General features: G+C 43.3%; 2 protein-coding genes, 1 long non-coding RNA gene and 1 other non-coding gene across 9 annotated transcripts in view; 2 read left to right on the forward strand and 2 right to left on the reverse strand.

Annotated features, from left to right (window-relative positions):
* Nucleotides 1-47, forward strand: part of Znf277 (zinc finger protein 277) — a 118,819-nt gene extending 118,772 nt beyond the window's left edge. For all 6 annotated transcript variants that reach the window (XM_033756951.1, XM_010643381.3, XM_010643382.3 and 3 more), the window contains one exon: nucleotides 1-47. This exon is cut by the window's left edge and continues 516 nt beyond it. The gene's annotated coding sequence lies outside the window, so the exon portion shown is untranslated.
* Nucleotides 48-10,974: 10,927 nt separating this feature from the next.
* LOC117284191 lies at nucleotides 10,975-11,102 on the reverse strand. The gene has a single exon (XR_004515290.1). It is a non-coding gene; the product is annotated as a U6atac minor spliceosomal RNA (small nuclear RNA).
* Nucleotides 11,103-66,572: 55,470 nt separating this feature from the next.
* LOC104875681 lies at nucleotides 66,573-68,249 on the reverse strand. The gene is made up of 3 exons (XR_784142.3): nucleotides 68,005-68,249; nucleotides 67,344-67,463; nucleotides 66,573-66,920 (listed from the first exon to the last, which is right to left on the reverse strand). It is a non-coding gene; the product is annotated as an uncharacterized LOC104875681 (long non-coding RNA).
* Nucleotides 68,250-69,661: 1,412 nt separating this feature from the next.
* Ifrd1 (interferon related developmental regulator 1) overlaps nucleotides 69,662-72,089 on the forward strand; it is a 47,261-nt gene continuing 44,833 nt past the window's right edge. Inside the window, exon 1 of the mRNA XM_033756964.1 lies at nucleotides 69,662-69,730. The gene's annotated coding sequence lies outside the window, so the exon portion shown is untranslated. The remainder of the gene's footprint in view (nucleotides 69,731-72,089) is intronic.

Genomic DNA, 72,089 nt, shown 5'->3' on the forward strand with positions numbered 1-72,089 from the left:
GATTTCTGCAGCATATTTGTAAGCTGTAAATGAAGTGGGGAAAAAAAGAGCCATGAAAGGAAAGGAAAATGATAAAACATCTGGATAAAGCACATACTGACCACTATTTTCAAATAATCACGAACCAGCCACTGGGCATGGTGGTGCAAGCCTGTAATCCCAATACTCAGCAGGCTGAAACAGAAAGATTGCCAGAGTTCGAGGCCAGCCTGAACTGCACAGTGAAACCCTGTCTCAAAAAACAAGTCTAAAAAGATAAATAAAAGAAGCTGGTTATATTTTTATTATTACCTCCTCTCTAGAGTTAACCAAACGTCCGAAAAATGGACATAAAGGTAATAGATACCTTTTTTTTTTTTTTTGCAATCTGTATATCATTAACAAGTGCCATTTCTTTAAAACACAACTGTAGTACACAGTGACACCTAACAAAATTAACAATAACTTCCTAGTATGTGTTTTCAGTCTTCCCCAGTTGTCTCAAAAATGTCTTTTTGCAATATCGGGGGATAAATACTATGTGTGAAGATAAGTTATTTCTTTCATAGATTTCTATCAAAAATGTATGACCTGGATATAATGAAGAAATATCAGTCAAACCCAGGTTAAGGGACAGTCTACAAAATAATTTGTCTTTAGTCATCAAAAATAGTAAGGTAGGGCCAGGAATTTAGCTCAGTGGTGCTGCGATCTGCCTTGCAAATGCAAGGTCCTGAGTTCAATCTCTGGTACCAAAGAAAGGTCATAAAAAATAAAGATTGAGGGTCAGGGATTTAGCTCAGTGGTTCCACCACCTGCCTTGCAAGGAAAGGTCCCAAGTTCGATCTCCAGTACAAAAAAGATTGAAATTTATTCCAGATTAAAGAGAGCTAAACAAAGCATAATAGATTAGATGCAAGACTGTGAAATAAATATTTTCCTACTGCTAGAACAAGTATTCGTGGTTGAGGCTGGGGTTCTGACTCCATAGTAGAGCATTTTCCTGGCACTCGCCTAGGCTTTGGATTTGACTGTCAACCCTGAAGAAAAAGTAAAAGAGCTGACAAAATTTAAATAAGGTCTGTAGTAAATATGGCATTGGTATATTGTGGTTATATATAAGAATGTCCATGTTTTTAGGGAATACTGACATGTTTAGGCTAAAGGAACAAAGGGTTCACCACTTAAACTAATGTGGATGTATAGAGAGTGATAAAAGTAAACATGGCAAGCTATAATGAGTGAAGGGTTTGCCGCAGTTCTGTAAGTGGGAAATGTCTTTTTACAGCTGGTTGAGTTGGGTTCCAGGAGAGATCTATAGACTGCCTTTGGTTGTTGTGGCCCTTAAAGATCTCACATAAGCTATAGCAGTTCATGTGCCTTGTATTTTAACTGCCACTTATTTGTTAATGAAATAATAATTTGTCTCACTTTCTGAATTTTGATGATTGAATCTTCCTTGTGTCATTTAACATGTTCCTGCTTTACCCATTTTTCCTGCAAAAACTGGTTGGTTTAGAAGCGTCAATAAATTTGGATGTATTTTTTTGCAGCCAGGTATGATGATACACACCTGTAACCCTAGCATTCAGAAGCCTGAGGAAAGAGGATCATGAGTTCAGGGCCAGCCTGTACTACACAGTGAAACCTGTCTCAAAAAAAAAATTTTTTTTTTTTTGTCACCACACCTGCCTCGCAAGCACAAGGTCCTGAGCTCAATCCCCAGTACCAAAAAAAAAAAAAAAAAAAAAAAGTTTTTTTACAAGAATACTTCTTTGTGGTTCCTGTTGTGCTGTATCAGGGGCATATCATCTGATATACCACTTTTGGAGGTGACAAAATTGTTCAGTGCGTTCCAGTACAGTGACTTGCTCGTGTAGCCAGATACTCAGAATGCTGGAGCACGTGTATTGAGGCTAGCCTGGGCAACACAGCAAGACCCATCTCGAAAAGAAAAGAAAGGAAGACAGGGGAGGGGAAGGGAAGGGAAGGGCTCAGTGTGTCAGATGTTATTCTGCTCCATCATTGTAAAAACTGGTAATTATTACCTAATCTGTTATTTTTTAAAGTATGTAAAAAGATAGTTTTTGTAACTCTTTCCTTACAAGTTCTTTATAGCGCATATGTGCTGCAGAGTGCTGAAATCTGAGGTTTTGATTTTCAGTCTTTCATGCCAGACTGTGTAGTCAGTACAGTAGAACCACTCTTGGAATCACATGACCCCTCCAAAGATTCAGAAGTTACTATCCCTCTCTGTTCCTAGATTGACCAGACTTGCAAATCACATCAGCTGTGATCAAGGCTTTACATTTTCAGGTCTCCAACTCTGCAGACACCCATGGAAAGCTTTTCTTGAAAACCAATCAGAGAAATAGTGCTGTTATTATAAAAGACAAAAGTTAAATTGTTTTAAAGTTAATTTTTTTTTAAGGCAGTTAGTCCTGTACCTAGAACAGTCCCTTAACAATCAAATTTGTTCAAGAAATCAAGGACTGTCTGGAGTGTTTTCTCCACTGATCCTTCCTCAGTCTTAGAACAAGAGCAATGGGAGAATGTAACAAAGTAAACCAAGAAGAACAAGCTTGAGAAAGAAAGTTTTTTGGAGAGAAAGTTGATAACAGAATGGTGAGACAAAAGGAAAAGTTGAAGGACAGACCAGTCAAAGGGAAAAGATGATGTGCTTATGGCTTAATTCATGTAAGAGGTTATTATTTTTGAGTGGGCAGATGTTCGGGCTTTTAGGACAGAAAAGGCAACATGGACCAAATGGAATCTATTTGTTTCTTTTGTTGGTACCAGGGATCAAGGAACCTTGTGCTTGCAAGGCAGGCGGTGGCACCATTGAGCTAAATCCCTGGCCCCCAAATGGAATCTAATAAGAATAGAAGCAAATTCTCAGCAGACCTTTACTTCCTCTGCCAGAGAGATTAAGACTGTTGGCCATACTGGCAAAATGCTCTGAGACTCCTTGTTGAGAGCTACAAATTAACATCTTACAGGCTAGAAGAGGGACACCAAGTGTTCTTTGAAAGTCTGGATAATCGGAGAGGGAACAATTAGTCAAAAGAAAGTAAATTGCTTCAGGAATTAATGAGTTTCCAGATGTCACTCAAATTATAGACAGCAACACAAGTGCCACTTGTACCCAAGAAACATGCGAAATTTTTAGAATTAAGACTCAAAATGAGGATAAGAGTAAAATATAATAAGACAGTCGGGTCACTGATATATGGGATCTCAGCCTGGATTAGCTATTAGGTTCAATCAGAAAATGCATGCCAGCTAGTATTATCTAACTCAGGTGGAGGTGGCCGTATACTTTTTTAACAAGGCTTGTTTTTGTTCAAGTCGTGAGACTTAGCTTTGAGGACGGAAGGCCCCATTAGACAAAATCTAGAACAAAATGTTAAAATACATCTGGGCCTGAAAAGGAAAAGTTTAAAAAAATGAGTAAATCCTACAAGTAGCACTGGGTCTTTTTATGTTAAGGAAGGAAAGGGATCAACTTTGAAAGTCAGTTATGAGTCTTCCTTAGAGTAGAGAACACAAGCACTTTGTTGTGCTTTTCTCTTCATTCCTCCCTACCTCCTGTTTCCTAGGATGAACACGTCCACAGAGCAGAGACTGGGGTGAAAGCCCTCTGTGGTAGGGAAACAAACTGCTGGAAGATTGCTCTGGCCCTGGAATGCTGACCTAGACAGTTGTGAGAAAGAAATATCTTCCCACTATTATTTTAAGTTTTCTGTTATTCATAGTTTAACCTAATCCTACAGATTTATGCTTCAGAAGTATCAGTTCAGAAGTCTTCTGTGGATGTTTTCTAGTTGAAACAAATGAGGAAATGAATGGGAAATTACCCTTAGAAGACAGACTTCTCAAGCTTAAGTGTCTATTTTGCACTTCTATACTAATACCAGTCTGGGTAATTTGTAATGAACTTATTTGGCTTATGTTCTGCAGTCCAAGATTGCAAAGCCACATCGGGTAAGTACCTTTGTGCTACATTATAACATGATGGGAAAGGCTTCAAATGATGAGAAAGACAATGCCAAGGTCATTTTTCTATCAGGAGCCCACTCCCAGGATAACTAACCTACTTCTGTAGCCTCCTTCCCTACTAACAGCTTTAATCCAGTCGTGAGGATGTGAAGGTCTTACCACCCAACTTGCATTGTAGCTTGTTTTGAATACATGAATTTTGGAGAACACAGTCAAGTCATAGCACTAAGCAATTCCATAATGGAAGTCAACAGCCCTTCAGAAAGCAAATTACCCAAATAATTATCGAATGAGTTTCCAGATGTCACTGAAATTATAGAAAGCAATTCAAGTGCCACTTGTACCTTGAAGAAGCACCTCTAAGAAGTTTTTAGAATTAAGACTCAAAATGAAGACAGCAAGAAAAGTAAAACATAATAGAAGGGTCAGGACACTAACCCAAGCTATTCTCCAACAAGCTCCCAGGCCTTTGACTGGGCTGGAACTGCATCCTTGATTCCTTTTCTGCAGCTTCTACCTTGACCGAGGAGTTGTCAGTTTCTCCTGCTTCTGATCCCACAGACAGCCATTGTGGACTCCCATCTCTGATCCTTTACGCCTCTGTAATCCCCTTGTATAATTGCATGTTTCTGTGGATTCTGTTCCTCCAGAGAACCCAACTAGTACAAAGATACACTGGTGAAGGTAGGAACAGCACTGTAAGATTGCCGACCTGCAAAAGAGATAGTTGTCTTTGAGCTTAATGGTTAAGCACAGTGAGCAAAGAGAACATAAATGATCAGGACTGAAAAGGGTGAACCTCCTTTCCTAGTATCTTATTTCCATGAGATAAGGAAATATGTAACGCTTGGGTTCTCTCTCCTGCAAGGGAGCTGGATACATTTTCTGACTGAAAATTAAAGGGACCATGAACTTGTCATCTGTGCCTCAGCTTCCTCCTCATTCTGTTTGCAGTCTGCCTGTCTGGAGAGTGAACATAGCCTCTTCTGCCTCTCCATTCTGCAAACTTGAAAGCTGCAGGCTCTGTCCATGCAGTTGAAGGCCACAAGTTTTCCAAAGCTTATCTGTGCCTGTGCAATAGTCTGCTTGATTTTGAGGCTTACTAGCAAGTTCATTTGCTCACCGCTGTGAGCCATTTTCTCCAATATCATCATCATTACTCATAAAGGTAATATTTCATCTCCCTCTGCTTGACTTATTTGTCGATAAGTCCCCTGAGAAGGTCTGCAGCCTATCAAGAAAGAGAGGTATGGCCAAAGATTACTGGGAACTCACTGATTGAGTGTAACCACTAAAGTCTAAAGAGTCAAAAGTAAAATAGGGAAGGGTGGGGGGGTGAAGGGAAGGCAGGGGTATGGGAAAAAATAACCAAATGCATCATGTAAAGGTACAAGATTCCAATGATGAATGTATCTGTATTGTTTGCTTTAAATGTACCAATAAACTTAATGAAAAAAAAAAGTAAAATAGATTTCACTCCCTGTGACACTAAGATTAGGTAATAGGGGAAGAAAATCGATGGCCAGGATATCATTGGTGAGCTAGTGGACATAGAACTACAGGCTTTTGTTGGGTTCCACCAGAAGCAGAACTTGTAACAAGAATTAGAGCATAGTTCATGTACTCAGGAGGTAAACTGGGAAATACTAGTTCACTGAAAGTAATAAATACAGGGAACACGAAATAATGTGCGCTAATGAAGTGGTCACTGCTATGGCAGTTGGGGCTCAACCTCACTGTGGTCCTCTAGGAAACTGCACAGAACACTTTATCTAGAGTTGTCCTCCCTCTTCCACTACTAAAAAGCTAGGATACCTATTTATCCACCAACCTTGGTTCATGGGTTGAGAGCTACTCTCATGAGTATTAATTCCTGGTGCTCATCCTGCCTTGCACATTGGTCTAGCGTTGTCTGGTGGCTCAGTAAAGCCCTCCTACAGATACTGAGGAAGCTGCAAAGCAAACAATGATAAATATGACCAGGGATAGCACTACTACAACTCTAGATGCTGTGTGACCTCTAAGAGTTTAGTGTGTCACCTCTTCATCACATATCACCTCACTTGACTCTCAAAACACTATTGTGAGGTATCTAGGCAGGATTTGGGGGGGGGCAAGAATTTTTATTCTCATCAGCAATAAAAAGAGAATGAGAAAACCAAGAATTTGAGAGTCTGGGACTTATGCAGAGGGGAGGGTGGCAGGGGTGGAAAGTATAACAAAGAAATATCCTACAAATATTATATGGGAATTTCAAATGAGACAAAGCCAAGCCTTGTTAAATGAATGGACAAAAAAGTAATGTTTGAATGGATGAAGGAGAAACTGAATTCAGAGTAAGACTGAAATTTTGGGGCCAGGGACTTAGCTCAGTGGTGCTGCCGCCTGCCTAACAAGCACAAGTCCTGAGTTCCATCCCCAGTACCAAAATAAGTGAATTTTTTAATGTAAATGCTTTGCAGAATTTATATGCAGAATTAGCACATCCATCACTGCTGAATTTTACAAGACATTTAGAGAAGAACTACTACCATTACTCTTCAAACTTTTCAATGAAATTGAAAGGGAAGCTATACTTCCAAATTCATTCCTGGAAGCAAGTATCACTTTGATTCCCAAACCAGAGAAAGATACAACCAAAAAGGAGAACTACAGACCAATCTCCTTAATGAATATAGATGCAAAAATCCTTAATAAGATACTAGCAAACAGAATACAGAGGATTATTAAGAAGATCATCCATCATGACCAAGTCGGATTTATTCCAGAGATGCAAGGGTGGTTCAACATATGAAAGTCAGTGAATGTAATACATTGTATTAACAAACTCAAGGACAAAAACCATATGATCCTCTCAATAGATGCAGAAAAAGCATTTGATAAAATTCAACACCCATTCATGATAAAAACCCTGCAAAAAATTGGAATAGATGGTCTATACCTCAATTTAATAAAGGCTATTTATGAAAAACCATCAGCCAACATCATATTGAATGGCCAAAAACTGAAAACCTTCATGTTAAAATCAGGAACAAGACAAGGATGCCCACTATCACCACTTCTCTTCAATATAGTTCTGGAAACATTAGCCACAGCAATTAGACAAGAGAAAGAAATTAAAGCAATAAAGATAGGAAAGGAAGAAGTTAAACTATCATTATTTGCTGATGATATGATACTCTACATTGAAGATCCAAAAAACTCCACCAAAAAACTTCTAGACTTAATTGACAGATTCAGTAAAGTATCTGGATACAAGGTGAATACCCAAAAATCAATAGCCTTTCTATACACAAATAACAGACAGACAGAAAGAGAAATAAGGGAAAAAATTCCTTTTACAATAGCATCCAAAAAAATGAAGTATCTAGGAATCAATCTAACAAAAGAAACAAAAGATCTCTACACTGAAAACTACAGCACTCTGAAAAAAGAAATCGAAGAGGATATAAAAAAATGGAAAGATATCCCCTGCTCCTGGGTAGGAAGAATCAACATAGTGAAAATGGCCATACTACCGAAACTGCTATATACATTCAATGCAATGCCAATTGAAATTCCAACACTATATTTCACAGAACTAGAAAAAAGAATCCAAAAATTCATTTGGAACCACAAGAGACCTAGAATAGCAAAAGCCATTATAGGCAACAGTCACATGGCACCAGGTGTAACAATTCCCAATTTGAAACTATACTACAAAGCCACTGTGATAAAATCAGCATGGTACTGGCAAAGAAATAGGCCTGAGGATCAATGGAACAGACTGGAAGACACAAAAACAAATGCAGATGTACTCAGCTACCTCATCTTCGACAAAGGAGCTCACCATCCTCAGTGGAGGAAAGATAGCCTCTTTAATAAATGGTGTTGGAAAAACTGGATATCAACCTGTCACAGATTAAAATTAGACCCTTATCTTTCGCCATGCACTAAATTAAAATCCAAATGGATTAAAGATCTAAATATTAAAACAGAAACATTAAACTTGCTGGAAAGTAAGTTAGGCAGAACTCTGGAAGACATTGGTATAGGAAAAGACTTTATGAACAAATCCTCAGTAGCACGGGAACTAGCAGAAAGAATCAACAACTGGGATCTCATCTTACTAAAAAGCTTCTGTACTTCAAAAGAAACCATTAGCAGAACTAAGAGACAATCTACAATGTGGGAAAAAATTTTTACCAGCTGTACCTCAGACAAAGGACTATTATCAAGGATATATAAAGAACTCAAAACAATCAGTCCCCCCAAATATAAAGACCCGATCCAAAAATGGGCATCCGAAATGAACAGACATTTCTCATACAAAGAAGTGAAAGCAGCAAGAAAATATATGAAAAAATGTTCCACATCACTGGTCATTCGAGAGATGCAGATGAAAACAACACTGAGATTCCACCTCACCCCACAAAGAATGGCTGCTATCAAGAAATCACACAATAACAAATGTTGGCGGGGTTGTGGGGAGAAAGGAACCCTCCTCCATTGTTGGTGGGAGTGCAGACTAGTGCAACCACTATGGAAATCAATATGGAGATACCTCAAAGAGCTTGGACTGGAGGTTCCATTTGACCCAGCCATCCCTCTGTTGGGTATCTTTCCAAGAGAACTAAAAGAATCATATCACAGAGAAGTATGTGCACCCATGTTTATAGCGGCACAGTTTGTAATAGCTAAATCTTGGAAACAACCTATTTGCCCATCCGTTGGAAACTGGATAAAGAAGTTGTGGTTTTTCTATAAAATGGAATATTACTCAGCCATAAAGAGCGAGAGAATAGATTCATTCATAGGAAAATGGATACATATTGAAGATATACTCCTAAGTGAAATAAATAAGTCCCACATGTGTAAATACCAAATAGTTTCCCTGGTGTGAATATTCTGCAACAATGCATAAGATTCTAATAAGATTACTGACATTTAGAAATTTGAAGAAAGGAGCTAAAGGTGTAGGGATGGTGTGATGCGTAGGGGAAGAACAAAAAGGGAAAAGAAAAAAATGTGAGAGAATGAAAAGATGAAAATAAAGTGTTTGTAGATGGGGAGGGGAGGAGGGGGTGAAGGGAGGGCAGAGGTAAGGGGAAAAAATGAGAATCAAGACTTGCCATGTAGAGGTACATGATCCCAACAATGAATGTAACTGTACTGTATCCCTAAAATGTACCAATAAACTCAATAAAATTAAAAAAAAAAAAAAGAATTGGCACATCCAGTCCACTTCTATCCAAGGCATCAAATTGCAGCTATTGTTTGCTTAGTCTGCAAAAATAACCACCCGATATCCCGGAAGCTTAATACCAATTCTCAATAGCTTTAGATGATGGATAAGTAGAAGATTAAAGTATGGGCAACAGTCGAACTCTGATATCTATAACTGATATTTTGAAAAGCTAAAACATGTTCAATTCCTGATCATGGCAATTTGCAAGATTGAATAGCATAGCTAGCCTGTTAATTCAAACTGAAAACATTCCACAAATTTAATAATTTCACAGTGTTCTAAGACTCAAGTGAGGTTCTTTCCTTTTGATTTATAAAATTAGACTACAAAGAAAATTTGAGTGGGAGTGCAGATTGGTGCAACCACTGTGGAAATCAATATGGCGATACCTCAAAGAGCTGGGACTAGAGGTTCCATTTGACCCAGCCATCCCTCTGCTCAGTATCTTTCCAAAAGAATTAAAAGAGTCATATCACGGTGATATATGTGCACCTATGTTTATAGCAGCACAGTTTGTAATAGCTAAAACTTGGATACAGCCCATTTGCCCATCAGTTGGAAACTGGATAAAGAAGATGTGGTTTTTCTATAAAATGGAATACTACTCAGCCATAAAGAATGAGAAATTAGAGTCATGCATAGGAAAATGGATACATTTTGAGGATATACTCCTAAGTGAAATAAATAAGTCACACATGTGTAAATACCGAATAGTTTCTCTGGTGTGAAAAACTATAATAGTACATAAGATCCTAATGAGATAATTGACAATGTGAAATAGGCAGAAACGGGCTAAAGGTGTAGGGAAAGTGGGAAGGGTAGGGGGAAGGTAAGGGAAAAGAAAACATAAGAGAAAATGAAAAGATGGAAATGAAGTGTTTGTAAACAGGGAGGGAAGGAGGGGTTGAAGGGAGGGCAGGGACAAGGGGAAAAAATGAGAACCAAGACCTGTCATGTAAAGGTACAAGATCCCAGTAATGAATGTAACTGTTCTCTATACCTAAAATGTACCAATAAACTCAATTTAAAAAAAAAGAAAGTTTGAGGATATTCTCAACTTGGATACCAGGTGAGCAGTAAGTCAAACTAAAAACAATAGTCGTGATTTTGATGTTTTCTTCATTTGGAAAGTATTAGAAGAACAAAATAATAAATTTTAAAAATAATTTTGTGATTTGAAGGAAGAAGAAAAAGGAAAGTAAAATACAAAAATACTAATCTCTAGGGCCGGGGATTTAGCTCAGTGGTTCTGCTGCCTGCCTTGCAAGCACAAAGACCTAAGTTCGATCCCCAGTGCCAAAAAAAAACCAAAACAAAACAAAACAAAAATACTAATCTCCTACTGTTACAAAACACAACCCATCCCACTACCTTTATCACTGCTACAGTGAAAGTTCAAAGATTGGCATTTGAGACCTCATTGTCTCGGCAAAACAGCCTCTTCTGGGGCAGGGGATTTGGCTCAGTGGCTCTGTGCTTGCCTCATAAGTGCAAGATCCTGAGTTCGATCACTGGTACTGGAAAAAAAAAAAAACCCCTCTTTCGTATATCACCAAGTCCCATCAATTCTATCAACAAATATACCTCAGTCTCTATCACCTTTATGGCCCGAGCTGCTGTAATAGTTTCTTAACAGGCCCCTTTCTTCTCTGGCCCCTCCAACCTGTCCTCATAGGAGCTGTGGTGATTTCTTACGAGTCATTTCAATGGTATCATGACTTGCTTGGTTACTTACCCAATATCCACTCTCCTTACCCACAATGCCCCAGTTAAGTAGTAACTATGCCATTTGATCTTGAATCTCAGGTTAAGGCAATGCCTTAACTGTATGCATGTTGTCAGGCCTGAGGGCCTCTTCCATCCTTATCAAGGACAGTGCCAACCTTTCATACAACACAGCCATGCCATTTGAGATTTACCCCAATCCTAGCTCCAAGGAGGGGGGAGTCCTAATTGGACTTAAAACTTCCCTTTCACTGCAGAGATTGAGTTAAGGTTAGGCCATTAGTAGACCTCAGCTAAAAGTGCATAGCAATCCCCTAGTTACTGGCTAGCCCAGATTGATTCAATCAAGAGGAAAGCTGTTTTTTTAAAAATTACTTAGAGAAGCTAATATTGCCCTTTCCTAATGGAAAAACAAAAAAAATCTTAAATTCTAACAAACCTATCTTGCAACATTGAGAGAAAATAGGCATGGATTTCCAAAGAGAATTTCTAAGAAAGAAGCCAAAATTCTCCAACCAAAGGCAGTCCTCTGGACTTTTTGGTTATTCAGGCCAATAAATCCCCTCTATTGTTTAAATGGAGCCTTTAAATAGAGTTTCTGATACATACAGTAAAAACTTCCTAGCAAACAGATGGCTTTCTTCATGAACATGGTATCAACTCTAAACTTATAGGACCAACTCTATCCTAAAATATTTTCCTGAGTGCCTGCTACTCTCCAGGCGCCCAACTCTTTTTGTTTATTAAATATGAAACCTCACTTTCCCCCACCTCAGTATTTCTTGCACATTTGGCTCTGCATATATATTTGCCCCTGCTGTTTATGTTAATGCCTCTTTACCTTCTAGGCCTCAGCTAAATTTTATCCTTGTAAAAAAATAAATAAAAAATTATCTCCTTGTACTGACCCAGGCATTGTGTGTTGGATCAATCTGTCTGGCCAGAGCAGTTTCCAATTCAGCAATGACGTGAGAATAGAAGAGGGCGCAGGGCAGGGAACCAGCTGAAAATGGGCTTGGGTACCACAAGCAAATATTGCAATTGGTCTCTTCATACTCTTTCTGGGACCACATTGTACAATGCATAGGGAGGAAGGTGAATGGAGAGTTTCATTCATACGTATCCCAGGCGGCTGCTCTCCATGAGACACAAGCCATAGTAAAGAAGGCCTCGGGCTGGAAGCTGGGGCAGACTGGTAGGTGACTGGAAGGTGGAGAGACCGGCAAGGCGGTGAAGAACTTGGACAGTGATTCAGGGCTCAGACGGAACACGCTGGTCAACACAGGACAGGTGAAGGGGACTTAGAGGATGTGTTGTACAACAGACAATATAGAAGGTGTCTCCCTATTATGGTTCAAGTCACGATTCCTCCAAGAGCCTCCCATGCTCGTAGATGGGGCTTTTGGAGGGTTAGTGAATCATGCGATATTACAGCTGGCTGCTCTTAGGAGCGGGGGCCTTGTTGGAAGTGGTGGATCACTGAGCATGTGTCCCAGAAGGTTGCATCTCCCTCCCCAGCTCCTTCCATCTTTGCTTCCTGGCTGCCATGATGTGAGCAGCTTTCTGCCTTCCTGCTGTAGAGCCAGTCAACTGGACCAGAAACATGAACCAAAACACACACCTGGGTATATATGTGTAGTTCAACTCTGTCGAGACAATTTGACCTTTGTTTTTAAATCTCCAACCGATTGTTCAATGTGAAATTTTAATTATCAACTTTTGGGAGATTATCACTTTTTTTTAATTATTAAGTTTATTGGTACATTTTAGGTGTACAATACAATTACATTCATGACTGGGATCTTGTACCTTTACATGACTTATCTTTGTTCTTATTTTTTCCCCATTCCTGGCACCCCCTTCACCCCCTCCACCCTGCCGTGTTTACAAAGACATTGTTTCTATCTTTTTCCTTTCTTCATATTTTTTCATTTCTCCTTTTACTTTTTTCCTACTCCTCCCACTTCCCTTTTTTTTTCTTTGGGGGGGTACTGGGGAGAAACTTAGGTCCTTGCACTTGTAAGGCAGGCAGCGGAACCACTGAGCTAAATCCCTGGCCTTTCCCTTACTCTTTTAGACCTTTTCTTTCTATTACACAATATCAATTATACATTTTGATCCTTATACTTTTAGTTTTTCACACCGGAAAAACTATTCAGTATTGACATGTGTGACTTATTAATTTCGCTTGAGTATGTCCTCAGTGATGTTGATCCACTTAGCTATAAATATCTCTAGTTGCTCATTCTTTATGGCTGAGTAGTACTCCATTTTATTCTAAAAACACATCTTCTTTATCCAGTCTCTAGTTGATGGACACTTGGGCTGTTTCCAAGTTTTAGCTATTACAAACTGTGCCGCTATAAACATGGGTGAGCATATATCACTGTGTTATGATTCTTTTATTCTTTTGAGAAGATACTGAGCAGGGTACTAGCTGGGTCAAATGGGACTTCTAATCCTAGTTGTTTCAGGTATCTCCATACTGATTTCCACAGTGGTTGCACCAGTCTGCAGTCCCACTTACAATGCAGAAGGGTTCCTTTCCCTCCCACAACCTCTCCAGCATTTGTTATTGGTTGATTTCTTGATAGCAGCCATTCTTGCTGGGGTGAGGTGGAATCTCAGTGTTTTCATCTGCATCTCTCGAATGACCAGTGATGTTGATCACACTACTCTTCTAAATCCAAAAAGAGTATGAGATAACCTGGTAGCTTAGTATCAGAATGATGCAGACGCCCGTGATCGCAAGAGGCCAGGGAAGCCCTGGATTTGTCTACTGTCTTCCACTGTCCTTGATTATTCTTTTACCCCTTCAGTGATGAAAACCTGACGTACATTTTCAGAATGTACTTCTCTGCAACAGTGCTCCTCAAAGTGTTGTCAGGGACCGGGGATTTAGCTCAGTGGTTCCACCACCTAATGCAGGGCTCAGTTCCAGCAGCCAGGGCAAAGCCAGTCACAGACTGGTTTGTGGTTTGTGCCTGGCACTGTACTTCCAGTTGCTCCTATCTGGATCTTAAGCTCCTTAAAACTCCAGGAGCAGTTTATCATTTCTGATAAAATTTACTGACACTAGAAAAAAAAAATTCCTCACAAAGATCAATTGACAAGGGCTCTGCAGTAAAGTCTTAATGTTCCACTTGGATGTGCTATGAAATGGTGGGCCACAGGACCCCTGGGTGATAGTTCAGTGACAAACGGATAGACATAAACTTCAAGTTGAAATTTAGTGTCTCCTTTTCCTACTGAAGTTCTGAGGCAACAATGAAATATTCCTTTTCGCCTCTCCAAATTCCTACCTCACCATCATTGAGTAGCTTAAGCTCTGGAAAGAGCTTTCTAGGGTATCTTTCATCTTTGCCCACTTTTTTCCTTAGTGACACAATAGTAATTTAAAACCTCCCTTGAAACCGAGGACAGTATCAACCATGTTTTTTAAATGCCTTGGCTAATGAAATTCTTTTTCTCGCTAGCACTTGGCAGACAGTACAATAACCTGGGCCATTCAAACATCGTGCACACAATAATCACGAACTTACCATGCGGAGGACCTCCAGAAATTCCTTTGTTTTGAATATTTGGACTTTACAGAAATGGTAAGTTTACATGGGTCAAGTACGATTATTAAAAGTTACAGGGTAAAAATGAGCTGGCAGCACACATCATGGCACGATGAAGACTGACGTTAGACACCTCGTGTGTAGGTGGCAGAGCTGACGTCAGTGCTCGCCGTGCCCACCAGCTGGGTAGTGACTGTGACAGAGTGAGGTGGGCGAGGCTGGGACTGCGGTGACGGGAGGGCGCTCTGTCGACTGGAGCATCCGACGCCCAGGCCCAGATGGCCAAATTCGCTTTTCCAAAGAAGTCAGAAATCTGGATTTGTATGTGAAATTTCCTAATGTTTTAATTCCTCAGGGCTAATTCCAGTGTGATATCTGTGATATAATAGAATAAGAATTCCAATAATCAACAATAAATGTAAATAATTCACATTGTCAGTAACAGAATAAGTAATTCTATTGGTTATAGGCCAAAATTTTATTTGTGTGTGGTTCTAAGGATGGAACCTAAGGCCTTCACACTGAGCTGCATCCCCAACCCTTCATATAATTTTTATTTTTATTCTGAGACAGGGTCTCACTAAACAGTTAAGTTGTCGAACTTATGATCCTTCTGCTTCAGCCTCCCAGAGTACTAGGGTTGCAGGCGTGTGCCTCCATGCCCGGCTTAGAGCAGTATTCTTAAAAGTGCATACACCAAGAGTGGTTTTCTAAAGCTTTTATTTAATGTGACATTTGTAAAATACATAGTACACATGTATCTACATATTAAATTGTGATAAATAAAGAACAAGTAGGGCTGGGGATTTCGCTCAGCGGTTCGGTGGCCCACCTTGCAAGTGCAAAGACCCGAGTTCAATCCCTGGTACCAAAAAAAAAAAAAAAAAAAAAAAAAAAAGAGCAAGTATGCAGTAGTCTGTCAGCACCTGTGAGAGATTTGTTCCAGGATGCTTAAGTTTACCAGAATCTATGAACCTTATATAAAACCGAATAGTGTTTGCCTATTAGCTATACACGTCCTCCTGTGTGCTTTAAATCATCTCTAGATTATTTATAATACAAAGTTAAAGTTATGTTAATAGTTATGGCACTGGATTGTTTAGAGTATAATGACAAGCAAAACTGTCATCAATGGGCACTGACGGCAGCTCTGCATAGAAACTGCAACTCCATAATACATCAGGGAGCAATGGTTTTCAAACTTCAGTACATTCAAAGCATTTCTTTCAAATAGATATTTCTAGCCTTCACACTTTGGTGTTCTGAGATGCGGGGTCAAGTATGGGAGGGGGCGTCTGTATTTTTTCACTAAGGCCTTGACTGATTTTGAGTCATTTGTTACAAGAACAGGCTCTTGAGTCAAATCTTGTTCAAATCTTAGCTCTGATACTGTCACCAGCCATGTTACTTGGAGAAAGATAACTGAAACTTCCCAAAGCCTCAATTTTCTAATCTATAGAATGAAGTAGTGATAATGGTTAGTTCATACACTTGTAAAATAGTGCTTAGCACTTAAAAAGATTCAATAAGTTTTCATTTTTTACTGTGGTTAATTTATTCTTAAATCCTGCGGGAGGTATCTGGAATATTCCCAGGGCAATGTAAGCTGTGGTCATGTTGGCCATATTCTAAAGAGCCTTTGAGCAAGGCCCTCCCTTTTATCCAACTGTCCTTTGTTCTTTTAAAAATTCTTTTCCTCTTCAAAGGTGCCCTTGATATTCTTTTTAACTTGATTTTGTCTCCATAAAAACATGTGTGGATGTGAAAGCTCATCCTGCTAATCTACTTATGAATATGTTTGAAGATTCCCTTAATTTAAAAAAAAATTCTAAAACATCCAATGTTCGCAAACACAGGTCCAAATATTTCCTTTTTATGGATAGCTCTGATATCACATGAAATTTACACGTCCACAATGAACTTCAGGCATCGCGTCTTGAACTCCTACCCTGCGATACCTGTGTGTCTGGAAGAGTCATTGGCAACAGCGATATAAGGTACGAGCCTTATGCATGGCCCTAACATGAAGTGCATTAGCATGTCATCAACATGCCGACATGTACACCTGTTTTACCAGAGCTGGTATATACTGGCTGACCACAACCTCACTAGTAGGATGACTCAATGGGTCGGGCCCTGTCCTGGTTCTGGGTTCAAATTCCCAGCTTCAGTCAGGCATTCTCATAAACAAAAGCAGACGATCATAGGAACCAGTAAAAAGATGAGCTTTCTTTGTACTGAAAGCACATGCCTAACTTCCACAGCTCAGTGCCAAAGTCTTTAGGAAAAGGTACTGAGTTGTGAAGCATAATTTGAAAGCCCGTAAGAAAATGAACAGATATCAGCAATTGTTCAAGTGTATAAACCTGTCGTGATGTTCCAGTCTCGGATATATGTTTGTGAGTCTCGTTATGCTGAACTTTCGATACACAAAAACTAACTGAGTATTTATCCACTCAGGGTTAGGTTAGGCTGTGCTGCTATAACAAAAAGACCCAAAGACACATGGTTTAAATGACAGGCCGCTGGCCTTTCCTGTCACAGTCTTCGTGCTCCAGGGTAGGAGGGCTGCATGGGCATCACTGCACAGAACTTACAACCTGGGAGGAAGAGGGAAATGTGCCACAAAGCACATGAGTGAACAAGTCACTTCCACTCAGGCCTCACTGGGACAGAAATGAGTCACATACACTTAACCAGAAGGTGTACTGGAACGGGTGGTCCCCAGATGGGTGGCCATGTAGCCAACCCAAACTCAGAAGCCCTATCTTAAAGAGGAAATGGAAATCGGTGAGCACGAAGAATGTAATCATTATGTACTGCAAACATGAACTCACAAAACTTTTAAAATTAAAAAGAAACAATCTGTAGAAAAGAGAATTTTAAAACAATTATACCTAGGAAATATACTATTGTTGTAGCCAAGTATAATAATACACTAACATAAATATCAGTAACATCACTTAGGCATGATATGTTGATGGTAACCTCACGCTGAGGTGATGTAAGAGATAGATGTTATTATTCCCATATGACAGATTATTCCCATTTGATGGGAGCTCAGAAAAGTTAAGTAACTCATCAGAGTTAAAGGTCAGTGGAATTCAGTCTCTGCTTTAGTCTTTTTACATCCAGCAAGTCCTTGAAAACAACAATAATAAAGTAATGATAGCAGAGACAGAGAGAGAGAGAGAGAGAGAGAGAGAGAGAGAAAGCAGGGCATGGTGGCACAGGCCTATAATCTCAGTGCTGGGGTGGCTAAGGATCACTGAGAGTTCAAGATCAGCCTCAGCGACACAGTGAGACTGTTTCAGAGAGGGAGGAAGAGAAGGAGGCAGAGAGAGAGAGAGAGCAAGAGGGAGGTTTTAAAATTCATAAGGAATCTCCCAGGACTCAAATAGGCGGAACAATCTTGAAAAAGAACAAAGTTGGAAATCTCATACTTACTAATTTCAAATTTCACACAACTACAGTAATGAAAGCCCTGTACTCAAGACATAAAGACAGACCTCTAGACCAGTAGAATAGAATAAAGACCCCAGAAATAAAACATTTTGCAGCATGTAGGAGGTACTTAATTATCACCACCGTCTTAGGTACTTAATTATCACCACCGTCTTCATCATCATTAAATCTGAATATATTCAGCAGCTTTTCTCCCAGTGTACTTTTCTATATAATGCACACTGATGTCAGTCATTTTATTTAGGTTCATTTCTTTCTTTCTTTCTTTCTTTCTTCAAAGGCTTTAAATTTTGCAAGAATGTTGACTAGGTCGGTATACAAAAAAGTGTAATATAGGCAGGTATGACATGAGCGTGAACCGGTTTCAAATTGATTAGGTCTCAAGGGCTCAGAACCTGTTTCACCTTCAGGGTTTTGAATAGAAATGAGGGTGCATCTATAACTGTCTAATTTTTGACAAAGCGATCAGAAACATACTTTGGAGGAAAGATAGCCTCTTTAGAAAATGCTGGTGAGGTTATGGGGGAAATAAACCCTTGTACACTTGTTGGGAATGTAAACTAGTAACCAGTATAGAAATCAGCGTGGAAATTTCTAAAAAACTATAAAATTAGAAATTCCATTTGACCCAAATATACCTTGTTCTCCTGGTATATTCCAGAAAGAGTTAAAGACGTCATGCTATAGTGATCCATGCACACCCATGTTTATAGTAGCACAAATCACAATAGTTTAACTCTTGAAACAGCCTAGTTGCCTGAAAGCAGGTGAATATATATATATATATACATATATATATGTACATACGTATATATGTATATATATGAATGTCTTCAGCCATAAAGAAGAATGAAACATCATTTGCAGGAAAATGGATGGAACTTGAGACCACCATACCAAGTGGAGTAAGTTAGACACAAAAAGTTACAGATCACATGGTTTGTCTTATATGAGAAACTCAACATATACATAAATGAACGAATATAATAAAGGAAAACAGGGAGGAAACAAGATGACTCTTGGAGTTGGGGAAGGAAATCAGGGGTAGGGAAGAAGGGAGGAAAGGGTTTGAAAATAATCAAGATAAGTTATATGCATGTTCCAGTTCCCCAAAACAAACATTACTCTTCTATACAGCAAACATACACTAACAAAAATGTTTATAAAGAAAAGAAATAAAAGGGCTTACCCTTGTCCCTCAGTGATGAGTTGCTGGGCAGACAATAGTAGTGAGCAAGTCTACAGGCAAAGCTATAGCTCATGTAACACCAGTTATGGGCCCCTCCACACTCTTGTTAATGATTTATACAGTCTCAGAGCTTGGTAGTCCCAGTGGGGTTTGTACCCTGAAATTTCAATGTCTGCATAGAGAATGGAACAGTCAGATAAGCACCATGAAGGGGAACTTTTTCATACAGGCACTTCCAGAGCAGATCTAAGGTCAAGGAATTAAAAGTTGAGCTACAGCACAGAGGTGACTTTGTCATGCACTTTCTCCCAGCAACAGCCACTTCTGGAGATTCGAAGGCGCTTAGCAAGAGCCGTAAAGAGTTTGAGTGTTTACTGGCAACTGCTTCCGCATGCTATGTTGATGTTCTCTTGGCACAACATTAGTTGGTGTCCAAGGTGAAAGCTATTTACTTCTTTCTTCCATGCGATAATGTCTGTGATTTAAATATAGCAAGTGAATTTTATTTCATCTTGCAAAAGCATTAGCTTCAGTTTTTGCCCCTCATGCCATTGTCAAAGTCTGCTGTTTATTTCTATTTAAAGGCCCATGTCCAAAGTATGGTCTGGGCCGGGAATTTAGCTCAGTGGTTCCAGCCACTGCTTCACAAGTGCAAGGATGAGTTCAATCGCCAGTATTTAAAAAGAAAAAAAAATATATATGGTCTGTTTTCCGACCTACTTTCTACTAAGAGATGATTATTAATTAATAAACCTACCTCAGTGTGGTGGTGGATGCCTGTAATTCCAAGAGTCTGGCAGGCTGAGGCAGGAGGATTGCAAGTTCAAGTCCATCATGGGCAGCAGAAACTTAGGAAGACCCTGTCTTAAACAAAAACCAACAACCCCCTCCCCCTTAAAAAAAAAAAACTAGAAGGGGCTGGGATAAAACTCAGTGTGAAGACCCTGGGTTCAATCTCCAGCAATACTCACGTGCGCATTTTCCCTCAAGACTTCATAGAATTAAAAGGATTTGGGCTCAATAGTACTTAGAATTGCTGTTGTAGAAATTACTCTTTCTTGGACTCACTAGCACTAACTGCAGAAACCCTGCCCCCAGGAACAAAAGAAAAAAAGCAAAAGAAGAGGGAGGAGAAAGAAGAGGAGGAAGAGGAGGAGGAGGAGGAGGAGGAAGAGGAGGAGAAAAAGAAGTGGGTAGGAGCAGTTATTCTCCAAGATGTGCGACTGACGCCGTGGCAGATGGGTCAAGAACTGCTCTGTGATTCTGGCCACGATGAAAACCAGAAGTGTACTTACATGGACTCCCTTACCACACTCCAAGGGAGTCCTTGGATGATACCCAGTTAAGTCCACCAACAGGCATTAGTTGTTGGTGCGATTTCTTTTTTTTTTTTTAACTACATCAATGTATTTATTTTTATTTTTAAAATTAATTTTATTGGTACATTTAATGTATACAATATAATGACATCTATTGTTGGAAATTTGTACCTGTACATGATCAGTCGTGGTTCTTACTTTTCCGCATTCCCCTGCCCTCCCTCCAACCCCCCCCTCTAGCTACACACTGTTTCCATTATTTTTCATTTTGTCATGTTAATTTCATCCCTTCTTTCCTTTCTCCTACTCCTCCCATTTCCCCTTCCTCTTTGTCCCTTTTCTTCTTATTTCACATTATCTATTATACCTTTTAGTCCTTATTTACACTTTCAGTTTCTCACTCTATCGAAACAATTTGGTATTTACACGTGTGTGTCCTGTTTATATCACTTAACAGTATGGCCTCAATGTGCATCCATTAAGCTATAAATGACTAATTACTCATTGTTATTCCTGAGTAGTACTCCATTTTATATTAAAAAAAACAAAAACAAAAAAACGCCTTTTCTTTATCCAGTCTCCCATTGATGAGCATTTGGGCTGCTTCCAAGTTTTAGCTATTACAAATTGTGCTGTTATGAACATGGGTGCACATAGATCACTATGGTATGTTTTAATTCTTTTGGGAAGATACCCAGCAGGGGAATAGCTGGGACTTCCAATTCTAGTTCTTTGAGGTGTCTCCATACTGATTTCTTTTTTGTTTTGTTTTTTTTTTATACTCGGGTACTTGTGCTTGAGAGGTAGGCAGCAGAACCACTGAGCTAAATCTCCGGCCCTCTCCACAGTGATTTCCACAGTGGTTGCACCACTCTGCACTCCCAGCAGCGGTGGAGCAGGGTTCTTCTTTCCCCACAGCCCCTACGAATAACAAATGCTGGTGTGATTCCAATGCCAGTCTTCAGGGAAGGCCACTCCTGGAGGTGAAAGAACACAGCAATACACAGGGCTGCTCTGTGCTCCAATTAGGGCTTCTACACCCGGGCCTCTGAACGCTCCCTGAAGGAGCCCAAGGTAGACCTCAAGGGATCTGAGGTTGTAAATGGGAAGAAAATGTATCTTTATTGTCACAAACAAACTAAAATTTAAAATTTCCTTCCACCGCAACAAATCCTGACAGAATTAGCACTGGCTTTGATGAAAGGAATCACAGAAATATTCCTATCACATTCAGCTATTGTAGATTTCTCAAAATATCATTTACGCTCATGGTTACTCCAGAATTCATTCAACACCACTGTATCTTGTTGATAAATGCATGAATAGAGATATGCGTGCATTACTGAATCTTAAATTTTTATTTTTATAATTTGACATCATTTTTTCCTTTTGGTTTTTACGTTTTATTCTTTCTTTTTTGTAGGTTTGAAGATCAAGCCTAATGCCTTAGGTGGGCTCTGAAAGTGCTCTACTACTTAATCACACCTCCAGCCCCTCCTTTGCATTTAACTTCATTGTATTTATCTTTCTTTTATTAAAAATAAACAAGTTTTCATAACCAAATAATAAGAGAATAATAATAGTTATTACACTGTGTATCATTATCTTCAAATAGTTACTCAGTATAAGACACAAATCAAAAGATTCTTACATAAAAGAAACAGATAGCACAAACTTTCTTTTCAATGAACTGAGACAAACTATTAGTATAAATGAAACAAATTAGCATATATTGAAATATTTCTAAACAATGGAATATGTAAATTGGGGAAGAATTTAAACTTCCCCTATTTCCTATTAATAGTGTTTTTTCATATAAGAAACCATGGAATATTCGAGTTTGTGTGTCTGACTTGTTTCACTTTACATTTTATTCTCAATTTGCATCCATTTACCTATGAATGCCTTGGGTTTATCTTTAGGGAAGCATGCTACTCTGCTGTATATAAAGACCACATTTTCCTTATCTAGTCATCTGCTAATGGGCAAATATGCTGTTTCTAAGATCAAGCTGTTATAAATTGTGCTGCTATAAACACGAGTGCACATGTATCCCTGCAATACACTGATTTTAATTCTTTGGGGAAGATACTCTTCTTGGGAAGAGAGAGCTAACCAGTCAAATGGAATTTCTACTTGTAGTTTTGGGGACTCTCCACACTGATTTCCATAGAGGCTGTACTGGTTCACATTCCCACCAGTGATGTTGCAGGGCTCCTTGTTCCCCGCATCCTCACCAGCACTTGTTATTATTAGATTCTTTATGATAGCCGTTCTCTGTAGGGTAGGATGGTGTCTCAGGGTCATTTCAATTGGTATTCCAGAACCATGAGTGCAGACAAACCTCTCTCCTTCATAAGTGGCCTGTGTCAAGTACTTCATTATACTGCAGACATATGAAACTGACTGATAATGAGGCAGAGATCAGAGTGATATGACCACAAACCAAGGAACAGGCACAGCCAGGAGCCAGAAGAGGCAAGGAGCAGGCTCCAGAGTCCCCGGAGAGCTGGTGGCCCTGCGACAGCTCGATTCTAGAACTCTGGCAGCTGGCGCTGGGAGAGAATACATTTCCATTGTTTGAAATCACCAAGTGTGTGGCAATGTGTTCCAACAGCCACAGAACATTAATATATTATTAAACTTGCAAGGAGAAATGCAAATCAGCTGCAAACAGACATGAAATGACAAGTATTAATGCTGGGGACACTGCCGTGCTTCCTGCTGCTCAGAGGCAGTTGGAAGGGGGACAGAGGATAGGACTGAGCTCCGTGACAGGGCTGGCTGGGCTGTGTGGGTGCTGCAGCCTCAGTGAGCAGAGAAACACGGCCCCCTCCGAGTGTGGCAGCCGCGCTTCTTGTTTTCCCGCACAGTCCCTTGCACAGCAACAAAATGATGAACCTAGAAGTACGTTCAATTCAGTGTTGTCTCTGAGACTAACAGATTGGAAATAATCCAAACGCTCTTCCCAACATGGGACTAGTTAAATAAGAATTTGTAGTACATCCGCAAATTGGAATGCTATGTAGCCATTAAAAAGGCTTCATGAGGGCCGGAGATTTAGCTCAGTGGTTCCACTGCCTGCCTTGCAAACGCAAGGTCCTGAGTAGAACCCCGGTACCAAAAAAATAAATAAAAAGATTTCACAAATTAATGTGAAAATATTGCGAACCTGCCATACCACACATTCACTCAGAAGTCTCTGTGTCTAAATATGTATAAGTATCTTTCCATGTAGATGTGTAGTGTCATATATATATATTTATGTATATGATTTAATAAATGCAATTATCTAGGGCAGGCATAGTGACCCATGCCTGTAATCCCAAGGCTCTGGGAGGCTAAGACAGAAGAAATGCAATTTTAAACCCAGCCTCAGTCATTCAGTGACTTAGCAAGAGTCCTTGTCAACATAATGAAATAAAAACAAAAAGGACTGAGAGGGTAGCTCAGTGTGAAGGCCCTGGGTTCGATCCCCAGCACCACTAAGCAAACAGCTGTATGTGATTATCTGGGAAGTGTTTTGCAGCAAAGGATGAAAATGCAATTAGACAGAGTTAGTGTAGCAATTAGGGTTTTCACTGTTGACTTTTTATGTGTACTTTTAAAATTTTGGTGAATGTGGTACCAAGAAAAACCCTAAAGCACCTAGGTAGATTTTCCTCCCATGCAGTGGAGCCAGGGGCCAGAAACACACAAAGCACAAAAGGAGAGAAACATTCTGTAAATTTAAACATTTAAAAACTAATCTGGGGCTGGCATGGTAGCGCATGCCTGTAATCCCAGCACTCTGGAGGCTGAGGCAGGAGGATCGCTGTGAGTTCAAGACCAACCTGCTCTACACAGTGAGTTCCAGGGCAGTTTGAACTACATAGTGAGACTTTGTCTCAAAAACAAACAAACAAACAAAACTAATCTGTTCCACTGATCCTCAGGTCTGTTTCTTTGCCAGTACCATGCTGTTTTTATCACAGTGGCTTTGTAGTATAGTTTCAAATTGGGAATTGTTATACCCACTGCCATGTCGCTGTTGCCTAGGATGGCTTTTGCTATTCAAGGTCTCTTCTGGTTAGTTTCCAGATGTACTCAGCTATGTCACCTTTGACAAAGGAGTTGACCATCCCCACTGGAAGAAAGATAGCCTCTTTAATAAATGCTGTTGGAAAAACTGGATCTCAATCTGCCAAAGATTAAAACTAGACCCTTATCTCTCACCATGCACTAAATTAAAATCCAAGTGGATTAAAGATCTAAATATTAAAACAGAAACACTAAACTTGCTGGAAGATAAATTAGGCAGAACTCTTGAAGACATTGGCATAGGAAAAGACTTTATGAATAAAAAACATAGTAGCACAGGAACTAGCAGAAAGAACAACTGGGATCTCATCTTATTAAAAAGCTTCTGCACTGCAAAAGAAGCCATCAACAGAACTAAGAGACAACCTACAATGTGGGAAAAACTTTTTACCAGCTGCTCCTGAGACAAAGGACTATTATCTAGAATATATAAAGAACTCAAAACTATCAGCCCCCCAAAATATAAGGACCCAATTCAAAAATTGGCATCTGAAATGAACAGACATTTCTCAGACAAAGAAGTAAAAGCAGCAAGTAAATATATAAAAAAATGTTCCACATCACTGGTCATTCGAGAGATGCAGATGAAAACAACACTGAGATTCCACCTCACCCCACAAAGAATGGCTGCTATGAAGAAATCATTCAATAACAAATGTTGGCGGGATTGTGGGGAGAAAGGAACCCTTCTCCATTGTTGGTGGGAGTGCAGACTGATGCAACCACTACGGAAATCAATATGGAGATACCTGAAAGAGCAGGGACTAGAGGCTCCATTTGACCCAGCCATACCTCTTCTGGGTATCTTTCCAAAAGAATTAAAAGAATCATGCCAGAGTGATATATGCACACCCATGTTTATAGTGGCACAGTTTGTAATAGCTAAAACATGGAAACAGCCCATTTGCCCATCAGTTGGAGATTGGATAAAGATGTGATTTTTCTATAAAATAGAATATTACTCAGCCATAAAGAAAGAGAAATTAGATTCATTCATAGGGAAATGGATACATATTGAGGATATACTCCTAAGTGAAATAAATAAGTCACACATGTGTAAATACTGAATAGTTTCTCTGGTGTGAATAAACTATAATAGTACATAAGATCCTAATGAGATAACTAACATTGTGAAATGGGAAGAAAAGGGCTAAAGGTGTAGGGAAAGTAAAATATGAGAAAATGTAAAAATGGAAATAAAGTGTTTATAAATGGAGAGGAGAGGAGGGGGTGGAGGGAGGGCAGGGACAAGGGGAAAAAATGAGATCCAAGACCTGTCATATAAAGGTACAAGATCCCAGTAATGAATGTAACTGTACTGTATACCTAAAATGTACCAATAAACTCAATGAAGAAAAAAAACACCAAAAAACATTTAAAAACTATAAATGAAGCTAACAGACTTAAATAAGATGTGTTATCTTTTCTTCTGATAAAATTTCCTTAGGAAAAAAATAAGCAGAAGATTTGAAAGTTGGCAAAACATCAAATATTATAGAATTAAATTATTATTGTGCATGTTGGGTGGTCTGTTCATAGTCCACAGATGTCGAGAAGAGTAATAATAATTCATAATCTATTTCATACTTGTTCTACATATTCCTTTTTCTTGTCCTTATTGCAACAGAATCACTAATTATGTAGTTATAATCAAGGTTTTCACATAATTTGATCCTCTCAACAATAAAAGCAAATTAGACAGTATTTCTTGGGTAATTGAAGTTTCTGGGTTTTTCAAAACTAGCTTCAACTTGAGGAAACTGCTCTGCTGAGACAGAAGCTACTGGAATTGTCAATAACTTTTCAAAGCAATATTGAGATTGGAAACAAACCATAAAATTTACATACCATATTCAAACATTATAATGGCATCATTATTGTAGAAATTATAAAGTATTTTAATTTCATCCAATGAATCACTAGCATTCGCCCGTCCCTTTATGCCCCAAGGCAATATTTTGATCTACACAATTTTTGTTAAATTTTTCTCATTTCAAAAGCATCAGTGCTGAGATATTATGAAGAAAACTAGGACAAGCATCCTTCCTTTAGTTCTGTGTCAAAGGACTCAAAACTCTTAGAAATTGCTGAGGTCTTCCTGAAGTATGAATGCCATTTTTAAATTGAAAAATGAAAGCTGGGTATGGTGGCACACGCCTGTAATCCCAGCACTCGGGAGGCTGAGGCAGGAGGATCACTGCGAGTTCGAGACCAGCCTGGGCTACATAGTTAGTTCCAGGTCAGTCTCAACTACATAGTGAGACCCTGTCTCAAAAACACAAAACTAAACTAAATTATATGCGTCAAAATACAATAAATTATGCAGAAGCTTGTGTAACACTTAAAGAATCAATCATTATTATAGAGATTGATACCGTGAAAAATAGTAATGAGAAGTAAACTGACATAGATGACGGTGTGGGCAACATAATGCCATCAAGTAACAAACCCTCCTCCTTTCAAAATATCTCAGACTGCAACACAACTGAAGAAGCAAAAAACAACTTCACAGGACTTCTCAGAGCTCACAAAAAAACTGAATCCGCCATCTAAATCAGACACACAATGGTATGCAACAAAATGCTCTCTAACACGAATTGCTGGGGGAGAGAAATCCCAAGTCCACCAAGAGAATGTAATTGATGCAATTATTTCAGTGAACTTGAGTTTCTCCTCTCCACAGTGTTTCCGGATCCCTCATGCAGCTTTGACAGTGCGGTTGGTCATCTATTTACAGCACAGGGCCAGGGATGTAGCTCAGTGGCACTGCAGCTGCCTCTCAAGCACAAGGTCCTGAGCTCAACCCCAGTACCAAAAAATAAATAAATAAATAAATAAATATTTATAATACAGCGGCAAGGGTCTGATGCAAAATTATAATGTCCCAGAGGACTTATTAGAGTACTGTACATAGACTAAGAATTTAATATTCTGATTATTCCCTAAAGGGTTACATATTAAAGTTAACTGAGTAAGAGAAAATTACTACTAGGGAGCAAGAGAAAGAAAAATGAAGGAGGTCAATTATGCAGAAAGAGGACTGGCTGAGGAGAGCACTGAGTGGACTATCAAAGTAGATTCTTTTTTTTTTTTTTTTTGAGACAGGGTCTCACTGTATAGTTGAGACTGACCTGGAACTCACTATGTAACCCAGGCTGGCCTCAAACTCACAGCGATCTCCTGACTCAGCCTCCCAAGTGCTGGGATTATAGGCGTGCGCCACCACACCCGGCTTCAAAGTAGATTCTTATATTCATGCTTAACATGAAAGTCACATTGTCATACAGTGGCTTTTTTGCGGGGAGCATACTAGGGATCGAACTCAAGATCTTGTACTTGTGAGGCAGGTGGCGGAACCCCTGAACTAAATCCCTGGCTTACTTTTTCATTTTGACTGCCCCACTGCTACAATACACGCTTAAGGGTAATAATGGGCATTCTCAGGTCCTCTGTTGTATCTGTTGGGTCTCCATTTTGTCTTCAGCATCTAACACAGTAACAAGAGGTCAACTGGATGGATGGATGGATGGATGGAGAGATGGATGATTGGGTGGGCTGGTAAGTGAGTGAAAGGAAGGAAGGAAGGAAGGATGGATGGATGGATGGATGGATGGATGCACCTGTGGTGTCAGGAGCTTTTCTTTATAGTATGTAAGTAGGGAAGTTTCCTGACATCTTGGGAGCTTGACTGCCAATGCCACAGACATCTGTCGGACACCACTAACCTCTGTGCAATATCTTTCTTATTTTCCTGGTATTCATCTAAAACAATTTTCCAAAAACTGGAAGAGAAATCTTAGAAGGCCAACTCTAAAAAATGGAGAAACCACCACATTCTCATAGCTGACAACACCTTTCACAGATAATCTTGCTTGAGGTCTATGCAAAGCAATCTTTTTTTTTGTTTTGTTTTTGGTTGAGATATTTGTTATTTTAATTATGTTATTGAGAAATCATTTATATATCGAATGAGTTACCCATTAAAGTATACAATTCAGTGGTGTATCCACAGAGTGGTGCAACTATCATGTCAGTGGGTTTTAGAACATTTTTATCACCCAAAAAAAGGAACCCAATACCCACTAGAATTTACTTCCTGTTTCTCCTTTCCCAAGATCATGGAAACGCTTATTCTGTTTTTTTTCCCCATAGATTCTCTATGCTGGACGTTCCATAGAAATGAAATCATATATACTCTTTTGTGACTGGCTTCTTTCAATTATCATTGTATTTTCAAATGCAGTATATACCAGTATTTTATTTTTGTACTGATAAACAATATTTCATTGTATGAATCTATTACATTTTACTTATCCTTTCATAAATGTAAAGACATTTGAATTGTTTCTGTTGGGAGCAATTCTGCATAATTTTGGGGAAAAATCATTTCACAAATAAATTATGATTAGGCCTAGTTCTCCTGCCTACAGGCCGGCTATGGCATGCTGAGCCATAACTCCGTTTTTGTCCCTGGTCACAGCTAAAACCTCACTGGTCTAGGGATATTGTGATGCTCCAGGGTAAGATTACACTAGCTGAAGACATCCTGGGGAGGAACAAAATCATCATCTGTGTAAGTTCCTTGTTGTTCTAGTATTTTTGCAGCCACTACCTTCCAAGTCACCTATTAACATCTGTTACTCCCGATGTACCAAATAAAGGCGTGGCAAGCTCGAGGTCTTTCATCCTCGCTGCCCAGAGCAGCACTGATCAGGCCCAAAGCACAGCTTCTTCTCTAAATCTCATTTTTCCATCTTTTCTTTCTAATTAATTAATTGCGTTGTGTTGACGTGGCTCACAGGAGACTACTGCAGAGGTTCTCGTAACGTCCCCTTTCCCCGTTCCCTACGGTTTCCACTTTTTAGCCCTTATGCATGATGTCACTATACACACGCATATACATATTTTTGTATGGAAAGATGTCTTCATTTCTTTTAGGTGTGTATGTCACAGTGGAATTGCAAGGTCGTGTGGTAAATCCATATTTAACCTTTTGAAGAGCTGCCAGGGGCTGGGGATTTAGCTCAGCGGTTTGGTGGCCTGCCTTGCAAGTGCAAAGACCCGAGTTCAATCCCTGGTACCAAAAAAAAAAAGAACTGCCAGATTGTTTTCCTAAGTGACTTAGCCATTTTACATTCCTTTCAGAAATACATGACATTCCCATCAGCAACGTGTGTGACTTCCAGTACGTCTGTATTCTCATATTTCTCTTCATTCACTGTTTTTATCTGCTTGCTTGTTATAAACACAAGGCAAGTGGGCTACCATAGGCTGCCTATTTTTGGGTTTTTTTGGTACCAGGGATCGAACTCGGGACCTTGCGCTTGCAAGGCAGGTGGCTGAACCACTAAACTAAATCCCTGGCCCACCAGAGGCTGTCTGAATCCTGAGCCCTTCTACTTCCCTTAGTTTTCCTCCTTCCCAGTGAGATCTTCCTCCAAGAATACAGTGCCCTTTCCAAGCAATGTCTGTCCCCACTCCAATGTGCCTCTGTGACCCAAGCTCTGGAGCACCGGTCCCTACTTAATTCTTCAGCCACTAGGCATTTTTTGGATGGTGGTGTTGGTCCCTGAACCCAGGGACACACACATATTAAGTAAGCACAGAGTTCCGCTCCTATCTAAGGCTCCAAGGGAGCACAAGTTAACACCCAAATAATTTCAGAACAACCCAAATGCTTTCCTTGATTTCTAAATACTGAAAAAAGGGTTGTGGTAAGTACAAGATCCATTTCCTAAACCCTCTCAAGGAAGGTCTTGCTACCTTGGTCGTGGGTGTAAGGGAGGCCTTCAGAAAAGCTGCTTTGGAGGACTCTTTCCTTCCAGAACAGCCTGCACTCTGCACCTGAGCAAAGTGGACGCATTCCTTCTGGCTTGGCACCAAGCACTCGCCCTGGAGCTCCCTGCCAAACTGGCTACACCAAAGTGGAGCCTGGTAGCAGTTCAACTTCTCTTCCTCTGCCCCTCCTTTGTCCTTCCTCTTACCTTCACAGGCATCTATTCTTAGTAAATACCTTGCCCTCCAGGCATCGTCTCAGCGTGTGTTTCTGGAGAACTCCAGCTATGAGCACTGGGGCCAGGAGTGATCCAAGAAAGCAGGCAGTAAGGTGGGTTGTGGAGCAGTTATCAGCCCCCTCTGGCTGGCAATGAGGATAAGAACCCCGTCACCATCACCGGTAGGAGGAGGAACAAGAGGCAACGTGGGAGCCTAAACTGCAGCCGAGCGGCACCAGTTGTTAACGCCATCACTGTGCTGAGTTAGGAGGGCATCAGGGTGGCAAAGAAGAAGCAAACCAGAATGACGTCAGGCGTTTGCAGTGCATGGAGAAAAGCACAGCTGTAAGAACTGGATGATGCCTCTTAGGAGAGACCTTTGTAAGCTCTGCCTCCCAGGATAAAAAAACAAAACAACAAAAAAAACCAGAAACAGAAACAAAAACAAACATGTACGACTGGGAGACGATGACTGAAGTGGAGCAGAGCCACTCAGCAGCCCGGATACTGAGATACTGAGTCGTTGTGTTTGTTCAGTTCTGGGCTCTGCAGGGTCAGAAGACATAGCAAGAGTCCCTCGAATTATAAGCCGTGCTTCTAATGGGGCGAGGATGGATTCTTTGTGTCCAGGAACCAGCAGGAAGAAGAGATCTGATGTCTTAGCAGGAGCAATGGCTTGTGATCATCAGGAAGAGGCAGGCCGGTTGCTACAACAGGAACAGGGAGAATCGGGGCGCAGCACAGGTGCTAGTTCAACGGTGGCTACTAACAGGAAGGTAGAGAAGCCCAAGAAGGGTGTGGAGGAAAGAGCCGGAGCGCTTTGGGGGCTCCAGGTTGGCTGCGGAGGCCAGCAGAGGACGAAGGGAATTTAGAAAGGCCAGTGAGAGAGGTAGACAATGGCTATGACCTGCAGCCATGCACAGCAGATGCGGGTGCAGTTTGCTCACAGACAAAGATTCCCTTAAGAAGTGAAGCCCTCCCGGGCGTCATGGGGCACACCTGTAATCCCAGCACTCGGGAAGCTGAGGCAGGAGGAACGCCGTGAGTTCGAGGCCAGCCTGGGCTACATAGTGAGTTCCAGGGACCCTGTCTCCAAAAACCAAAAAAAAAAAAAAGAAGCCCGGGGAGTAATGAATGGCATTGCGACTGGGGTCGGGAATGTGGGTGCCACTCCAGCCCCCTCACGGCCCCTCTCAGGGTGCACGGTCAGCAGCCGATCCCAGCAGTTGGCTGCTCAGCATCTGCTCTGCCGAGGCTGCCCCACCAGGGTGCCTGCCCCCCACCTCCTGCCGCCCTGGAGAGGTAGATATTGCACCAGAACACGCCGCATGCGGCCTTCTCAGCCCCGTGAGGCTCTGCCTTCTGCTCCGCCCACTTCTGGTCCCAGGTGTAGCTCACTAACCCGCCTCTTGCCACCCAAGCTCTGTTTCAGCATTTGCTACCGAAGAATCTCACCTAAAAACGGAGTATGCGGGCCACAGCGCAACTCTCCAGGGTCTCCCCCGCCCCTTTCTCTTCCAGCTTTTCCTAAATAACTGCTCCAGGCTGTCAGCGCTGTTCTGAAGTGCTCACTTCCCTCCCACAGCCACACTGTGCAACGTGAACCCTCAGACGCGACACGCACCTGGCTAAGAACCACCATGGCATCTCCAGTCTGTTCTTGCCGGTCTGTCTGTCTGTCTGACCATTTCTTCCTTTCTCACTCTGCTTTCATTGCCAATCCCAGGAGGAGGGGAAGTTTAAACATTCATGGCTACATCTTAGTCCCAATCACACATATCCTATCAGCGGAAATTACTGCTAATGGTTTAATGAAGTACACCCCAGAGCCATTTGCATTTTGAAAAAAGTTGTTAAAGAAGGCCTCTCTAACTGAATTTCATGCACAATTCCATAATAAAAAGGCTGAGCCTTCACTTTACCATTCCAAGGACACTCCCAGACCCCCATCACTTTGCTTTGCTACAGGCACTCACCCGACTCAAATGCCGAAGAGCATTAAAACACACACACACACACACACACACACACACACACACACACACGCACGCGCACGCGCGCACATAAAAAAATAACAAAGGCTTGGGTCCTTGTTAAATGTTAGTCAGGGGCCTGAGCCTCTTACATTCCTGTAAGGCTCCCACCAACTTCGTCTCAGATAAATAGCTGAGGATTGGAGGTCCCAAGTGGTTCCTGGGGCGCACAGCTTGGAAGTGGTACGGTGACAAAATCCACTGAGCTATTTTCATGCCAAGGGCCCAGCTGACTGGAAGAGGAGGAAAGCCCCACCAGCTGGCTGTCCGACCAGACTGCCATCAGCAACAGCCCAGCAGCCACCGCAGAAACCGTCATACCTTTCATCGCTGAGTGACGTTCAAAGGTACTGTCTACCATGCAGGGTCAGAAGTAACATGCCCACCTGTGAATATGCCAGAAAATGTTTGGATAAGACTTCTTGTATTAATGGGGAAATTTCCAAACTTTTACCTGATTTTTTCAAGAGGCTGTCGACCTGTGTCAGTGCTCTGAACCTGAAACAAGGCACCCCACTTGGGGACAGGACACCGTATGTGATGTTTACCAGATCTCAGTGAATGCCAGTTGTTTTAGATGTTCACTCGGAGGGAATGAATAAGGATGCCACGGCCTCGGCCTTTCAGGACCATGATGCGTCAGCCCCTGCAGTAATTTGGTCTGGGAGGCAAAGCAGCTAGGAGCTGCCTCTCCTGTAATGCACTGTCAGCTACCCTTGTGGATTCCAGTTCGTCTGGTGGTAACATTTCTGGGAAAACATGGAGAAGTGTTATTATTACTGATTGTGGACTCCAATTCCACCTTTTTTCCAGTCTCAGAATCGTGGATCCAGTAAGACTGAGTCCTAAAAATATTACTCTTGACCAAGAATAGAAGACCGGGTTAAACTTACAAATGAACTTGAACTATTCCCAGTCTGGAGGTGATAGATATAGGATAAAAGAAATGAGAGGTAGGCTAATCAAGAGGAGGAGTATTTGTGTCTTTTCTGGGAACAGGTGAAGATTTTCCAGGAATGTGGTGCCACTTCTTTTTGCTGGTTTTGTTCTAGTTCTGCATGGCAATTGTCAATACTCATGGCATCCCAGCTGTGTTTAGCTTGCTGATGGGATGTTAATGAAGTTAGTGGATGTTTGTGCTCACCGGCAACCATCTTAGATCCAACCAGTTTTGGCCAGCCCACATGAAGAGGAGACTCTGACCTACAGGCTTCCTGTCTTTAAAGATAAGTAAGACTCTAGTGGGTTGGAAACTCAGCTACGTCAAACAGACAGTACAAGATTGGGGTAGGGTAACAATATCGTGGTCCCTCACAGGAACATCTCAGCAAGTACAAACTCTGATATCTCTGCTATGAAAATGGCAGAGATTTAAGGGCAGGGTAAGATAGTTGTGACCTTGGAGACATTAAAAATATTGCAACTAAATGGTCCACTGTGGATTCCACAGTTCTCCAAAGGAATAGGCAGCAGGGTGCTGCAGCATGGGGTAGCCAGGTGGGTACTGGGCATGTTTTCCTACAGGATGGTAATCCCAGGAATCCTGGTGTCTGAAATTGCTCTAGAAGCAGTGAGGGTAGGAGGTGGAGGGAGGAGGGATCACAGAAGAACAGAGATGTGCAGAAGGCTTGGCCATTTCCAAGGCTATTCCACTTTGTCTACTGGGGCTCCCTGGGGCAAGGGTATAGGGACATAGGGTGGGTATTCATCTACCAATCCTTTCCTGCAGGAACCAGGCTTCTTCCAGAGCTTCCTGGATTTGCAGCACTTGCTGCAACTGGCAAAATTTCAGAAGTTTTTCCCCATGAGCAAAAGCATCCCAGGCCAGATATAATCCAGGGTTGTCTTAACCTCCAAGGGAACCTAAACCGTGTGGGCATAGGAGGATGTCCTGCATTATGTCACTCCTTTTGAGTTGGCCAGAGATGCTACGTAGGTGTCATTCTGGAGGCCACCTCCAGCTGGTGGCTTCCTAATGCACTGGGTTGAGTAAGAGTCTGCAGGTGTATCCAGCAGGAGAGAAGGAGTCCCAGGAATAGAGCAATTTTGGAAGCTTCCTTTTAGTCCAGGGTTCTGTTACTTTTTCTTAGGCTATTTTATGTGTCATAGGCCTCTTTACCATTGGATGTAGATTGTGGACACACGTGTAAGTCAAATTTTTCTTGCTGGGGCAAAATGTCTGAGATAAATCAACTGAAAAGGAGGAAAGGCTTATTTTAGGGGTGGTACCAGGGATTGAATTCAGGACCTCCCGCTTGCCAGGCAGGTGGCAGGGAAAGGCTTATTTTGATTCATTCATATATTGATATATTCATTCCATCTGATTTTTTGGCTTCATTGTCTCTGTCTAGAATACTGTTGAACATTTTTAGAGTGCTGATTTGCTGCTCATGTATCTCTTAAGATATTCTTTGTTCTGAAATGTTCTTGTTTCTCAATCAATTTTGAGAGAAAGTTTTGAGGATTTTGTTCTTCCAATTACCCCTTTTTCTCTTTCTCTTGCTGACTTTCTCTCTATGTTATAAAAGGTTTCTGTAATGATTTTCCTCATTGACATTGTATTGTTATTTTTATCAGCTAGAGAACTAAGTGGATTGTTTGATAGTGTTTGCCTATTATTATGAATCTGTTCGAATATGTATTGATGTAACATTTTCTCAAATATTCTCAAACTATGGTATGCATGAACTTTCTAAATGGTTTTACACTCAATGTTTCATTGCTTCTTAATATTATTATGCCTGTAGGTATAATCCAGTGGTACATGTAAGAATTTTTTATTATTGTAGAAAACATAATCAAAATTATCATTAAAGCAGATGATGAAACAACACATGAAATATAGAACGCAACAACCTCATACTTAGTTCTCATACTTAGATACTACTAATTATAATTCAATATAATTAACTTTTAAAGTCACGTAGTACATGTCTTCCAAATCATTTTGGTGTGGATGACAAAACGATGTCCAATTCTATAGTACTGTGTATAAATGATCACACACATTTAATTTCTTTGGACAGATTTCCTTCCTGTAAGAGGTGAAAGTTCTACCTCATCAACAGCATTTGTTAGTGAAACTGTTCATTTGGGTGGGGAAGTCATGGAGTAGCTGTAATGGCCCGAGGTTTAATGAGCAGTTTCTGGGAAGTTGTTCGACTGGGGTAGTGTAACTATTGCTGCAAGTTGTTATTATTTGATTGGCTCTCCACAGAAGAGGCTCTGTCTGAGATTTTTCACTGGTCACAGTATGCCTGTGACCATTTATCTCCTCAGTTGCAGGAGTGAAGGGAAGTAACCCTGAAATCTCTACCTGGGAACATTGTTATTTGAGGTTCTTAGAAAACATCTTAGGTGCGCTAAACCCCTCTCCAGGGTAGTTAAAAGTAAATTTCCCAGCCTAATTTGGGAAAAGAAAACATTTCTTCCTATGTGTCAATCACCTCAGGAACAACTCTTCAACATACGAAAGATAATAGTTTCTGAAATGATTAAAAACCCAGTTAAAAAGTTCCTTTTGAAATATGGCATATTTTCATTTGCGGAAAATTAAGCGATAAATGACATGAAAGTAGAAAGGACACTACGGGGGGTGGATATCAAGAGAAAAGAGCTACAAAGCAAAGGAGAAAATGATTGAAGCGTGTACAAACACGCCAAAATGAAACCCGTTTTTCGGAATAACCTATGTGCACAAATAACAATAATGATATTGCCTGGGATTTAGCTTAGTGGTTCCACCCTCTGCTTTGTAAGCGTAAGGTCCCGAGTTCAATCCCTGGTTAAAAAAAAAAAAGAAAAAAAGTGACATGACTCTTGCTCATGTATCTGTGCCATGACAAACAAGCCCTCTCGGAGTCCCTCTTTTGCCTCTGGTACACCCAGCCGTAGGTGTGCCTGAAGTGCCAAGGGAGGAGAAACCACCACGGGATTAAGGACAGCCAATAGGGCCGGGGATTCAGCTCAGGGGCGCTGCCGCCTGCCTCACAAGTGCAAGGACCTGAGTTCATCCCTGGTACCAGAAAGACAACCAATCAAGATGGAGCCTTGAGTCAGACCTCAAGACTGAATAGCGTTTTTAAAGAAAAAAACAATCGTTCTAGCGCAAGGTCCCTAATTCCATCCCGGTAACAACAACAACAACAAAAAGATTCTGAGTTAGTTCAGTTATACAAAGGAACCACAAAATATTCGGTCAAAATAGGCAAGAATGAAGATTTAGGACTCAGTGTTTAGTAACCATCTTTATAAACACTACTGTGCTGAACATCCTTGTCAATAAATTTTGAGTGTATCTCTGATTCTTAGAATACATTTTTAGGGCTAAGGTTTCTGAAACTACATAGCTAAATTGTGCTCCAAAGGGATCATGCCATTTTGTCTTCATATGTGCCATGTATAGTCCCCAAGGCCTGTGGATGATCCCGCAAGTGGGAGACATTAGTGTTGTACTTCCAAGCAGTCCTATTGAAAGCCACATTCATAATGCAACTGTTTGCTCCAGAGCGTATGGAGCAATTATTTGGGAATTTCTTTTACTGTCAAATATGTACCACACAAGAATTCTTACTTTACTTTGCTATCATCCTGGGTACTCCTTCTTTTTTTTTTTTTTCTTGTTGGAAGAATTAGTTTTATTTAATTTTACCCAACTCTTAATCAAAATCTTATTCAGCAGGTTTTAGGATAGCCAATAAGAGGTGTTGGTGGGCTGTGGATGAATTCGGTAGCAGAGCTTTTGCCTAGCAGGTGTGAGGCCAGGTTCAATCTCCAGTAGTAGTAGGAAAAAAAGAAGGAACTTCAGGCAGTGCAGAAGCACACAAATGTCCTCCCAGCTCTTCAGGAGGCTAAGGCAAGAGGATCCCAAGTTAGAGCCCAGAGAGGGGAGCACATTGAGCCCCTATCCCCCGCAAATTAAAGAATGAATACATAAATAAATAACACTAGGGATGTAACTCAATGCTAGAGCACTTTGCAGTATATGCAGGGCCCTGGGTTCAATCTTCATTGCCAGAGGAGAAGGAAGAAAAAGACGGGCGAGGGGGAGGAAGTATTAGGGAGGCTGTGGAAAAATTGGAGCCCTCATTTATTGCCAGTGGGAATGTAAAATGGTGCAGTTACTGAAAAAGTTTAGCAACTCAGCAGTTCCTCAAAAAGTAAAACATAGAGCTGGGCATGGCAGCACAGGCCTGCAATCCCAGAACTCCCGAGGCAGAGGCTGGAGGATCACCAGGAGCTCAAGGCCAGTCTGAACTACACAGTGAGACCCTGTCTCAAACAAACAAACAAACAAACAAACAAACTAAAAGCAGACCAAGTAAAACACAGAGTTTGTGTAAGATCTGGCGAGTCCTCTTCTAGATATTTATAGACCCAAGTTTACTGCAAATTGAAGACACACGTCCAGTCAAAGACACGTGCACAGATGTTCACAACAGCATTATTCACAGCAGGCAAGAAGGAGAAACAACCCAAGGACCATCAACTGATGACCCAATACAATCTGGTACGTACGGGAAAGGGAAAACTTCTGGGCACTAGAAGGTATTGTCACACACTGCGACACAGATGGGTCTTGACATCGTTAAATGCTGTGCTTACTGAAAGAAGTGAGCCACCGAAGCACACATACAGCAGGGTTTCTTTGATCCGAACTGTCCAAAATAGATAAATCCATAGGAACAGAAAATAGATTAGTGGTCTCCAGGGGATGAAAGGAAGGGAAAATGGGGAGTGGCTGTTAATGGGTATGGAGTTTCTCTTTGGAATGTTGAACATGTTCTGCATTTAGATAGTAGTGATGGTTGCACAGTTCAGTCACTACTCAAAAGCCTCTGGATTAATGGCACACTTCAAAATCTCTATTAAACAAAAATGAAAACGTCGCCATGCAGAGACATGCAGGGGAATGTTTATAGCAACAGTACTCACAGTAGCCAGAAAGTAAAAGCGACTCAGACGTCCAGCAAGGAGTGAATGGAAAAGAAAATCTATGTCCACTGAAATACCCCCTGAAAGGGAAGTGAAACAAAGTCCCGATGCATGTCATACCGAGGGTGAACCCCAAAAACAGTCCGAGGGGAAGAAGCCACCCATCCCTCGGAACTGTTTTTAGGAAACTTCCAGAAAGACAACTTCACAGGTTGGAATAAAACCAGCAGTGTCTGGGACGCAGGTGGGGAAAGGGGCCTCGCTGGACATGGACTTCAGGGAGATTTCTGGAGTGACGAAAACGCTGAAGCCGGGCTTTGTCAGTGGCCGTACAACTCTATAAATCTGTCAGAAACCAGTGACCTCTGCATTGCAGTGGGTGAGTTTTATGGTATATAAAATAGACCTCCACAAAGCAATTAAAAATAAAACTTTATCAGTAGGCTTGGCTAGGAAAGTCCCTTAGACATTCTCAAAATTCCTGGCTGGAAGGGTAAACATTTCCTGCATGCCTCAGGTCTGGGTGGAAGGGGGGTCACGGGACTGTCGGAGCCGGGTCCTACACGGCCTGGCTGGAGAGCCCAGGCCTGGACCTCAGGCGGGCGCATCCCTGAGGGAGAAATGGCGCCTGCTACCTCGGCACTGTGTTTGCAGTGCAGCTGCTTTGTGTGAGCAGTGCAGGGGCTGGAAAGCTGGGGGTAAGGAAAGGACAACATGACGACGAGAGAAATTCAACACCCTCCCCAGGTCACAGAAGTGACAACATCCCTCTTTCTCATGATGGACACTTCCCCTCATTAAGTGGAGATGCACACCTGTAATCCCTGCACTCTGGGAGACTGAGACAGGAGGATCTCAAGTTTGAGCCTAGCCTGGGCAACTCAGGGATGCAGCAAGACCTTCTCTTACAATTAAAAATTAAAAACGGGGTGCGATGTGTCTTAGTGTGAAAGCTTTGCTATTCTAGACAGCTGAGTTCGGTAGAAATATTCTAGACAGTCAGACCGGGCTAGGCTATCGAGGGAGTCAGGGCAGAAGATGAGAACACAATAAAAACTGGCTGGAGGCTCATCGGAAGATTGAAGTCACAATGGCCTGATGGACACACTTCCCTAAGGAAGCCTGAGGTTGCGGGCACCGCCCTTTTGAGACTTCCCACTTACAAAAGCCATCTTCTCTTTAGGAGTGGGCCCCCTTCTCCCACCCACTGAGCCCGCTATGCTGAAGACTAAGACTATAGATTACTGAACAAGGTTGCTCACGTCAGCCACTTGCCCTTGCTTCTACTGGATCAGTATTAGCTAAGTGGCTGTACTTGTAATGGCATTGGTTGATTCTAATTTGACCCACATTGTACCCACGGCTTGGGTCTCTATAAAACTTCCTCAGAAAAGTGGGCTCGGCAGCAACCCTTTCGGGAGCCCTCCTGATCCTCGGGAGCTGCCCCCTACCTCCCATCCTTGCTCCGTATTCGATTCCTCAACACATTTTCCTCCTCTTAACCTCCATTGTTTTTTAAAATTCATTCTTTGACGTGAGGGAGCATGAACTCAGTGTAGCTGACATCTAGCAGGTTGGGAGAGACATTTATGTCCCCCGTATCACTGGGTTCAATCTCCAGTCTCAAAGAAAAAAGTCACACAGAAGAATCTCACTCCCAGAGCCCATTTCTGTTTTGTTTTGTTTTGTTTTCGTGGCACCAGGGATTGAGCTTGGGTCCTTATGCTTGCAAGGCAGGCAGTGGAACCACTGAGCCAAATCCCTGGCCCCCATTTCTTTTTTTTTAAATTAATTGATTTTATTGGTGCATTTTAGGTATACAATATAATGACATTCATCATTGGAAATTTGTACCATTACAAAATATATCTTGGTTCTTATATTTTTCCCCAATCCCCTGCCCTCCCTTCACCCCCTCCACATCTCCCTATTTACAAAGACTGCTTCCATTTTCTCCTTTTCTCATTAATTCCATTCCCTTCTTTCCTTTCCTCAGCCCCTCCCACTTCCCCTTCCCCTTTGGACCTTTTCTTCCCATTTCACATTATTATACCTCTTGATCCTTATTTACACTTTCAGTTGCTCACACCAGAGAAACTATTCAGTATTTACATGTGTGTCCAATTTATTTCACGTAAGAGTATCACCTCAGTGTGCATTCAGTCAACTATAAATGTCTCTAATTTCTCATTCTTTATGGCTAAGTAATACTCCATTTTATAACCCACGCTTTGCTTCATTGCTTCTTTGTATTGCTCTTAGTCCATTGCACTGATTTCTGCTCTGATGATCTTTATAATTTCCTCCCTTGTGAGGGCATTGTGGGTTTGTCCTGATCTTTTTCTAGAAGCTTGAGCTTCAGCATCAGGTTGTTTATTAGAGCTCGCTCTGTTTTCCTGACATGAGTATTCACTGATATGATTTCCCTTGTAAGACTGCTGTGGTGGTATTCGGGATGATTAGGGAAAAACACGCTCCCTACCTCACTCCAAACTCCTAACGTATCCCCTCCGACAAATGTACCCACCTCTCCTCAGCTCGGTAATGACTGAAATTCACCGCACCGTGAACACTCATTTGGAACAGAGGCTTGGACTGTGTGCATCTGTGTTGGACAACCTGAGTGTGAATGCTGCTACCATCACTTCCTAGCTGTGTGACCTTGGACAAGTCTTGGCCTGTCTGTCTCTGTGTCCTCGTCTGTAAAATGAGGATGACCCTAGGTTTTTGTCAGGATTAACCCTGTGAGTACTCCTAAAGTGTTTTAAATGTTTTCGGGCACATAGGAAGTGCACCATCTGTATCACTGTGGGAAGGGTCTCATAAAATCATGTGCAGATAGTGCCTTGGCAGCAGCTGCTCCTACGCAATTCTCTTTGTTTTTTGTTTTGTTTTTTCCGGTACCAGGGATTAAACTCAAGACCTTGCACCTGCCAGGCGGGCGTGGCACCACTGAGCTCCATCCCAGCCCTACCCAGATGATTTTAGGAGCCAGCCTTTCCAGTAGACGGCACAGAGCAGCCGCGTTCACTGTACTTTCAACCCACCTCGTACAGACACTCATGAAGGAGGACTTCCGGACCTGCTTCAGCGGGTGGCACGAACGATGGGGTGGGCGTGCATGAAACGAAGTAGAGGACTTTGAGGGGGATTCGCGGCAGTGTGTCTTAGTGGGATAAACTTTACTTACGATTTAAACATTCACCATCGCTGACTGCATACACAAAAACATTACAAACCTACAAGGGCCCTTGAGCCCATGGTGCGAATCCTGAATCGATGAATAAAAAAGCATGGCGGGTTAGGAGTTTTCTGTTCATTTCAATGTGTCAATGACCAAACATTTTTATATACTTTTCTACCATTCTTATTCCTCTTTTTCTATTTAGAGCATTGCTCTTGATCCTACCTCACTAGTGTTTTCCTTTCTTTTGTATCATTCCTATTGGTATATATAAGAAGGCTGTGATATCCCTGTTCTTAAAAAAAAATGGAAACTTAGACTTCAGAAACCCTTCTGTCCTCACAGCTACCTCCAGTGTCTCTCTCATTTGTGGCTCCATTATAGCAAAACCCTCCAAACAGTTGTATCCCCCGTTCCAGTGGTCTTGTCCCTCTGTCCTGAGCTGTTAAGTAGGGAGGCTTTGCTCCCACCCAAACTCTTCTTGTTGATGTCAGTACCCACTTTTTTGCTGCCTTGTCACATGGCAGAGTCTGAGTCCTCCTTTCTTCTGACCCCTTAGTGGCGTTTGGCAGAGTTGGGGACTTGCTCCTTTATGCAAGGCTTCTTCACCGCTTTTCAGGGCCACCACACCCTCCTTGTTCCCATTCTCCTCTGGGTTTTCCTCCCCTCCCTCCCTCCCTTCTCCCTCCACAGGCCAGTTTCCCGTGAGTTCTCCCACCTCAGGTCTTCCCTTCCCTGCACCCTGCGGGTGGTCCTGCTGGTTGGCACGGCTCTGCACACCCCAGGTGCCAGGTCCCCTCCCCTGAGCGCCAGCTCCAAACACCTCACTGGCCACAGTCACTTCTGCAGGCCTCCTCATCGCCATTGTCTGAGCTCGCCCTGGCTCTGACTTACTTAACCTACTCAACTCCTGCACCTGTTTAAGATGTTTTTAACCTGACTTTTTAAACTCTCTAACTTACTTTCTTCTGCAGTCCTCTCCCAGTCACCCTGTTCTTCACTGTTCCCCACATAGGCCACCCACCTTCTGCCTCAGAACACGGCACACACCTCTTCCTGGATCTTTTTCTACCTCCCTGCAGCCTGCTTCCTCGCCCACCTCAGGGATCTGCTCAAATAATCTGCTTTTAGAGTGGCTTCCCTGGCTACCTTTTAAAATATAGCCCACATAGCCCACACTACCTCCACCCCACCTTCCTGTCTTTTTCTTCTCCACCGTATCACATGCCATTATTTATTTGTTTGTCTGTTATCTGTCTCTCCTCTCTGGCTTATAAATTCCACCAGAGCAGGGACTTCAGTCAGTCTTGTTGGCTGCTTTTATCCCATGTAGAACAGCAGCTGGCTCACACCATAGGGATCCCATAAATCCTGCTTGAGTGACTGGATCTTGCCCCAAACACGGTGATGAAATCAAGATAAGACTCCCCGTTTGGCCAGGGGCAGGGTGGGGGGTGGGGAGCAGGTGTCCCGCTGTCTTCTCTGTACACCCTTTCTTGGTACTGGGGATCAAACTCGGGCCCTTGTGCTTGTGAGGCAGGCACCAGACCCACTGAGCTAAATCCCCAGCCCTGGAGTGGCTTCCTTTCTTCCCCTGAAGCCTTCACAAACTGTCTGCTTCACTTCCCCACAGGGCAGTGACCTTGGCTCTTCACTTCTAAATCCCTGATGCTTTCAACGGCATCTGGAGCTTGCAAAATGTCTGCAGAGGCCTGAATGAGGAGGAGGAGGTGCAGACGCCCAGCAGGGATGGACAGAGGCCGGATTCCACGTGTTGTTCTGATACAGGGGGAATAGAGGTAACTCCTAAGCCTACTAGATACCTGCAGTGGGAGTTTGTGCTCTCTAAAATCGAAGAATGAATTCTAGGAGCAACAGAGATTAAGAGTAAGAAAATTATGGGGCCAGGGATTTAGCTCAGTGGTTCCGCCGCCTGCCTCGCCAGCTCAAGGACCTGAGTTCAATCCCTGGTACCAAAAAAAAAAAAAAAAAAAAAAAGAGAGAGAGAGAGAGTAAGAAAATTTTATTGAGACAGCTCCTGTCAAGAGACAGAAGAGAGATCTGAAATGGGTTACCCATGGTCCTGCTTCTCAAAGGTATTGTCTTGAGCAAAGCCGTGAGGTGAACAGGTTCAAGATGGGACAAAACTACAGTCAACTAGTAAGATTGCAAGTACAGTTCTTAGGTAATGCTGATCCAATGGGAAATCACGAGGCGGACAAAACTATGATGAAGTAATAAGATTATGACGTGCAGTCACTGAGGTAATAGCGATAAAATGGGGGTCAGGTAGGGAAGCAAGTCACACAGGAAGTGCAAAGGGAGCTGAGCAAGGCTTTCCGATAAGGAGTGGGCCGGGGATCTTTCCCGGAAGGGGTGGGTGAGATCTTGCCCCCCCCGGAGACTGTACCTATTTAGAATAGCAGTCGCCGCTGTGTGGTGTGGTAGTTTCTTTTACAATGCTGGCCCTCAGTGAATGTGTCTTGATTGCCCTCCGTGTTGGCTCTTCACCGGCTGGGCCTGACTAACTGCCTACAAGATACCTAACTAATTTACCTGTCTACAGTAGTTCTACTGTGTGTGGTTTAGGTGTCTGCCTCCTTCCGTCAGCTCACTAATTCATGCAGCTCCGTCTCTTTTTTTTGCTACCAGGGATTGAACTCAGGTCCTTGAGCTTTCGAAGCAGGCGGCGGAACCACCGAGCTGAATCCTGGGCTGAGCTCACTAATTAATAGGACTGGAGGGTACCTGATGACCACATGAAGTCCTCGGTCAGACAAGGGAAACACAGCGACTGTGCCCTCCCCCTGCCCCCTGACACTTCCTGGACCAGTACCTAACCAGTGTGGAGCGGAGCCCTGCCTCTGGGCTCCCCGGGGCCCCTCTCCGTGGGCAGTGCCAGCGTCTCCTGCCCCGAGGCTGCCCTTTTCCCCTTCCCTTCCCTGTGCTCGGCCTTCCATGGGCCCTGTCTCTGCGCTGTCCCGTGAACATTCCATCAAACCTACCATTCTGGAGAAGAGTGAGAGCTATCCGGGACGAAGGACTTTCTCCTTGACCTAATAATTGCTTCCCCAAACTTAGCATTTACAAAGCATCTTCACAGTTTCCACCACATCCATCTGCTGACTATATTTTCTCTCTCTCTCTCTCTCTCTCTGTGCAGGGGGTTGAACCGGGTGCTTCAGGAACACTAGCCAACACTACCACTGAGCTATGTATATCCCCAGCCCAGCCCTTTAACTGAATTGAATTTATCTATTTATTTATTTTAGACAAGACCTTGCTAATGTCCCAGGCTGGCTCAAATTTACAATCCTCTTGAGTAGCTGGGATTACAGGTGTGTGCCTCTGCACCTGGCTGTATTTTTTGTTTTGTTTTGAGATAGGGTCTTGCTCTGTTGCCCAGGCTGGCCTTGAACGCAGCAATCTTCCTGCCTCAGCCTCCTGAGTGCCAGGATTACAGGCATGCATCACCATGCCCAGCTATATTTTGAAAATATATATATATTTAAAATCTACTTTTATCCCCTCTTTATTGAGACAAATAATATTAATGAAACCAAAGGTTCATTATACAGTATTTCTTTTTCCTAAAATACATTAAAATAAACACCACCCCTTGAGATGCTTGGACTTGACATAGCATCTTCACTTGGCAGAACAGGAAGCTGAGAAGCCCAGTCTGAGCTGCACAGCTGAAGCCACAGTTGTGGGTGACAGCAGAGCTGGAGGCACCCTTGCTGTCCACGTGACCAGCGCTGTGCCCTCTCCAGAGCCAGAGGCCAACTCCCGGCGACCGGTCCCACTTCTTCTCAGGTGTCCCTGCCACAGCAGATTCAGTCCTGCGTGGAACCCACCCTTACCTCTCAAAACCCAAAACCTGTTGCTTTTTTTTTTTCTGTTCTGGGGATCGAACTCGGGAACTTTTGCTTTCGAGGCAGGCTACAGAACCCCTGAGCTACATCCCTAGCCCCCTTTGCCCTCTTGCTTCTTTTGACTTCCATCTTCCCATTATTTCTCCCCAGACTCCAGGTGGCTCTGAGGCTCCAAGTTACTGCCCAGCTCCTCCCCACCACTCCCCTGAGTCACTCCCAAGGCTGCCCTCTTTCTATTTTTTGTACCAGGCTGGAATTCGGGACCTTGTACTTGTGAGGCAGGCAGCAGACCACTGAGCTAAATCCCCGACCCCCAAGGCTGCCCTCTGAAGCCCAAGTAGCATCCACCTCTCTCTTCTGTCTGCTCCCTCGGTGTCCCTGAGTTTGAATTCTGTGGCAGCCTTACATACTGCACCCCCACGCGCTCTTCCAAGTGCCTTATTCATAAATTTTTTTTTTTGAGGAAAGGGATTTAATTATCTTTGAACCTACACGTGTTGCATTATTTTGAATCTTCAAGACCTGCAATGTGGCTACACAGAGTGAACGGTCAATAAACTAAGTTTACTTGGTGAATGACCTCAGCTACTGTGTGTGTGGTGCAAACACTCATGCAGTGGGCCAGGGATTTAGCTGAGTGGCGCTGCCCCTGCCTCACAAGCCCAAAGTCCTGAGTTCAATCCCCGGTACCAGGAAAAAAAAAAAAATTCTTATGCAAAAGGCAAATCTTGTGTTGTTGTTTTTTTTGTTTTGTTTTGCTTTGTTTGTACTGGGGATTGAACTCGGGTCCTTGGCTGCTTGCAAGGCAGGCCACCCAACCACTGAGCTACATCCCTAGCCTGTTTGTGTTGTTGTCTTGTAACATGGTTCTATAATGGCTGCCTTCTTGCTCTTCATTTTGATATGTGATATTGTTTTCCTCGCTATTATTTTAGAATTTTCAGCCTTGATACACTATAATTTGTTTAACTTGAGTGTGTGCATGTGTGTGGGGATCATGGTACTGGGGATCAACACAGGGCCTTTACACTGAGCTACATCCTCAGCCATTTTAAAATTCTTTTATTTGGAGACAGTCTCACTAAGCCCCTAAAATACCCAGGTTGGGCTCAAACTTGTGACCCTCTCGGTTCAACCTCCCAGAGTGCTGGTTACAGGTGTGCACCACCATGCCTGGCTCTATGTTTGTATTTATTTATTTTGGTATCAGGCATCGAACTGAGGACCTTTTGCTTTCAGAACAGGCAGCGGAATCTCTGAACTAAATCCCCGGCCCCTATATTTTTTAAGATACTCCTTACTCATGTCCATTCACAAAAGTGATGTGGACTGACAGAGTTGAAAACGTGGGGACCAAAGTGCAAATCATTGCGTGACCTCAGAGGCTTGCTGCTGTGAACATGGGAGACAGCGCTGTGACCACATTCTCTGGAGCAGCGCTCTTTCCATGTCCCAGTCAACAAAATTATGTTGCGTTGCTTCTTTCTGGACAAGGTGTTTGTTTTAAAAACAGAATAGTTTCAAGTGTCCTATAGGTTCTGAAAACAACATGTTAAGGAGCAAAGAATGTTTTAGTTAGATTTCTATTTAAAATGTTTGTTTGTTTGTTTTTTAATTCACTGAGGCTCTATTCAAGCAGCAGAAACAACCCTCACTAAGCTAAGCAAAAAAAGAGCTTTATGGCAAGAGTTGGGGGGGGTGTCTGACAGGCTGAAGATCAGGCAGAAGCAGAACACAGCCGGCCTCACTCCACATCCCACCGGCCTGCCTTGCTTGTCCTCTCTTTTCCAAAATCAAAGTACCAGGAGGAGAAGGGCTTTTCTTTCTCTCTCCCCTGCACCCCCATTACTGGGGATTGACCCAGGGCCTTCTCACTGAGCTGCATCCCCAGCTCTGAGCTGAAACTTGCAATCATCCTTTCTCGGCCTTCCAGAGTGCTGGGATCACGTGGACGCATCGACACACCTGGCTGGAATAGGAGATTGTGGCGTGTGTTGCTGAATTTAGATTTTATAAAATTAGCTAAAACCGACTAGAGACGGGCCACGGGTGGAAAGGGAAAGACAGAGACCAGGAATAATTTCATGTTTATTTCTGATTTGCATAAATAAATTGGTGAGGGCGCCACTTCCTAAGTCTGGGAACGATGCCAGAGGACTAAACTGGCAGCACCGGGGGAAGGTGAGACGAACACTAATTCGGCCCCTGGTGATCCTGAGGTGCTGGGAAACCTCCCAAGATGCTCAGCAGGCAGCGGGATGCAGGATGTACCCCCTCTGCCCTGCCTGGCCCCGAGGCCGACCGCACCTTGAGTACTCTGCCTTTGGCTTCAGCCTGGGTGGGTTGGGGCCCCCCAGATCAGGATATGTGGCTGTGTTTCCGGACTCCTCCTGCAGGGCCGCTCTGGGCTGCTCACCGCTCTCGCCTTCTGGCTGCACTGCTGCTTGTCCCAAGACACTGGGCAGCCCCTCGTGGTGTCCTGAGCCCGGGTCCCTCCTCCAGGCGCCACCTGAGGGTGTCACGCAGTCCCGTCACAGACACAGACTTGAGGGCAGGGGCTGCGGCTGTTTCATGCCTCGTCCTTGTCTAGATGCAGCCGAAACCCGCGTGAGCAGTGCCTTCTTTGTGAAGAAGGTGAGGAAATAGAGAGGCTTCGGACTGCCCTGGAAGAATCTCTTAATTTATTTTCCACTGAAACTGGACCAGGTGGGAGGAGCCTCCTCCTGCCCTCTTGTCCACCAAAGAGAGCGGGCCTGCACTGTCACAATGACATCACGGTGACAGAGGGTGGTGCAGTGCTCTACAAGGAAGTCAGAAGGACTCTAAGATGAGGCATAGAGGCTGTGCAAGCACATAGCAGATAATGCCACATAGTTTTATTAAATGAGATTCTTCTGTGACAAAAAAATCAAATTAGTAGATGAAGTTTGGAGATAGGGCAGGGCTGCTCTATCACTCCATGGTGTCAGGACTCAAGCTCCTCTATCCTCTTGCTATGTAAGCCTCTGTATACAAATTCTACCTCATGGATCAGGATGGCTACTTGTGCTCCAGTCATCTCATCTGTATTCCAGTCAGCAGGACACTTCCCAAATGTTGCACATAACACCTGCTGCCATTTCATTGATCACAATTTAGACGCATGACTGCATCTTCTGCCAAGCCACTGAGAAATATTTTTGTTTCAGATGGCTGTGCGCCCAGCTTTAAATTGGGAGCTCCAGCGTCAAAGAGAGGAAGATGGAATCTGGGACACCCCTGTGATCAGGCCAAAACATACTGTTTTAGGACATTGTCTCCTAACCCAAAACACTCATGAAAAATACCTGGTGACATCAAGGACCCAATACCACGCTAATACAGCCTGTGGGATTTCAAAAACCAGCTCAGCTTGGTCCACAACCTTATACCATCAGAGATAGGAGGGAGAACTTGCAGCAAATCCCTGGAGCAGGGAAGGAAGCAGAGACCGGCCAATGTGACTGCCAAAGCTGGCCTCTCGGCTGCTCCTGACTTCCTGTGGTGCAAAAACACGAGAGTATCTTGACTCACTGGCACGTTTTACACCCAGCTTTGGGCAGATACAAACGCACACATGCTATCCCTGGCTGCACGTCAACTTCCAGACAGAAATACACTACCTGCTGATTCTTTTTCTAGGCGACTTATGGTGCTGCTATGAATAGGGCCATGAATTTTGGTGGGAGATGAAAATTGCACAGTAGACACTTATCACCACACGACTAGATCATCCCCTCCTATAATAAACGGCACCAATTGTGTTTATTGGGCTGGTGGGGGAAGGTAGCATTGGTCCAGACCATTTGACTCTCCAGAAAAAAGTAACCAGAAAAAAGCCTTGTGCAGCATGGAATAGAAATAATCTCAAAGTCTAGCAAGGGTAGGCTCGGGAGAGAGGGCACTAGGATTTTTCTCATTATGACAGAACAATTTACTGGCTATGCAGGTTTCTCACGGCTTGGGGTATCAACAGCTACTGTGTTTCTGGCAATTTGTCCTTGAACTCTAAAGTTATCAGAACCCCATCTTAGACATATGGCAGAAAAGGCAGCATGGCGAACAAAGCTAATAATAAAAACAGCAAGCATACAAGAAGCAAATGTAACTGTGAGTGGCAGATCATATTGTAAACTTGAAGCTGTCCTGCCCGTGTTAGTTTAATCATCTGCTTTGTCCTGTGTGTGTCAGAGGTGGTCATTTAGCCAGCAGGAGTCATGTGTATTAGTCCGCTGTCATTATTAGGTCCCAGGGATGCCTATGTTATTTGTCCGTAAAGTGCTGTCTTAGCCACATGGCCAAAAAGCGTTGTGCACTGTTCTGCTCAGTGGGAGAATTAGCGAGTCATCACGTGATTCTACCCATTTGTGTGGGCAGAAAGTAGTTTAATTTGAACTCGGCATAAGTGACCAAAGCTACTGCTCTGGAACACTTTGACTAGAACCTAACAGTTCTCCAAGTTTATACGGTGGTAACCAGAGTTGGATAATGGAGCTCTCCCTTTGGTTCCTGGTAAACTCTGGCCCCTGTATTACACTTCTCATTGGTGACAAAATTTAAATGATTTGCTGTGCCAAGTTTTGAATCTGGACGTAATAGTTTGGCATTTATGGGCTGATTCACAAAAATACCATGGTGCACAACTATTTTTCTCTACATTACGTAGCAAGGGTCTTTAGAATTTCTTCATGAATAAGATATTTAATCTGGTGGTGGTGGCTGTATTAGTTATCTGTTGCTGTGTAACAAATTCTCCCAGTGCCTAGAGGCTTACAATCATCCTGTGTCAAGAACCTGAACATAGCTTACTTGGGTGTCTTAGGCTAAAGCTGTCCCTTAAGGTTACCATAAAGCTGGTGGTGGAGGATGTGGTCTCATCCAATGGCTCATCTGATGGGACAGTCAGCTCAGGAGCTCATGCATGTAGCTGCTCCTAGGGTTTTCTTCAGAGCTGACTCCTAGCATGGCAGTTTCCAGAGGTCTGGCGATGAGAGAGCGGGGATGAGATGGACAGCAAAACAGAAGCCAGTCTTTGTTATAACCCGATCTTGAAAATGATACATTATTATTCTGCCCTACTGGTTATGAGTAATGAGCCAGTAAGCCCAGCGCACGCTCCCAGTAAGGGATCAGGCGGGGCTCAAGTCTCATCTAGAGGGCATCATTAGGGTTACTGCAGAGCTTCCTATAATTATGGCTTGGAGTTTAATATTTTTGAAGTTAATTGGCAGATGGTCCTAATTTTAATAAATTGTTGCACTGAACGGTGGATATTTGCTAACAAAGTGAGGCTGTGAATTTACGAATCTGCTGATAATCTACAAAGTATTTAATATCATTTGGGTTTCATGATCTATTTGCATGTCCTGGGCCTATGAAGTCTGTACACTATTTTTTATAGCTTCAATACATTTCATTAGCAAATTCTCTTTCAGCGAATTAATAAGTAAACCAATTTCCACAACTCCTGACTTTTTCTTATTTTACTAAATGAATAAAAGTAAATTTTATATGGTGAGAGCTTGACTTGCTGTATATTTGATAAGACAGAGCTAAATGTCATACATATTTTCTAAAAATGCAAGAAATATGTGTGCATGAGTGTGTGTGTGTGCACGTGTAAGTGTGCCTGGCTTTAATCTCTAGGAGTTTATATTAATTAACAGAAGATAGGCTATGATCAAACCCACCACTGTCCTTTTCTTTTTGCCTAAATGACTTCATTTGACGCTGCTTGGCTTGTGAGTGCACCAGCAATGAATATTCCCAGTCTTGTTGACCTCCTATTTCCTTTGGATAAAGTCACCCAACGTCTCGGTCTTTCCTTTTAGTGCTGTAAGGGTATCGCCTCAGCCTCTCCTGGCCTGTAAGTTTTCTGGTGAGAAGTTTCTGTCCTTCTCCTCTTCCTTCTCTGGGTGTAATGTTCCCCGATTTGTGTCTGTGCAGTTTTCTTTATGTGTATTGTTTGGAGCTGAGATTCTTGGTTCTGAGGGTTTGTAGTGTGTGTCGAATGCGGATACCCTTTGACCATAACATCTTCATGTGTCTTTCCCTCTTTCTTCTGGGACTCCAAATACCCAAAGCTTAGGATCCTCCCTATTGGTCACAGTCACTGAGGCACTGTGTGGTTTTCGGTCTTTCTTTTCTCTGTGCTTCTTGGATATTGTATTATATTGTATCAGATGTTTTTCATTTGTGCTTCTAAGATTTTAAAACGTTTTGTGGTACATGAAGTTTCTCAGGCTGGGCTTGAGTTTGTGATTTTCTTGCCTCAGCCTCCCAGAGTGCTGGGATTTCAGGCATGTGCTGTAAATAATTTTTTCTCTTGATTCTAGTAACATTTCCCTGTTTCTTTGCATGCCTAGTAATTTTTTTTTCATTGAGTTTATCAGTACTTTTTAGTTATACAGTACAGTTACATTCATCATTGGGATCTCGTACCTTTACATGACAGATCTGGGTCCTCATTTTTCCCCAGACCCTGCCCTCCCTTCACCCCCTCCATCCTTCCCTATTTACAAAGACTTTGTTTCCATTTTTTCCTTTTCTCATATTTTTCCTTTTCCCTTCTTTCCTTTCCCCTACCCTTCCCACTTCCCCTGCACCTTTAGACCTTTTCTTTCTACTTCACACTATCAATTATACAACTTTTTTTGTACTGGAGATCGAACTCTGGACCTTGCTCTTGCGAGGTAGGTGGTGGAAACACTGAACTAAATCTCCGGCCTCAGTTATACAATTTGGATCTTACACTTTTAGTTTTTCACACCAGAGAAACTATTTGGTATTTATACATATGTGCCTTATTTATTTCACTTTAAGAGTATGGCCTCAATATGCATCCATTGTCCTATGAATGACTCTAGTTGCTCATTCTTTATGGCTGAGTAGTATTCCATTTTATAGAAAAACCACATCTTCTTTATCCAGTCTTCATCTGATGGGAAATTGGGCTGTTTCCAGGTTTTAGCTATTACAAACTGTGCCACTATAAACATGGGTGCATATATCACTGTGATGTGATTCTTCCAATTCTTTTGGAAAGAATTCCCCAAGCTATTCCCCAAGCAGGGGGATAACTGGGTCAAATGGGACCTCTAATCCTAGTTCTTTGAGGTATCTCCACATTGATTTCCATAGTGGCTGCATCAGTCTGCACTACCACCAACAATGGAGAAGGGTTCCTTTCTCCCCACAACCCTGCCAACATTTGTTATTGGTTGATTTTTTGATAGCAGCCATTCTTTTTGGGTGAGGTGGAATCTCAGTGTCCTTTTCATCTGCATCTCTTGAATGACCCGTGATGTGGAACATTTTTTTCCTTATATTTATATGCTGCCTTTACTTCTTTGTCTGTGAAATGCCTGTTCATTTCAGATGCCCATTTTTGAATTGGATCTTTATAATCGAGGGGCCTGATTTTTCATGCTTAGTAATTTATGATTGGATGTTGGACATTGTGAATTATACACTTTTGAATGTTTGATTTTGTTGTATTCCTTTAAATAGTGTTGCACTCTGCTGTGGCAGAGAATTTCTTGAACTCTGTGGATCCCTTCACACATGTCCCTCCGCATTGGTTTAGGGCAGGTCTAGAGCTGCCTTAAGCCTAGGAATAATTTACCCCCTGTACTGATGTGGGGCATTTCACAGATCCTGCCCAATGCTCTCACAAAACCTTTCTGCTTCTTTCTACCTAGGCTTATGGTTTTCAGTGCTGGAATGGCAGGACATTTATGTGGGAGATGCCCGTGACAGATAAAAAGAAGACAGAACAGGAGATTGGAGGAGAAGCTCTCAGATCACTCACTGTGAGGACTGGCCCTCTGGGGAACTCAGAGGGAGAGGGACCCGGTGTGGATGGGAGGAGCCTCCGACGCCACAGCTGGGAAATTCCTGGCCCCCCGGGGGCTCTGAGGTGCCAGACTGCCCCATGTGGAGCAGAAGTGGCTGAATCCCACAGGCCCAATCCTGAGCCTCTGAGCAGAGCTGCCTGGGAGAGTGCAGTTCAGCTCACAAATCCTAAAGTCTCCCTGACTGGAGGCCGCAGTAGCGGCGCACGTCATGGCCCCTTCCCTCTTTGAAGAGGTCTGAGGGGCTCATGGCCACAGCCGGGAAAATGCATGTGCATATGTTTTTGGGGGTCTGCTAGGGATTGGACCTGGGCCCACACATGCGCTAAGCATAGCTGTGCCACTCAGATAACTCCCAGACCCTACTCTTATAACAACACCTAGTGTTTTTACTCAAGATTACATTACTTAAGAGTAAGTGATAAGGATTAGTAATAAAATAAAAAATAATATTTTAAAAAATTAACTTAACGTAGCAATTATATTTATACAACTTGACTTAAAGGTTTGGTAATCGTGTTACAGCATGGATGAACCTTGAGGACATTACGCTAGGTGAAATAAGACAGTCACAAAAGCCACGTACAGCACGATTCCACTTAAAGCATCTGAAACAATCACGTTCTTAGCAAGGGAAAGGAGAACAGCTTTTGCCAGGGGCTCATGGTAAGGGAGAGAGGAGTCTCTGTTTAGTGGACATAGAGTTTAAGTTTTATAAGATGAAATAGCTTTAGAGATCTATTTTACAAGATGCATTCAGTGCCTGTAATCCCAGCACTAAGGAGGCCGAGGCAGGAGGATCCTCATGCATTTGAGGTCAGTCTGGGCTACGTAGTGGGTTCAAGACCAGCTGGAACTGCATAGGGAGACCCTGTCTCAACTGCCCCCCTCCCAAGTACATATAGTTAACACTGTGTACAGTAACCTCAAAATGGTTACAATGGCTAATTTTGTTGTTTTTACTCACAGTAAATTTTTTATAACCATTATAACTAGTATTTTTCCTTTTATTTTATTTTTTTCTTTTTACTTTTAAAGTAAGATTTTGAAACAAAAATTGAAGATCATTTCATTTTATGCTGGCCATCCACTCCACAATGGCTTGCTTTTTAGGCCCTCCTTGTTGCAGAAATCTGACCTTACTAGGTGGATTCTTTGCGCTACCTTGTGTCCCCCTGAGCTCAGGAGGAGGTTGGGACACCAGCGCGCACGTGGTCACGACTGAAGTGTGATGAAGGAAGAGATCGTGAAGGGCAGGAAGGGAGGTCAGCGGAGAGCCTAGCACAGCCACGCCGGACCTCAGGACTGGTCGTGTGTCTTAAGGAAAATCACACAGCCATCCCCGACTTAAAACAGCTGTGGTTGTCACTGGAAGGCGATGTCCAGTCCACTGTACACGTTCACAATGGGGCCCAATCCCTCCCCACATCATCACTGAGAAATCAGACCCATGTGGCTCTTCCTGTTGTTTTCCAAAGGTTGACTCTTGGCAGGAGGAATAGGTATTCCGGGAAGCTTCTGAGTTGCACATATCTGAGCAAACTGGTCGAGTGCAGAAAGTCCTGTTCCTGGAGACACAGTGGTATTAGCACAACCTTATAGCCTGCTTGAAAGCAACCAGATGATAAGCTGTTGGGCTTTGGAGTGGGCACCTAACCACTCTGAGCCTTGGGACCCTCATTCTTGGCAAGGAGGGATATGGTAGTTCTTTTTCTTTTTCTTTCTTTCTTTTTGTTTGTTTGTTTGTTTTGTTTTCTTGAGACAGGTTTTCCCTTTGTAGTTCAGGCTGGCCTTGAACTCACTATGTAGCCCAGGCTGGCTTTGAACTCAGCAATCTTCCAGCTTCAGCCTCCTGAGTGCTGGGATTACAGGCATGAACCACCCATCCAGCAGTGGTTTTTACCTCATTAAAACATCAGTGATAATTAAATGTAGTTGTGCATGTGAATACAGCACTAGAACAGCATTCGATAAACATTATTTATAATGATTATTTCTTTATGCATGTGGTTTTGGTTTCCTCTGAGGATTATTACACTCCTACACTTAGCTGGCTGCCTTATAAAATGTGCTCATGACCAGAGTGTTTAGTGGGTGATCTTAAAGGTATTACTTCTACCAGAAGAAAAAAATCCACTCAAAGGTCTTGCGGTAATGGCAGAGGGTCACCTTCATATCGGCAGGCAGAACACTAGTTAGGATAGACAGGCCACTTTCCACTCGGGCTGTAAATCTCCCATGCAGGCTTTGAAATTATTCTTCTAAAGGCCGTGAAAAGAGTTGATTTTTCATGCCAACACTTGAAGTATGCTACAGAGGCTATGAAAAATAAGAAGTGGGAGGCAAACTTCTTAGATGAATGTGACTTAAGGTATCACTTCGCAGAGCTATCACCAAAGAGTTTGGGTCTTATGTGCCTATATTTTCAAATCATTGGCTGTCAGTCTCGAAAGCCACACCCTGAAGGTGGCTGAGGCCCAGTGAGAAGGAAAAGGGTCCTCCTGACACTCCCAGGGCCCTGATTTGGTATTGTTGACCATTTGCCCCCAAAGGCTAAGAAGGCGGGAGCCCAGAAGGCCCGGCACCCCCTTGGAGTTCCAAGATGGTTCTGTCAACAGCTTGCCATTGTGGTCAGGAATACGGAGATAAATGAACCCACCCAGAGGAAAGGCAGAGAAATGGATGGAATCAGAAATCCTCATCTTAAGCAAAATAAGCCAGACTCAGAAACACAACTATCACATGTTTTCCCTAATGTGTGAAATCTAAAAGCCAAACCAAACCAAGCAAAACAGAGCTGAGGTGAAATTAGAAGGGACCCTGTTATTACACAGGAGGAAGGGAGTCAGAAGGGGGAATGTATGTGTTACAAGGATGCATGAGAATGCCACAGTGAAACCCAATATTTTGTAAAATTAGTATATACACATATGTGTAGAAAAAGGAGGAAAGGTTTGTTTTGGCCCACAGTCTCAGAGGTTTTAGTCCATGACTGCTTGGTCCTGTTGCTTTGGGACCACGGTGGAGCAATACCTCGTGCTGCGAGTGTGGCAGAGGAAGTTGTTCCCTTCACGTCAGTTGGGAGGCAAAGAGAGAAGACAGGATCCCAGACTCTGCTTCAGGACACCCCCACATCCTACCGTTCTTCCTTGTAGGCCCCACTTACTAAAGGCTCCCCTTAGTGGCATGGGCAAGGCACCACACCTTCAGTAGATGGGCCTTCGTGGGGACTCAAGGGCCTTGAAACATATTCGAAAAGATTAAATCAATTTCTGCTTGGCCTCCTTAGATCTGCTAAGCTGTGTCCTTTCCTCTGGCCAACCTCACCAGGCACTGGAAGCCATAATCTCTCCCATTCATTTCCATGTGCTAATTCTGAACACTCCCTTCGTTAGGGTGCTGACCTAGAAGAACAAGGTCCTAAGACGTGCAGCGCCTTTCTTTACCTGCTCCTCAGCCACCTTTGACTGCTAGCTTCAAGTCTGAGCAGTCACTCACTCATTGCCAGTGGACGTTTCAAAGCAGAGGGAGCTGCCCAGAGAAATGACACAACCTATGAAGCTCAAGGTTGACTTCTTTGCTAAAACACAGCCAGGGATCTGGGCGTGCTGTGTCACGGCGCGCACCGGGACTGTTGGCAGGATGCAGGAATCCGCTCTCAGAGTGGACTTCGAAGGTCTTTTCCAGACTTGTTGTCCGCAGCTCCTTCCACTCACTCACATCTCAGGGCTACGAATCTCCTCGTGTTTACAGTTCTTACACTACTTTTGGGCCACGATGCCTCAGGACATGATCGCCTTAGGACGAATGAGGTGTCCAAGCCAGCCAGGCATGGTGGTGGGCGCCTATAACCTTCACACCTGGGAGAAGGAGGCAAGAGGACAGGCAATGCCGCAAAACAACAACAACAACAGCAAAGGAGATGTCCAAGGCATCATTTTAATCTTCTTTGTTTTGAACGTCCAGGAAGAGCTTGATATCCCCTGTTCTTAAGAGCTTCTTTATCACACATGAAATCCTGCCTAAGAATCAAAGCATCCCTAGCTTTGTGGTAGTCAACAGATGGATCTCCATGTGTATGAATGGTCAAACTTTTGGGACAGTTTATGGAATGAGCTGCCTTCAAACACATGGCGCAAGATGTTCTTTCCTTGCCCTGTGGATCTCTTGGACATCTCTTCCTAGTCTCGCTCAGCTATTCAAATAGTCTGGTTTTCAGGTATTGAAAGCTCTCGCCCAGATGAAAACTTCATTTCGTATTCCCACCTCCACCCTGTGTCCAGCCTGCCCTGGGCCAGCAGTAGCAGGATGTAAGGCTGTCTTCCTAGGACTTGGTTGTGGAGGAAGACGGTAGGTAAAGAGCATCCTGCCTTTGAACCATGCTGGCACTCTTTGCAGTCTGCTGAGATTTCAGGTGGGCTGGTGCCGAGGACATCAAGATGCTGGCTTTCTCGCTACAGCACTCCCACCCTTGCCGCACAGGTATTGTACTTCCTGTCTGATTTCTCGTGTACACCTGCCCCCTTGCAGAGGCCTCACCTGGAGTTTTTCCTGTGCTGCTCACCTCCTCGGGGGCATGACCCTAAGAACATGGCTACAGTCCCGTGACCCGGTGTCAGCCTGGCCTGGGGAAAACCAGTACCTTTGCCCCCCACTGCTAGAAGAGCTACTTGCTTCACCAAGTGGCCTCTGCTTCGCCTCTGGGGGCTCTGCCAGTCCCCTACCTCACATGTCCAGGGGAGAACAGACACTGATTCCTGTGTTCTTCTGCTTCTGTAGGAGCCTTTGGTTTGGACGGAGCTGCCCTAGGCCCAACAGAACAAATGACAGCGAAATTCCTCAGGCCAAAGCGCCATGCAGCTAAACTAAGCTGTTTATTGGAACTTCTGAGAAGTCAGGAGCAAGATCATAGTCAGACCTTCAAACAAGCCACTTTTAGCTGGTATTTAGTCCCCTCTGCTTTTATCAGGGCAGTTTTTTGTTTATCTTCAGCCTTTTTTCTGCCTGTAAAGCAAAACTCTTCTGCTTAGCTCATCAGAGCATTCTGCCTATTTTAAGAAATAAGTTGTGGGCCTGGGATTTAGCTCAGTGGTGTTGCCACCTGCCTCGAAAGCACAGGTCCTGAGTTTAGTCCCCAGTTCCAAAAAGGAAAACAAAAAAAAAGAAATAGGTGTCGCGTGATTCTAGCATCACATATAAAAGTCAAGCAAGACCTGTAGAGCTCAGCGTGGTCGTGTACACCTATGGCCTCAGCTACTTGGGAATCTGAGGCAGAAGGAGTTGTGCAAACTCAGGCAGGCAACACAGTGAGACTCAAAACCAAACAAAAAGAAAGCCAAATGTGGTGGTGCACACTTGTAATCCCAGCATCTGGGAGGCTGAAGCAGGAAGGAGGACCAAGACCAGGCCAAGCAATTGACTGAATTAGCAAGACCTTGTCTCAGAATAAAAAAATACAAAGGAGTGGGGATGTAGCTCAGTGCATATATCCTGGGTTTAATCCCCAGTAACACACACACACACACAGACACACACACACACACACACACACACACATTTCAAATTCTGGGGGACAGGTACCAAGCTATCTTCCTGTGGTCTTGTGACGATCCCCTGGCTGGCATCTCTCCCACTCCAACATTTAATTGGGGGTTGACAGTGCCTTCGGTCAGATCCTCTTTGATCAGTCTTCTGGCCCAGCATTTCTTGATCGGTATCAGTATTTTTGTTCCTCTCTGTGTGCGTGCTGAGCTTCAGCAGAAAGCTTATGGGAACCTCTCAAGTTAGTCATGTGCGGACAGTTCCACCAGGTCTCAGTGCTGAGTTGCTTTCCTACAGCTCTGACAGGTTGAGGAACACGCATGGGTATGGGGGTGGGGGGCATCTTTCCCGGCTGAGGCCACAGCGCAGTGGGGAGGCAGCTATGAGACTTGGAGGCTGCTTCTGTGTGCCCCGGGCATCTGGCTCAGAGGGAGAGTTTTTCTCTGGCTCCAGGCTGCACTGAGGGAACCCGGTGGATGGGTGATGAGCAGTCCCGTGTTGTGAAACTTCGGACTCCTTGAAGGGGAGCTAATCAACCAACTCATCCCCAAATCGAGAAGTCAGAGTGAAATGAAGGACTGAAGAGTACGTAATCACCTCAAATGAAATCAATGCATTGCCTTATTTCTTAGATACACGACAAATGCCTTTGGCTTTTTGTATCTTACCTTTCACTACCATTCCTTCAGAGAATGCATCTTACCTAGCTTTTCGAAGGTGATTACTTCTAGGTGTCCCGCTGTACCTTAGCCATTATTCTAGAAATCCCGAGCCCCCCCCCACTTCTGGGTGCCAGTGGGGACTCCCGTGCATTGGTTAAAACCCTTGGCTTCACCTGGAGTGACCCTTTTTATTGCATCAGGTGGCTTTGGAAGTCAAGCTGATATAGGGGGAAGAGATGTAACTCCCAAATTTGCTCGATATCCGAAACGAGTGTTCGTGTTCTCTAAAATCAAAGAATGAATTCTAGGAACAACGGAGATTGAAAGTAGGAAAAATTTATTGAGAGAGATAGCTTCTGTCTAAGAGAGACAGAAGGGGGACGGGAAAGTGGGTTGCCCGGTTGCCCACCCACCCCACTTCTCAAAGGTGTTTTATGGAACAAAGAAAGCCATGAGGTGAGGTGGGTTCAAGGTGGGGCAAAACTACAACCAACCAATAAAATTAGGACAAATATAGTCACTTAGGTAATATTGATTAAATGGAGAAGTAAGTCATGTACAAGATACAAGAAATTTTCAGAAAGGAAATGGGCTAGGGAGATTGATGTTAAGTGTGTTTTTTTGTCTGTTTGTTTGGTAGCAGGGATCCAACTTGGGTCTTTTGAGTTTTCCAGGCAGGCAGCGATCACTGAACTAAATCCCTGGCCTGAGATCGATGTCTATTTAGAATATCAATCAGGGCTACCTATTCATCTCTAGGGGAGGCAGCACCTCTTTTCTTTTTCTAATGCTAACCAGTGAATATGCCTCAGTTGTTTTTCTATGCTGGGGAACCAGCTTTGTCTAATTGCCTTATAATAATTTCTAGCATAATAATTTCTTAGTTACCTGCAAGAAAGCCACATCCTTGGGTCTTTTGATGGGTTTCTGTTTAAATGGAAAAGATTGTGAGAGAAGGTGACCTTGGGCTGCAGCTCTTCTTGGTTTAAGGCAAAGCTTAACAGCTGTGAAATAAGCACCTTTCCCAAGTGATGACCATCACTGAGATTTCCCCAGGAAGTTAAAAATCACCACTTAGAGTTTAAAAAGGGTTAACCAAATGTACAGACCACTCATTTTAGCATATTGAATTATTATGCAACCCAAAAGGTAGAAAGACACAGTCTAATGGTTCATAGAGGAGATTATAAAAATTTGCTCATAGGTGGAAGATTTTCTGATGAGTTACAAAATGGATTTCACTTATAGGGATAAATCTGTCTCATATTCCTGGATGTATTGTTAAAAAAAAAAAAGCACAGTTACTTTATGCACAATAGTTTTGACATTTTATCAGCATGCAATTAAAATCCCTTTCTTTAAAGTTCTGGCTCTAAATTCTTGAGCAGTTAGAAGGCCAGAATGAACCATGTTACACATTTCAGAAAGAAGTTAATTTGATAACTCTTGGAGCTCTGTCCCCTGAACGAGCGAGCGGTGCGCTGCTGCCCTCTATTGGGCCACCTCGAAAATGCAGCCACAATGTAGGACAAGTCTTTCCGGAGAAACACAAGCTCCTGTCATGGTCACCGGGGAAAATGCGGCCTCTTCCTCAGCGCAGAAACTCTCCATTTTTTCGACAGAAAAGCAGAAGAAACACAATAAGCTGATCAATAGAGGGGGGAAGGTGGCAATTAAACTTGTTGGAACTCACTTGCTGGGTAGACTCAATGAGTCAGCTCCGAATGTTTAGCTTGGAGCTTTAACTTTCAGCGGGCTGGTTTTTGGAGGTGGGGCCTTGGGAGGTAGTTAGGTCTTGGAGGTGGAGTCTCACGTGTGGGGATCAGTACTTTTATGAAAAGAGGAAGAAGCCAGATGCAGTGATGCACACCTGTGATCTCAGCATTCTGGGAAGCGGAGGCAGGAGGACCTCAAATTCAAGCCTCTCTCTACCTGGGCAATTTAGTAACTTTGCAGCAATCTGTCTCAAAGGAAAAATATAAAAAAGTCTGGGGATGTAGCTCAGTACAAAGGCCCTGGGTTCAGTTCACCAGTACTGCCTCCCAAAAGGAAGAGATTGGGGTTCCTTCTTCTCCTTGTTAAAATGCAGGAAGCACATAAAAATTCTGTCTGCAAACCCAAAAGAAAATCCTCACCACAATACCTTGACTTTGGACCTCTGGGCCACCAGAACTGTGAAAAAATAAATGTTCATTGTTTAAGCCACCATCGCTAATCATCGCTAATCTTTTGGCTAAGAGCAAGTGTAGAAGTATTTAAGCCACCAGCCTGTGACATTTTATTATAGCAGCCCTGAATGACTAACGGTGGAGTTAAAGAAGAAATGAAAAGAGAAAAGGGGAAAAAAATAGGAAAAGCAAGTCAGGTGTTGCTCATGCATTAACCTCTCTGGATTGTTGGGAGGAACAAGCCAGGCAGCTGTGGACGGGGGCTCTGAGCTCAGACTGCCTGTGACTCTCAGTTGAAGGAGGGAAGAAGGACGGGGTGGGGCTCGACTCCCCACTGCCTCTGGATATCTTGTTTCCCTCCAGTGGAAATGAGTTCTATGCGCCAATGCCTCCTCCTCCTTGCACAACGTTTAAAAGGCAGAGGACAGTGGTTTGCTCGGTGTGAGGCCAGGTGTTTGGATGTCAGGGCTCCGTTGGGGACCTTGGGATAAGATGCACTTCGATCTAGGACTTCACTGAACCAGGGAAATGTGCGAGATGGGCGAGAAAACATGCTTCAGAAAGCACTGATTCATTGCTTTGTTTCAGTGTGATCTTTGGAGATTATCACTGGTGATTCTAGGACTTCACTGAACCAGGGAAATGTGCGAGATGGGCGAGAAAACATGCTTCAGAAAGCACCGATTCATTGCTTTGTTTCAGTGTGATCTTTGGAGATTATCACTGGTGAGTGTGTGTGTGTGTGGGTGTGTGTGTGTGTGTTGGATTTTTCCACTCTAGTGGGGATGCTTTGCTGATGCAGTTGTTGTCTCCTCCCCAGATTCTGTGTGGTCCCAGGAATGCCAAGGCCGTGTAGATGGGAGAGTGGTGTCCGCTGGCTTCAGAGCAGAGTCAGAAAATTGGGTCTCAGCTTGGCTCAGGTCCTTGCCCTGGGCCTTACTGTGGCTCTTCCTTACTTGGGTTGTTGTAAGTTACTTTCAAGTCGAAAGATTCCTAGGAACGTGGAGTGGTGCCAAAGAAAGGGTCTTTGAAATGTGTTTGTTTGATTTTCTGATTTCAGTCATGCAGATGGCGCACTCGGGGGTCATGCCGATGGCGTCCCACATCTGCCATCTCAGAACTCTGGGAGGGAGGCTGAGGCAGGAAGGCTGCAAGTTTCAAGTACAGTGCAGACAACTTAACAACTTAGTAGATTTCTCAAAATAAAAAATAAAAGAGCTGGGTTTGTAGCTTAGTATTAAGGCCTGGGTTCAATCCTCAGTAAAATAAGAGAAAGAGAAAGAAAAGAAAGAAAAGGAAAGAAGAAAGAAAGAAAAAGAAAGAAAGAAAGAAAGAAAGAGAAAGAAAGAAAGAAAGAAAGAAAGAAAGAAAGAAAGAAAGAAAGAAAGAAAGAAAGGAAGGAAAGAAAGAAATTATGTGTCCTGGATCAAAATCTGTGGCTCCCTGCAAACCCAGCTGTCTTCTCCTATTCACCAAAATTCTTTCCTCCTTCACTAATAGCAACAAGGTGGTAGAGAATCAATTACCAGTCCACAGGCTTCTACCACATAAACAAAATCAGAAAAGCACCAGGGAAATCTAGGAAACCCGGTGAGGGAGGAACTGGGGTTAGTTGACTTCAAGTCAATGAGACTAAAAGGAGTATTGATCATCTACTCTACCAACAACTGTTCCTTATTTTCTGACTCTCAGTGCTACAGTTGGATTTATATCTGACCAGTACTTTGATCTCGCAAGAGAAACACTGACCCCAGTCTTCTGTGAGATCACTGGGAAACAGGATTGACTGGCCACTGTGCCTGTCACCCCACTGGCACTGGTGACAGTACTCAGCACACATGTGCAGCCACAGGGCCCGAACCAGGCCTGATCTAAACCAGGAGGAGTCTCCAAAAAGACCTCTGGCCCATGAAATACAAGTGCCACTGTACTGCGGGGGAAAGACCCCTCCCTGATAAGAGCACACCTGCAAGACAAGAAAGTTGTATCTGCCTGTTCTCATCCCTTCCTGTTTACGGTGCTTTGTGTGAGACTGGCTGCCTAGTCCTGGCTGTCTTGTAACCAAGTGCTGTTAATTCTGCATATGATTCGGCCGAGGGCAGACCATACTGGAAAAGCCGAATTCTAAACATCTCCTGAAGCTCTCTGTAGAGAGCTAATGACATTTCGGCTGCTACAGATGGTCAGCAGTCTTCACACTGCTGTCTGGAAAAGTATGAGAGTGTGGCCAGCCTACCTTCTACTAAGTCCCTTAGTGGCTACTCTGATCGTGCAGCACCCTGAGGAACATAGTTTATCAAAACCTAAAGTTATGGAAAAGCAGCCTGTATTTCCAACCTGAAGTAGGCCTTGAAAGGTATGGACTTAGGGACACCACAATCCTCCATCTAACATAAAAGAAAAGGAATGTTCTTTTTACCTGTTTTTCCAATCTGAAAGAGATTAATTTCTTGGAGTCACCTTCAAGAGTCCATTTTTAAATTACATGCTTTCTTGAGCAAGACTAGCATCCTATGCTCTTGAGTCACATGTTAACTGAGGCAGAGAGCTTTAAGATGAGGGCAAAAGGAATAGAATCTTAGGATCTAAGAGAGGTCAGTATCTTCTAGACCACCTAGCCTCAAACCTTTATATTTGCAAAGCTGTGGGCCAATAGTTTACACAGGTAATATACACATTAGAGCCAGAATCCTTGTTTCTAGATCGAGATTTTCAATTTTTTCCCCCTGTGCTGGGGATCGAATCCAGGACCTTGTGCATGCTAGGCAAGTGTTCTGCCACTAAGATCAAACTCAGGACCTCGCGCTTGTGAGGCAGGCAGTGGAACCACTGAGCTAAATCCCCCGCCCGCAAATAACATATTTTAAATGCCTCAGGAACCTTGCTGCAATTTCTCTAGTTTGAAGTTTCATTTGAATAGCAAGTTTACACTCAGCAGGGAGGAGGGGCGTGGCACCAAAGGAGGAGCTGAAGGGCGTTGGAGAAAGCGGACTATGGAACTTGGACACTCTCTCAACCTTCCATCTACTGGATCTACTTTTCTCTTTACACTTTCATGTTTCCTTTTTTGGGGGAGGGGCTACCGGGGATCGAAATCGAGTTCTTGAGTCATGTTTCCTTCTTGATAGACTAATCACATGCTTGTTTTGACCACTAGTCTAATGAATGTCATTACATGCTAAATTTACAGTTGCTTTGATTTCTTTAAAGAAGCTTATTACTGAGATTTTGAAAATAAATCACTGCTGTGTTATTGACGTTTCATGCATGCTATTTTTGTGGAATATTCAACAAGATGTTTCTTAAAATGTTAGGTTAACTATTCTAACATATTCCCATGTTTCTGTCAAGTATTTAGCGGTCTGTAAGGAAATGCATGCACCATTTAAAAACATTCTGACTTTTTTTTATAACAAGGGAAGAATTTGTTGCAACGCTAGTGGGAATCAGTCCCTGCTTTAGATATACAGTTTTAAAATATGCTCTTTCAAAAGAGCACCTTCATAATTGTTTTTATGGCCTGTTACTGCAAAGACTCCTTACACAGGCCCATTTCTAAACTGTAAATCATTTCTAAAACTGTTAATCTTGAAATGGTTTCTGTGTTCTCTTGCCCTCTGGTGGCTAAACTGACACCTTCTTTGAAAACTTGTCAATCAGAAGCCCGTGCTGGTCACCGAGGTATTAACTCCGTCCTGCTTATGTTTCGGTCCTTTTGGCAAATGTCTCCTCTAACAGCTGTCACTAAAGTGGTGACAACTCTAACTTTAGGGTCCACCACCTCTCACCAACCTGTCACTACCTGATGGCTCTAATTCATGAGATCGGTTTGGTCTCCAACATCTTTTGAATTTTCTCCCTGTGTCCACGATTAGGAACTTAGTATCTACGACACTATTCCTGGATTCGCTCCACTGTACAATTAGGTAAGTCATCGTATCGGTGAGCAGGCACCAGGGGTGTCGCACTGTCCTGGTTATTAATTGCCCAGTGTTTATCCAGCGCTGCGGTACAGCTGTCAACTCTCCTGGCTCACGGACATCGTCCCATCAACTGCATGCAAAAGAGGCCTCCGCTGTGCAAATGGAACCCACATCTCCCCCAGGCCCCTCCGGGTGAGGGCCCCTTGTGCTTTCCGTGTCCTTGGCATTCTGGGGCATCCTCAGCCATGCGCCGGTCAGGACAGAGTGCAAGTGCCTGCTTGTGGACTTCTACTCCCATTTGCATCTAAATTGAAACCTGTGCCATTGGCATTTCTCAGGCACAGTTTCCAAGTCCTCCGATTCAACCACCAGTGGATGGAAAAAGCTTCTAAAAAAAAAAAAAAGATTGCATCTGTACCATCAGGAACAGATTTCTGTCATGTCATTATGCCTTAAGCAGCACAGAATAACAACTATTACATAGTGTTTGCATTGCACTAGGTATTACACGTAATTTAGAGATGGTTTAAAGTGTACTGGGAAATTGGGCCAGGCGTGGCGGTGCGTGCCTGTAATTTCAGTACTTGGGAGGCTGACGCGAGAGGATCACTGAAAGTTCGAGGCTGGTTTGGACTGTGTAGTTAGAACCTGTCTCAAAAAGCCAAAATCAGTGAATGAATCAATCATCAGCTATATAGGAAGACTTTTGTAGGCTATATGCAAACAACCACTTTATATAAAGGAAGATTTCAGTATCTATGGTAGTCCTTCAAGGACTGGCACACAGACTCGAATGAATGATTTTATCATTCTATCTTCTGGTTATGCTGAAGGTACACGCCTCCCTCCCTCCCTCCCTCTCTCTTTTTTTCTAGTTGATCCATACGCTTTTCAGAGTGGGTGTGTGATGAGATTCCAGTTTGGGTGGCTGGTGACAGTACCTGATGGGAAAACGGCAGAAGTTCTGATTTCTTGTTTCGTTTCTTCCCTCAGTGAGATAGAAACCAACACAACCAGATGAATGGTGGAGGGAGAAGGGGATGTAGATAGTCGTCCCCAGGAGCGGAGACAAAGGACCAGGCAGTGTCGACTCCCTAGCGGCACCCAGACGTGGCTCGTGGTTTGCGGTAATAAATTTAGAGTCAGACCAGCATGATCATAGGCTTTTCTCCACCGTGTTCAGCTGCATCCTGTTGTGGTTTTGCGAAATGAGTACAAAGAAATGTGTGAACCAGATGTGAGGAAAGTTTTAAAGCACTCCCATGAGGCACAAAACCAAGGAGATGTTCCCTGTTCCTGGACTAGATGACACAGCATTGGAGAAACGCCAGTTCTTACTAAGTTAATACCCACGTTTGCTGTAACTCAAAAGTGGCCATTAACTTTTTCTAGACTGAGAAACATTTCTTCTAAAGCACCTAAGAAAAAGTAGCAGGCAGAACATTCAGGACCTGCCCGCCTCCCCACGGGGCATAATGGACACCAAAGATAAGAACTGGCCTTCAGAGAAGAAAGCATTCTAAGAGTGCTTCTTAAATACGCGGAAAGTTACTTACTCCTGCTTACACTAAGAGAAAAGCAAACTAAAAGTATTGAAAAGTATTCCTGCTTACCCCGGTGATGAGTAAAATTCAAAAGCTTGCAACAGAAGCCGTAGGCAGATGGTGAGAGCCCCAGGGGAAGGGTCTGGTGTTGAAGGAGGAACCACTTAGCACTTCCGCTCTCAAACGTCTCTGTAATTTAAAGCAACATGAGCAGGAAGTTATTCATAGTGGCGTTATTTGTAGTAGTATAAGATTATACATAAGCCCCCAATCCAGTAATGGGGTGGTGATAGGAATCCCCAGTACCACCCCCCAAAAAGAAAAAAGTTCACTGAAGACCAAAATACAAGATTAGATGAATAAATAATAGATATGCATAGAAAGAAATCTTGTGTACAAAAAGAGAGGAAATGAGACTCTCCTTAATTTTGTAGAAAGTAAAAACCCTGCAAATGTAAATCAAAAACCAGAAGGGCAGGGGATTTAGCTCAGTGGCACTGCGCCTGCCTCACAAGCACAGGGTACTAAGTTCGATGGGTGGTATAAAACAGAAACATAAAAACCCAATAAACAAAACCAGTAGGAATGATTTCAGAGCGGGGCTGGCTTCTAAGTCCTTGACTCCCCTAAAGTGACACATAATGCATGCTAGTAACAAGATAAAGCATGCTAGCAACAAATTAAGAGCCCAGGAGTTTGTCTTGCACCCCAACAGTTTTATTTAACTCACCTAGTTTATTCTCGGAGACCCGGGGCAAGACATCCTGGCTTTTGAGGTCAACAGGATTGTCCAGGAGAGCAAGGGATAGGGAAGACTACACGCCATACTTTAAAGGGCCAGGCTCTGAGGGAAGGCCCGGATGTGCACCTGCCCTTTGTCCTCATGGTGGTCTCTGACCGTCTCAAAAGGAGACAGAGGGTCACATATGGAGCAGGGAGGGGCGAAATGCGCAGCCAGACCGCAGCCGCCCTCCAGGAGAAGCCGGGCAGCGGGAGGCCCCACAGTGGGGTGGCTACTGCTTGCATCACCTGAGGTGGGAAATGCTGGCTGGCTGAGAGCGCAGCCTCAGAGATTGGTACCCAGAGGGCAAGGACGTGGCCTAGAGGGCGGCTGCTGTGCTCCGAAGCGCCCAGCCCCTCCCATGTCCTGTGTCTTGCAGGGTCTGCGGTCAGGGTTTCGGGAGGAACAGTGGGGCCGGAGGAGTAGGCCTGTGCGACCACTCAGTCCTCACCGAGAGGGTCAACAACTCCACATTTCACAAGTGAGGAAACTGGACAGAAACGTGGGGCTGCAAGTGGTGAAGAGGGCACTGCAAGTGCACTGAAGACCTCAGAAGCTGCCTTCTGCCGATCCCGGTTCCCCAGTTAGCAGAGATGCTGAAAGGCCTCTCCTGCGCTGCTCCTTCTGTGACAGCGCTAACCAGTGCTGTAATTCCCCTGGTCTGCTGCTTAGGAGGTAGGTGTGCAGCCCCCAGAATCAGATTCATCTCACATCTCCACAGTGTAGGGCAAGAGTACGTTAGCTACCAAAATTGTTTATTACAGCGAGAATCCCTAGCAGAGGAGAGACTGCCGGTCCTCGTTAGAACTCTGGTGGCACCCTTGGATAGCACAAGTAAGATCAAGAAATGAATTAAGGTGTTGTGCTCCATTTCGCTTCTAGAGAACGCATCTAGTTTTCCCTGTAAGCTTTGTTTTCATAGGTTTCCACTTTGTGCAGGTCTTCTGTTTGCTTCCTTCTTCCTGCCATCTGACTCTTTAAGAGGAGTCTGAGTAATGTTCTCAGGAAACTTGGCACTTGTTTCTGTCCAGGCTATCCCCTTCTTCGAAAGTGGAAATTCCCAGGTGTCTGTGAGGGCACCTGCCCTTCCAGCTCTGCCTCAAGAACGGAAAGAACTGAGATCAGGAGGCTCCTGCCCCACGAGGGAAAATAACCAGTTGTACCAGTGAGTGAGAGACTAGAGCATAAAGAAGGTAGAGACAAAGAGACGTCAGCGGGAAGTGGGTCAGGAGACCAGAGGGAGGGAGCAGGCCCTGGAACGCTCTCTGGGAGAAGGGCCCCACCCCACCCTGCCCCGGGACTGGGTGACTCAGCACTTCCTATTATTAGGAAGGCCAACCCAAGAGGCCCTACCAAGGCTGACTGAGGGGCCCACGACTGCTCTCTTCCTGGCTCCTGGTTCATTTTAGGTCTGTAAAGCAAAAGGTTGTCCCGGAAGGGGTGTGTGGAACTCATTCTAGTGTTTAAGGAGCCGTTATTACTTTTGTTTGCTTGTTTGTTTGTTTTCACTTCAGCCAACAGCTGGAACCGGTCAGGCTTTGGGCTGATGCCAGCTGCTTTATCTGATAGGATTGTCTAATGATGATTAACGTTTATTGATGATCGTGGGGCACCTGGAACTGTTCAAAGACCTTCATGAGGACATCTTATGTTACTCTCAGAAGCTGACCAGAAGGTAAGGATTATTGTCTCCATTTGCAGATGAGAAAATGGAAGCTTGGAGGTGAAAATGGCTCAAGAGGGAGACACAGTCTTTTGGACCAAAGAGTCCACGTTTCTATCCTGTGCTCGCTAGTGATCATAAACAAGAGTACGTGAGCTGGGCGTGGTGGCGCACGCTTGTAATCCCAGCACTCGGGAGGCTGAGGCAGGAGGATTGCTGTGAGTTTGAGGCCAGCCTGGGCCACATAGTGAGTTCCAGGTCAGTCTCGACTTCATAGTGAGATCCTGTTTCAAAAAAGCAAAACAAAACAAAAAAAGAGTATGTGGAGAGAATTGAAAGCAAACAGTGGGCCAAAAAGGTAATGTGGAGGAGAGGCTAGAGAGAGGGAAGCCTAAATTGTGCATAGAAAATCAAGGTACTGAAGATCATTGGCCCTGCACAAATATGGAAGGTGCTACTTAGAGGATTATTGACTTTCCTAGTATCTCTTCAAGTGGGACATTTTGTTATCTCCATTTCCATGTATGTGGTCCATGGGTTTATGGACTGAATCTGTGTTCTTCCAGCCCCCTGGGGACTGGAGTGTATCCAGTGTGAGTGGAGAGGTGTCCATCACCCCATCTCCTTCTTTCTGAAATTCTCAGTCTCCTGGTCCTGCAGTAAGGCAGCAGAAGCTGGGCATTATTTTCTGAAGGCTTTTGCTGAAATATACACACAGTCCTTTAAATCAGACTCCCTGAAGGCAAGGGCTTTGTCTTGTTTGTTTGTATAATCTTAGCTGTGAGAACATAGAAGGTGATGTCTATTTATGTACTGAAAGAAGAATATGTAAATAAGTGAAAGAGATTGGGAGGGGACAGGATACCTCTCATACTTGTTGGACACTTTCTCTTGTCTAGCTGATTCATTGACTTTGATAATTAGAGATAGAGAGGAATGGTTCACAGATAACTTGGGGGGATGGTTCATAGTAATTTTTGTGACTTTTATTTTTTTCTGTTGTAGGCTTAGGAAGGGGAACGTTTGGAGCTTGAGGCTCCATAGTAGGCAAACCTGCAGAGCTGGTGGGTACGATATACTTTGCAGTCTCACTTCCGCTCCCTTCTGTCAGTGTGTCCATGCTGTACTGTGTTCCTTCCTTCCAGCTACACAAGGAGAGCACCCTCTTGACTTAACAAAGCAAAATCTCCAGGTTTAGGCCTCTGACATTTTTAATCTTGCATTCCTCTGACATTCAAATAAACTCAGATATTTCCCCTTCAGGAAAAACAAAACAAACAAAAAACTTTTGTAACTGTAGTTCTTTCTAGTTGCCATCACATTTCTGTTCTTCCATTTTATTGTTAAGCTTGAATAAATGGGCTGTACTTTTTATCTCCATTTATTTGTTGCCCAATAATTTTCAATTTCCTTGAAATCTGGCTTCTTCTGCTACTACTCTAACAAAATGTTCTCTCTGTTGTAGAAATGAAACACTTTATGTCAGACCACTATTTGTGCCTGGTAGTCCTCTCCCTTCTTCCTTTCATGGATAAAATTCTTCTGAGTTTTCTTTGGGCAGATGGATGCTCAAGTAGAGACTGCCTCCCTTGCAGCTAGGTGTGGGCATATGGAACAACTTCAGAGTTCCCTAATGCTAACAGCCTGTTCTGTGCTTCCTCTTTGGTTCTCACTGCTGCTTAGAAGTGTCAACAGCTAATGTGGATTCTTAGCTTCCTGTAAGACAGAAATCAGACACGGGCTGGTTCTTAAACCTGCTGACAATCCTCATTTTGTCTGCCCTCTTCTTTGGGCAGAGTTGGAGGGGGGTGTCCCTGCACAGGTTTCTGAGATGTTCTTAAAAGGGTTCTTGCCCAACTCTCTGTTAACAGCTCTGGTCTTTGAGCACCAGTGACTAGCAGCTCTTTTAGTGTTAACAACAGTGAGCTTTGAATGCCAGTGGCTATCGCCTTGTTTAGTATTAGTGGCTCTCTTTGCCACTTGGAGTGGCAGCTGCTGGCAATTCTTCCTCACTTTCCATTGTTCTCTGGTGCCAATCATCTTTTGGCACCAGCAGCTTTTGCTCTTAGGATAGCAGCTCAACTTGCTCTATTCAAGATAGAAATAATGAATAGGCAAAAATGTACCATCTGGAAGAAACTTTAATGGGGAACAGTACACAGATTGAGTGTTCTCAGGTTATAAGGGGTTTCTTTATATAGGAAAAAAGGCAGCTGATGTGAGAGCAGTGTCAGGCTTTCTGTTCAGTCATGGATGGAGAAGAACCCTGTGGTTGCAATTGAGGAGGGCTACAGGGGGGTGGAGTCATCCGGAGAGGCTGCAGGGCAGAGTTGTCTGGGATAGGTCCATGTCCAAAGCCTGCTGCAGCTGA

Source organism: Fukomys damarensis, unplaced genomic scaffold (assembly GCF_012274545.1).
Source record: "Fukomys damarensis isolate Sample0158 unplaced genomic scaffold, DMR_v1.0_HiC HiC_scaffold_4, whole genome shotgun sequence".
Classification (NCBI taxonomy): Eukaryota; Metazoa; Chordata; class Mammalia; order Rodentia; family Bathyergidae; genus Fukomys; species Fukomys damarensis.